Raw genomic sequence first — 62,353 nt, forward strand, 5'->3', positions numbered from 1 at the left:
TATTGCAAAAGTCTGGAATGAGTGTGCATGTGAACTGGGCATGCACATGTGCAAAACAAAGACGCAAAAACCACACACAAGCTACAGCTGCTCCAGTAAAATACCTCCACCTCTCTCTGGTCCTTCTTCCTTGAGGTCAGTGAAACTGTGTGTAATGTTTGTTCAGACAAAACGCACCATAAAATAGATGATCCTGAAGTCTGGAAGGGTTCTGCAAAGTCATGGGGACATTGCTGAGCCAGGGCAAGAGTGCTGATGGAAGCACAAGATTGTACACAGATGAATATTCCACTGAGGCTGAGAAATATCATTAATCAGTAACTTACCTTTTCTGTCAGGCTGTGTTCAGACAGCCCCAGACAGACTCAGGCTAAGGTCAGGGAGTGATGACTGATACTAGAGTGTTTTACACTCTCTGTCCTTGTCTGTCCGTTTTATTCGGTGTAATTTTAAAGATCTTTTAAGGGTTTCTGAGATGAGTTCCATTTGGACGCTGAAGGTCAAGAGTAATGTGGGATTTGTTGTTTGGCAGCACCCACAGCTGTGATCACGACGTCCTCAATAGCTCCGGGCTTTTGTAATTTAGCACAAAAGATGCTTAAAAAATAAAAAGGAAGGACAAAGTTAACACAATCATGAGCCCCCTCGAGCTCTTCCTGTCCTCCTCCTCGTCTCTTTTATTCGCAGAATAAACTGGCAGCAGCATTAAATTACTTCTCAGAGAGCGAGAGGAGGAGGCGAGGTATGTGAGGTGGGAAAGGAGAATAAGGGGCTTCCTCTGCCTCTGCTTTCCCCAAAGTTAAGGATTTTTAGAGATTTTGAGGAAAGTGGTAGGTGATAATATGACAATTTACCACCTAAATACGAGTGTGAGCCTATTATCCACGACTGCTCTCACCCGGAAGAGCAGCTCAGGTTTTGTCAGGGATGTACTCTCACTGTGAAGGTGATGTTATGGATGTGTGACTGTGATCTGATATGGAAGAAAAATGAACTTGGCTGAATGATGTTGAAGGACGATTTTAAACTTATTTGCTGTTTTAACTCGTCTTACATAAATAAACGTGACACTGAGAGACGTGGAATAAAAAAACAACTCCGAGGGGAAGTCGGGTTGTTTACAGAGAACTTTCAGCCGCTGTTCTGTAATCAGAAATGCAAGTCATTAGCACCTGGGAAGCCTGCTGTGGGCTTGTTAGCGCACAAACAGGAGGTTCAGACTTTCAAGGTTTATCAGGGTTTCTCTAATACGTGCACAAGAGGAAGCAGGCAGGCAGGCAGCACGCCGGTGCAGTCCACCGCTCGTCCCTGCTGGCAGCGTGGTTTATAGTGCGGCTGATTTGTAATTTCCTTGTGCCCGCAGGTCTCCTGGGGGAGCAGCTTTTGCTGCTCGCGCTCACTCTCTGCATTAACTCTCATAAATGATTAAGGAGGCACATGTCGGCCTCGGTCAGGACCACTTCTCGGGGCACACCAATCCTATTAAATATAGAAAAGGCACATATTAGCTGTAGAAATATCAGAAAAAAGAGGGCGACACGTAAATGCAAAAACAGAAATTAAAGGAAAGAGCCAGGAGCTCAACAATGTCAACTTTTATCTTCCCATAAATCAGTGGTTTTGAACATTTTCATCCATCCTTGTGTCATCACACATCAATCCATTATGTTTTTATCATTTTATACAGCTTCATGTGTTTAACAATAATGTTTTACTGAAACTTACTGAGGTCCATTCAGTTGTTTTTTTTTATTTTTAGTCTCTTTTGTCCATCTGAATGCAACCACTGTTGTGTCAGCTTTCTTTGCTTTTCCATGAAGAGCTGTATAAACTCTCTGTAGCTCCTTATATAAGTGTTTTTTCTTTAATGTTCATTCTTTATTCATTTCTATTATTATTTACCTGAGCACATGTATAATATAGCAATAACAGAGCTGAGAGGCAGGAAAAAAAGAGAAAGGCAGAGAAAATAGCAGAAAAGATCAGAATAAAGAGAGCAAAAGTAGAAAAACACAATTCAGTTCTTTATTTTTATTATTGTTATTATTTTCAGATTAGTTGAGCTAAGCTACCCAAGCCCTCAGTGGCACCTGTTGCAGTATCTCCTTTGGCCCTCCCATGGTCGGAAATCACTGCTATAAATAACCATGTGGTCTTTTAGTTGGCTGAAACTTTTGCAAAGCTGCACAAACTTTACATAAAAAAATAAACATGTAAAATGGATACAGGTTACAACACTTTCAATATTAAACCTTCGGGCCCCAGAATGATCTTTAACGTGCTATTTTTCCATTATACCTGCACATCATCTTTATAGCAGGGCTCTGCCAAGGTGATGAATTCAGGTCCCCCCGAGGACGTCGATTAACTCGAGCAGTGGGTGAAGCTGCCGATGGGGATAGAGTACTTTCTTCAAAGGCAGGATTGTCAGACATCCTCATCCACAGCGCTCTTATGTAACCATGCGCCTGCCTCTCAGCTTGACAACCAAATGTGCCTCATCAGCTGTCTCCACCACTGCAATATTCATGGAGCGAGTGGAAATGAGTGACGTGAATGCACTCAATCTATCCTACATGGCTGCCTTAGCCTTCGGCGGAGCACAGAGAGGTCTGAGATGGGAGTGTGCGCGTGAGTGTGTGTGTGTTCGAATCATGAATCTGATAAACCTTAAATTGAGTGTTATTATTATTATAAAATGGCCTGTCTGTACAATGGAGAAAAAGAACATTGCATTGTATTATGATATAACACCTTTATATTTGAGCCTTGTCTTATTTAAGCCCCATATGATGAAATGTCAGTATGTAGCACTTAAGGGTGCTTCCTGCTCTGAAGCAGTTTGAGCATTAACACTAGAGGGCGCATAAATTCCTTAAAATTCGGCCCCTGAAGCGCTCACTGCCTCTGAAATGTGCCAAACAGGCACAGTTCTAGTGTACAGAGAATCTGAATCAGATTAAAAATTTAACAGCTTATGTTGAGTTTGTTCCCTTAAAGTTGAGATGAGTATACAAATGTACTGACAGTGATGATAATTAGAAAGATTAGGGGGGATGAAAATCATCCAAAGCAGAGATTTCTTTATCACACAATCACAGTGTGCTGATTTATTAAAGGATTACAGAATATACCGGCTGTAGCTTTTTCATTTATCTGTCAACCGATTCCTCTCCTGCAACTGATCACGGCAATCAGAAACTTCTTGAGGACTTTATCTGCAAGCAAATGAAACAGTCGCCCGAACTGATACAAATATCTTCAAATTTATTAAAGTTTTGTTTTCTTAGAAGCTGTAAATCTTTAATTATGAAGATCATTTAGTCTGCTGGCAGGCATTAAACACAGAGCTCTCAAAACACAGAGATGACCGTATGTCACTCAGAACACTCACTGAAAGCTTTAATCATTAATTTCAACACATTTAAAATTCATGGCCAAACTAAATGCTAATTTCCTGCTGCAGGCAGCAGTGTAGCAGCCAGGATGCAGAGATCAGCATTCACATTGGAAGTGCCTGCTCAAGCTAGAAGGCCCAGAATATAAGTGATGTGTGCTTCCAATGAATTCTATAGTCTGTGCTTTGTGTCTGTTGGTAAAAAAACAGAAGTGCTGGTTCAAAATGCAAAAGAGATCTAACAGGGGATTCAGAATAACCACTGTAAGCGCCGAAAATCTAAGCGTGGTACAAGCATGAAGGTATATTAGAGTGTATGATTATTGTTTTATTATTTATCTGTACTATTGTGTAGACATGATAAAATGCCCTCGACAGTTATAACTGAAACTATTCAACAAACAAAACTATAAATGTTAATTATTTAAATTACAAGGAATTATTACATGGAATTAAATATTTATCCTCATTATGTGGAAAATGACTTAAAGAATGATCAAAGTACTCAGCAATTAAATTCCAACAACTGAAAAATGTATGAATTAACTGGTTTTGGCCAAAAAACTCATTGTTTTATAATTTCTTTTGTTTCGCATGTCAATTCTTATTTTTAATGTGACTTTTACTTCTAACTGTGAAACTCGTTGTAAAGATATTCTTACCAAATACAGCAAGAAGCACCAAATGTTTAGATATTTTCTTTGAAAGATGGGTCATGGACACATTTGATTATCACCTATTAAATGTGACTATAATCTATTTCTATGTCCACCCAAACCACAGACTGTAAATAAAACCCCTGTGACCGCTCACATTGGGTTGTGAACTACTGCTATTTTGCTTTGTGCATGAGTAAAATGCAGACCAGAGGACTGCTGGTAGCTGGCTGGTTAGTAAGGTGCATTCTTATTCACTGTAATATCAAATAGGGCAGCTTTGGTTGGAAAAAACTCACTGGAGAAAAGGAACAGCAGACATTTGTCATGAAAGAGCTTTGGAGTCGTTCTCAAATGGCCAAATAAGGAACTGCAGTTTTTGTCATAACAGGAGTTGCCTAAAGTAACTTTTAAATGGAAGGTCGGGATTTTTCCCACACAACCATCTCTGTGGTTTACATAGAATGATGGAAGGAGAAAATATCCAGTGAGTGTCCGTTCTCTGTACTGTTAGCATCAGAGGTCAGAGGAGAAAATATCCAGACTGCTTTGAGCTGAGGGGATGCAGCAGTTACTCAGATAACCACATGTTACTACCAAGGTTTGCAGAAGAGCATCTCTGAGCCTTGAAGCAAATAGGCTGCAGCAGCAGAAGACCACACTGTGTGCCACACATGTGAGGCAGGAGTAAAAAACTGAAGTTATAATTCACACGGGCTCCCCAACAGATGACGAGGGGTGACGTTCAGAAGTCAGAATTTGGCGTAAATGATTCATGAAAGCATGAAAGTAACCTTCCTGGTAACAATGATTTAAACTGCTGGTGGTGAAATGGTGTGGGGGATTTTCCCAGCACACTTTGGGCTCCTTCCTGAGTATTGATCCCACAGGGTGCCTATGTTCTGAGGGCTGCTTCCAACAAGATAACGTGCTCCTGATGACGTATTTACTTTATTGTTTAAATGAGAGAAAAAAAACGCAGTCTTCCTTCTTACTTTACAACTTTACTTTTGAAATCTTTGTGTGTCAAAGAGAAAGTGGTGCTGTTGCAGGCTGTAACATCTCAGAAACAACAGTTTACCAGTTCATTAACAGACCAGTGTTTCTACTGAGGGGCTGCAATGATAAGGTCACAAAAATCCCACTGTTATAAAAGTCCTACCATGTATAATTTTTTTTAGGAGATTTCCTGACAAATAAAGAGAAAAGAAAGAAGATTTTTAAGTAACTAAATAAGATGGAGGTCTGGCAGTTTCTTTCTTTTCCCAGAGCTCTCCTCCTGTGTGTAACCATTTCCACGCAGCTGCCAGTATTGATCTGAATGGTTCTGATCAATTTCAAGTGTTGAGCGTGTGATATTTACTCAGTGCAGGATTTGCACTGAATTGTGCTGAAGGAGATGATAAAGCGAGTGACTCTCTGAGCTGCAGATGCAGTTCAGTGAATATTGTATTAAACATAATATTCTTCAGGAGGTGAATTCTCATTTTTATGTGTTTCCACCTTTAAAAAAAATTTTATTAAGTATGTCAGCTGGTGCCAGTAGACGTACTGCAGTCTCACGCAGGCAGATTTAATGATAAACTCGCCAACTCCTTTGGCAGGTTAATGTTCGTGTATCATCCACCCAGCGGCTGAGAAAGTGATCTGATGCGTTTCCCCAGTCTGTTTGTTTTGATCTCACCTCTCTCTCCCCGTGTTCCCAGTATGTGACCTTTCCCCCAGCCCCACCCAAAGCCACGTACATTTTCTTTGGGGACAAAAGCTTGTCCCCGGACCCCGCTGGCTCAGTGGCAGCGGCCCGGTCCCAGGGCTGCGCCACGCTGAGCCCCCTCAGGGGCCCACGTCCTGAGGGCTGCAGCATCAAAGAGGTGTCGGGTCAGGGGGCCGAGTAGAACCTGGTTTAACCCCCCTGTGCCCTTTGCATCACAATGTCTGGATACGTTCCCACTCTCTAACCCTCACTTTCTCCGTGATATGCATATAAGATTGTAACCCTTTAACTATTTCATGTGCCCCACCCATTGCTCAGGTTATATATTGGCTTGGATATCCGACCTTGGTTAAAAGAAAATGGGGGGGGGGGGGAACTAACTAAACTACTATTAATTCCCCTTTAAAGCACTTTTCTGAATAATAGTTATGGCGGAAATAAGTCCACTTTGCTGTGAGTGTGCACGCATTAAATAATCTATCCTAATCTTCCTGTGGCTACAAGCTTATTTCAGTACATCTTTAAAGCTTTGATAAGGTGAGCACTGCCTGCTGTTTAGCAATTTTAAAATGTAGCCCTTTTTTCAAACCCAACAAACAATGCATATTCAACCACTAAAATGACGTAAAGTGATTAGGGCCCACAGCGATGATCTTTTGTCAAGAATCACTCGCACAAGATGATATTTTAGATGGAAAAATGAAGACAGTCCGAACTTTTTCTGGGGACGCTGATGATCCCAGCAACCGTATTACTCCATCCATAAAGACGTCAAAGCATCCCAAATCCCTTTATCTCTCCGCCATTTCCACTGAGATGGCGATTATCCATGCCGAGCCAGACACATTATGCAACAGAGTAATAGACTTGCCATTCAAAGTTAATGGGATTATATTTCAGTCTGTGCTGCTCTGACATGTCTATAAACAGGGTTTTTGCTGAAGGGGAAACTTTTTTGCACTCTAAATTTTGCAAGACACAATGGCGCTACATTCAGGAAGTGTGGTTAAGCTATTCAGAGGCTTTTTCAGTCACTCACTTTGGCCCTAAGAGGGGAAAAAACCTGCAGTTTGAACCAAAAATGATACATAGTTACAAACTGACACCAGTTCCATTCTTCCTGGTCAGTTTAACAAAATTTAATGTATAACCACGAGTTTACTTTCGGCGGCCGAGCAGAAGGCAGCTGTTTCAAAAGGGACTCGGTCAACTCAAAAGGCAGGGGAGAAGTGGAGGGCAAAGGGCACAAACTTACAAGGGTTTCCTTCTTCTCCGATGCCCAATAAAATTGTGAAAAGGACTAAAAGTGAATGGCAAGGATGGGGTCACTCAGAGGCACAATAGCGACTGAGGAGAGAGGAAATCTAATCAGCTCAGAGATGCAAATTTTATAGAACACCAATTAAGGCGAGTTTTTTATGACACTTTTCTGAGAAAACAAAAAAGCAGAGCTGTCTCCTCTCAGCTGGGGGCCCGTGGTCGAGTGGTCCGGTGCACTAGTAAAACCCCTCCTTCGCTGCCTCAGCCTCAGCAGCATTGAGTCCAGGCTCTAATGGGATGGCACCTCCTTTATGCCTGCCCTCGCCAACATTGGGGAAATGAGGCAGTGTCTGTTTGTTGTTCTGGAAGGCTGCGTGTCCCGTTTATCACTGTCACATCACAGAAACACACAGAAAGAGGAGGATCGAGGGGGGGGGGGGGGGCTCCGCTGTCCAATCTGTCCTGCTTTGGGCTTTACGACCACAGGCCCCACGTGGCGAGTACCCCACCCCGGACCCATACATCTCCATCTCTGCCTTTCGGGCACCGACGGCCTTTGTATCGGCTCACTCCGGCTGCCAAGATATGTGTCTGCACTGCTAACAGGGGTTGAGGTAGAGCTCCAAACTAGACAATGATTGGGGATCCAAGAGGGCCAATATTTAACCAGTGAGCAGCCCACTCATGCCCTGCCTGGCCCCACAGCCCCCTGCGCCTTTGTGGGCTCAGGGTTAATCTTTTAAAGGCCGGAGCTGGGGCGCACCCCCTCCTACCCACTGTCCTCCAAATATACTGCCACGCAGTCACTAGAGCTGTACTTTTATGGGACCTTTTGTTTGCTTGCTACGTTCTCTGCCTTTAAGTCTACAGCAATTCGAGCTCTCTAATCCTTAAATCTTTTTAGAAATTAACACATCATGAATAATAGATTACTTGGAAAGTGGTGCAGAGTGAAGACTTAAAAGGCTACTTTGTACTCCTCAGTGCTCCTGCTTGGTAAACATAAATAAAATCATTAATTAATGACTGCTAAAAATCAAAGACTGCATAAAAGATTATGAAAGTGAACATGGCGAGAGCTGACAGGAACAACCAGCAGCTGCTGCAGCAGGTGGGCAGCTATCTGACACCCTGTAGGGCTCTTTTTACATTCCTTTACATTTATGTCTCATTTCCATTTCTTCTTCTTTCCTTCTCCACCCCTGTTCCCCATCTTCATGCACATGGGAGAAATGCTGTGCTCGGTTCTCCCTCTTTAACCGCTTCTTCTCTGTATCGAGTATTTACGGGCCCTCGTAAACATGTATTGATATTTAATGCTGCCCTCAGCAGGGCCAAACTTAGAGGCCTGTTCCTCTCTGAGAGAGGAAAAGCGAGACAAAGAACGATATCAATAACAAAGATGCTGTAAACCTACACTCACCCTCATGCTGCTGAGAGGCGACGCGGCCATATGACAGCGAGCTGGCGTGACAGCTGAGAAACAGACTTGTTGCTGTTAGCGGTGAGGGAGAAATCACAGAGTGTACTTTGCCTTTCCAATAAATATAGGGCCCTAAAGCTGCAAGATGTCTTTTCTGTGAGGAACTGGTGTAGTGCACCGACATGTTGCACTGATATACAAAAAAAGTGAAGTAAAACTAAACTGCTCCCTGTTTTTTTGCTTTTTTGTGTCACACTGTTTGTTCCCTGTTTTCTTTAAGAACTTTATTTGGTGAAGGTCGAATCCAACATCAGACATAAACAAAGGTTAGTTTAAAAAAAAATGCCACTCCATCTTAAAGTCTGATTTGTGTCCACTGTCCACATGAAAAAAGGTCCTAAAAATAAGCCAAAACATGTAGACACATGTTTCCAGAGGAATTCAAAAAGTAATTAGCAGCCATTTGCAGCATGCTATGAAATGAACTTGAGTCATCAGCCCGAGCAGCTCTATAAAAGCAGAGGTTTTGGCAGTTTGCTGGCATTCAGGTGAGTGTTAACACAATGCATCCCAGCTAACTCACCCCAAGGTCAGATTGTGCATTGCTCAGACAAACTGCAAAAAACAGAAAAAGACTGAACAAGTATGGTTGATTTGAAAGGATTAGCAGAAGGAAGCCTGCCCTCTCGAAAAAGAACATGGCAGAATGGCTTAGGCTGCAAAATTGCAATTGGACAAACCACAGGAAAAATGTCATTTGTACAGATGAGACCACGAGGAGATGTTTGGTCATCGTTTGCCACATGTGGAGAAAACTAAACACAGCACATCGGCACAAACACCTTAAACCAGCTGTCAGCATGGTGGTGGAGGGCTGATGATTTAGACTCAGGTCCTGAGCACCTTGCAGTCACTGAGTTAACATTGTACTGCTCTGTAAATTAAAGCATTCAAAAAGCAAAATCCAGAGCTCGACCTGATTGGAATGCTGTGGCAGGACTTTAAGTGAGCTGTGCAGAAACTAAAGAACACAAATCTCGATGAGGCACCAAAACAAGATTCCTCCACAGTGATGATTAACTTTACTGCTAAAGGTGATTCTATAAACTATTGAATCATGAGGTGTAATAAGTCTCTCACACACTGTAGTTTAATACGTCATGATTTGTAAGTTGTATTTAAATAATTTTAGAGCTTGGTAATAAAAAAAAAAAAAATCATGTCATCCTTCATATGTAAAACTATCCAGCATCTACTCTCACTGTATGCCTCTCATTCAATTCTCTGTTTATTCATCAGCCATGTTGTTATTTAGATTCCTGATCTTATAGCTCACAATGGGCAGTAAAGTAATAAGGTTCTCATGGCATCTCATTTAATACTGACTCTTGTTCAGTCCTTATCAAAGAAAACCTGTTGTGTCTTCAATAGATGAAAAAATGTTGAGACCCATATACATGATTTCACGAGGACAATGACATCCACGCCAGAATATGAAACATCTCTATTCAGCGACAGCAGCACGACACGGTTCTCAGATCATCGAGACAGGTCAACAACGCCGCCCCTTTTCACCCCGCTACTGGTTAAACAACAGGAGGTCCATAAACTGCAGGGTCACGGCCTGTTTTTTAATCAGCAGAGCACAGATCATCATCGCCAAGCAGCGCAAGTCCTTCATATCACGTGTCTGCCAGTCAGCGTGTGTTTTTCCAGGACAGTTACACATCAGACAGTGGAGTGGAAACTGTCCATGTTTCGGCCACGTTGGAAACAGCAGCAGATCTCCTCATCAGCATTCACAACCAGCCATATGTGAATTGAGGTTTAATGTCTGCTCCTAATCGCCCACCTGAGCCCCTTGAGTGGGTTCTGGAGGGAATGTGTGTGTGTGCTGTGAAAAGGAGGGAAAAGGCAGGAGGTAAAAAGAGTGACTGATGAGATCAAAATGATAGCCTGGGAGCATATGCCAGAATATTAGACGGTCTGAGATACAATCTCTACACATAAACCTGGACCCAAGGACGTTTAACGCTGTAACAGCACAGCTCCACTGGGCTCACAGTTTTTAATGTCCAGACGAGGCGTGTGCTCATTGAGTTAAATTGCGGTTATTCATGTCACCACATCACACTAAAAGCCAAAAGAAGTCAATTCTGTGTCACTAACTAGTCTGATGCCTTCAACAGAGCAATACTTACAAAACAGACACGCTTCATTCAGTGGACCTACAGAGGCTGTATAGCAACTACACACGTGCACGCGCAGACACACAACGCACACTCACACCCCATTGATTGGCTCGTCAATCACTGGCCAATGAGGATAGCCAGTGGCCACCAACACTCAGGTTATTGTGTGCGGTGACCCTGGGGTCAGCGGTAAGTAGCTGAGGACTGAGACCCACACAAAAGGACGGCATCATGTACTCTCCGCATACAGTGGCGTTGCCGCCGGCACCCTTATGAATAGACACATGGCAGGCCTACCCACAGATGGGATGGCGATGAAGAGGGGGTGCGTGAGTGTGTTACCGTGGTGAGGGAGCACAAGCGGCGGTAACGCACTGAAACAATGGTGCTGATGAAAGGCAGGAGTCGTGCCTGGGCTTCGGGGAGGGAGATTATTGGGAGAGCAGGTCCCCAGTTTTATCAGGACGGATAACGCAGAGACGAGGGGGATGGAGGAGACAGGACGGGAGGGGGGCGCAGACCGCTGACACAAAGCCACCCCCATGCATCAGTGAGCGGCCAACTGTTCAAAAGTGTGACCAACACAATGGCAAACAGATACACTTTGTGAGCATCTGTATAGGCTTGTAAGCATGCGTGTGACTTTTTTTGACTGATTGGAATTTATTTAGATGTTTTAAGCTCATTCGGACAACTTGAAGCCAATTTTCACGTTTACTTAATTTAATGTCCTTTTGAGCCATGACACAGTTATCAAAGCTTGGTTTCACATTAGCGGAACAAAAAGGAAAACAATAATTAAGCTACCCAGGTTCAGTTTCACTTGTGGCGCTTGCTGCAGAAAAGTTTTCTGAGACACTTTAAATCGTAATTTGAATTAATAAATATAATTTTTGGATCAACCCTTTAAAGCAGAGGGCACGTAGAGGTGCCCTCTGCTTTAAAGAATAAAAAGTTTATTATTTATTTATTTGTTAAATCTGTTGTTTAGTCACCTTGTAAAGGACCATTTTTGGGAACCAGAAAGTTTTAAAATGTATGTTAAAGAAGTGAAAATGGGTTCAAAAACCCTCTTAAAGAACACCTTCTGCCTATTAAGCCTCGCCTATATTGGCCGCACCACCTGGTCAGGTAATAAAATGTATAAAGAAATAAAGAAATACACGTTTGACCTGATTTCTGCAGCAGACACCTGAAACATCGGCATATTTATCATAAATATTTACATATATATTTATGATAAATATATATGTAATTTCATATATTAGATAGAATGTAAACGCTTGCAGGAAATTCTAATGACACATGTCCAAGTCCCTCACTGCTAATCCTGAGACCTGTCAGCCTTAGTAATAAAGAAGAGACAAAACATCAAACCCAGTGTAATTACTTTATTTTTTATTCATGACTCTTAAAATAAATAAAATCTTGTTTGCAAGAGTGTTTAGGCCAAGACAGTATTCTTGTTCTGTGTATTTGTACTGTGCAGCTAGCAGTGATTGTACTGTTGTCTATGTATATCAGATAAAGTGTAAAATACAAAAAATACAACCAAAAATCACCTTAAATTCATTCAGTGAGACCAACTGCTTAAGATTTAACAGCTGATTCCCTGAGTCAAGTGCTGCACAGTTTTCCCAAATTCAGCATGAGGGACAAACAGGAGGAAAGAGTCTTTTTTTGATGATGTAAGGCACTGGGTAAGATGGGAATAAAGCAAAAATAGCCTGAATATACCAGAAACTGAACATTCAAAATTAGAAAGCAGACTGGGCGATTCATAATTCTATAATCCCAAAATGAAATAAACTAATAACACACAGCATGCAGTGATCATAGGAGTCAAACCAACAGGAATTTTGTGATCAAAAGTGCTCTTGCACAGTGCAGTTCCTCTAGTGTGTTTACACCCTGACTCCAAGTTTCACAGTTTTGGAGATTTCAACATCAATACAGAAATTCTGCCTTCTCTTTAAGAGAACGGAACCAGATGGCACGCACCTTCAGGTGCTCAACACACCAAAAATTTAATTTAAAGACTCAGCAGCAGTCTCTCCTTTCATGGCTCAGTTTATGCTCCACAAATACTGTTATGAGCATTTTTATGTGTTTCACTAATTTTCCTCTTTCACTAGACGTCAGCTACCAAAATATCGCTGTGCAGAAGGAAGGAGGAATTCTAGGATCATGTTAAACACAAATATAGAGGTACATTAGCAGAAAAGAGTAATAAAGGCAGCAATATAACCTAAAATGTAAAAATAAAACTACCGTGAGCCATCAAACTCCTGTTATTAACTAAAAAGAAGCAGCTTTTTTCCATTTAAAATAATAATTTGTGGTTTCTACTCTGAAAAGTTTACATAATCTCACTCTGAAACCTGAAACTTTTTCATTTAGTGGTGGCGGTTCTCAGGAGGTCACCGTAATTTGAGTCCCAGCAACCTGAAGGCCAACATCTGGACCCGATGCCTACAACTCCTGATGATGGTCTGCTCAGCAACCGGTTCTGCTCTGTCCCCTTTCACTCTCTCCCCCTCTCGCCTGTCTGTCCTCCCTCGGTGTCCCCCCGGGGTAATAGTGGGGTAATTTATGAAGTTCTAGCAGCATGGAGCAGGCCGGTGTATGGGACAGCCTGCTGACCGAGCTCCATTCAGCTCCAGAGGAGAGGGCCTGCGCTCCTTTCATCCTGCTCATAATCAGCACCTCTCCCTGAGCCCGAATCCCCATCCTCACTCCTCTCGCCCTGCAGCCCTCCACAGCATGCAATCCTTCATGGCCGCTTAAAGATGAAGGGGAAAGTTATTGGACTCTTTAGTGACTCATAAACATCCTAGGGGATTTTCATAGTGCCTTTGTGTCTTTGTGTTGCGGCCGAGATAATGCAATTGTTTCAGGCAGTGTAAATGAATAAATCGCCGAGCAGTGAGAGATAACAAAGGGCAGCACTCCCCGTTCTCAGAAACACTTGTCTGCCTGTTCAGTCACTTCATGAAACAACTTTATATCTCTCTGCACAGACACCGGTACTGAGAGGGAAATGTTTAGATCCACAGATGAATCAAAACCACCCGATTCCTCGTATCGGCTCCTGCTGAACACTCGCCCCGCTGTGATCTCAGAGTCCTGATGTGGAAGCAACACTGAGACAAACGGTGGAAACTAAAGGCAGCTGTATGTCCTCTACAGGCTCTCAAGCGGCAGATTAAACCCCAGTGTGTGTGTGTGTACAGAAGATCGAGCCACTGATCCTGTTGAACAATGACCAGCGGAGAGTGAAGGAAGCCTTATGGTACACAGCGCAGGTTTGCTCTCCAGCTTAGCGCTTTATTGAGCCATGATAGGCCCTAATCTTGCCTGATCCTCTGTCACTACAAGCATATGCCTGTGATAATGCCCTCATTTTCTGGTCACCTGAGCACTTTCACTGGAGTGCACCAGAAAGGGCAGCAGTGAGGGGGTCTCTAAAGCCTAAAAAAAGTCTGTTGCAGAGCTCAGAATTGGATAAAGGGCCCTGAAAGGTGGCACCCAGAGAAGAAAGTCAAACACTCTAATGCAGGGTTAAAAATTGAAGGATTATGTGGACACACGAAGGGTGGCTACGCTTTCATTTGTAAAATGCAGAGATCCTTGAGTCTCTCTGTGTGGCCCGTTGCCTCTGTAAACACATGAATAAGAATAAGATTGAGGCCAAGAATGGGATTTATCAGGCTCATGCATAAAATAATGGAGTAAAAGGAGGACTGATTACACTCGTTACTTGGATAAAGTTCCTGTCAGTGATCCTGATATACATTCTGTACTTTTACTAATACACAGCTCCTGGTTTCATCTCTATTCCACTGATGTGCTATTCCTCATTCGTTTCATATAAGTGACATTCTCGCTAATCCAACTTCGTGTATGGTTAATAAGTAGCTTGGCATATTTTCCTGTATTTATAGATAATTTATTAAGACTATTGATGACCCACTATAAATCCCTTTCTCCTTTCCTTGTGTGTAAAACACAATGAAAACTGTGGCACAGAACCAGCCATTAAAAGGCCTGAAAGGCTGGAAAAAAACGAATGAAATCTGGAGCATTGTGTTCAACTCAGTTAATTAGGAACTGACCCAATTAGCAAAGGAGAGTCCAGCAGCCATGTTGGCTCCAAGCCTAACGATGGGAAAATCCATATGCTCCAAATATCTGGCCCATGCTGGCTCTCAAAGTTCCCCAATTATAATATCACTGAATGGTGGCCGAGCCAAAGCACCCTGCAGGGCCCCCCGACGGAGCTATGGTGGGGGGTCTCGAGAGCCCTCTTGATTCTCGGTCCTAACTTTCTGTGGGTTCATGAGTGTAAAGGATCACACGCCCATTGACATGGAGACCAGCAATAGATTTATCAAAGTCTTGCAAATCTGCACATATTTTGAAATTAGTGGTTCTTCAGATTCGAGCTCGAGTGAAGTGGTGAGGCACAAACAGTGTCTGTATTTCCTCGGTGTGCCTCTGTAGGAAGAAGGAGAATTTAGGCACAGATTATTAGAAGATAATAAGCACACTTCGCTGGAAATGAATGATTCCACGTCGTCCGTTTACTATAAGGGACCCGACTTTATCAGATAAAGGAAGATGATCAGAAGAACCGCCTCGTCAGAGAGAGACATTCTGAATTTCTAACCTGATTACCTCAAGCCTGATGGGCTTAAACCTTTCAGACATTTTTGTGTGGTCTATTCTTAAATGGGGGGTACTTTAAATGATACATATGAGTCATGCACAACTCCTGGGGAAAAAAAATCCACTATAATAAGTAGAATAAAGAAAATTAAATAAACCACTTTGTAGTCAGCTTCCATAAAACCTCACCAACAGAAAAAGCAGCAAACACAGTTAAGTTCACTGCCAGAGGGGGGCCAATTTTAAGATTATTAATAATAGACAAAAATCAGGAAAACTGGTTTTTGTGGTTGAAATGCTGCAGCAATTCAACCACAAAACAAAGCAAAGAAAAACTGTTTGAACACAAACACGAGCTCCTCACTAATCCCTCACTGAGGAACATACGAGGAAAACCAGGTTAAATGAAAGTACAAGTCGTCTTAGGGTCGCTGCATGGTCACAAAAACATGCAAACATTAAACACTGGAAATGTAGCTTTAATAAATCAAATGCTGATGGTGCAGTGCTGTGCTGCAGCCCTTTAGATGGGCCTTTTTTCGACTCATACATTGTACAAAAATCCCTCTAATGCAAAAACAATCTTACACACACACACACACACACACACACACACACACACACACACACACACGCACGCGCGCACACACACACGCGCGCGCACACACACACGCGCGCGCACACACGCACACACGCACACCTTCATACACCCAGTTACTTTTTGCACAATGATCAGTCTGTTGCACAACCCACTGTCATTGTTGCTCTTTTCTCTTGCACTGTCTTGTGTCTGTATCGTTCTGTCTGGTGCTGCACTGTCAGAGTTTTGTTTGACTTCATGTAGTCCTGTGTTGCTGGTTTGTTTATGCTATATGTAGCACCACGGTCTTGGATATTGTCTTGTTTCACTGTGCACTGTACCACTGCACATAGTTGGAATGACAATAAAGCCACTTGACTTGGAATTCAAATATATGTATATTATTCAAAACTCTTTTGAGAACCTCAAGTGGGTTTTAACTCCCCTCACATTAGTTATCTGAGAACAGTTAACCAGTTTCTGTAATTAGTTTGACTTGGTTACTATTTGGTAGAGCACTTACAAATTTTCTTGTAAAAGAAGAGATGTGATTTTGCACTGCTTTGAAAAGACAATTTAATGGTTGGAACAATTCAATGAGACTCGCGCACACTCTCTCGCTGACTGCTGAAATATTTATTAAACCATACTTTGGTCTGTTATCTCATCAGATAATCAGAGGACTGGTGAGATCAGTCTAACTTTGCACGCATATGCATCAGCAGTGGCATTAGCAGGATATCAAAAGACTCAACATGAGAACATTAAGCGACAGCAAAAACAGATTTAAAAGCAAAGAGCATGAGATACATGTCATAAATGTTGCAGTAGGTTCATACTACAGGCAAGCGAGTAAAAGATTTAGAAACTAATCATATTAAAATATCTTTCACTGACTTGTTAAAATGAAGGACACCAGCTTCAAGAACAACCATGAAGCTGCACAAAGACGCCCACGGCTGGAGGAGAATATCTGCTAGTGTTGGGTAAATATAAACTGGGGCATCCCACTGTTTACAACACAGGGAAAGGCAAACATTTTCTTAGTTGAGCAGCCAGATGAACACAAAAATCCAGACCTGATGCCTGTGAAATGAACAGAATATACTTTTCTATGATGGCTTTTCAGTTGTTGTGCTCCAGGCAAGAATCAATGCAACAAATCAATTCACAAAACTGCTGTTTTTGCCATTCTGAGAAAAGTGTTATGTTCTCAAACTCCCAGCCCTTCAGCACTGCTTCACTTGGGGCTTTGCTTGGCACAAGGGAGGAAGGAAATTCCTGAGCTGCGTGGTGAAAGCCAGCCTCTGAACACCACAGAGAAAGACGTGGAGAAGTCGGCTTGGTCACAGTGCCACATTAAAGCAGCAGATATATAGCAGATATATGTTGGACGCGAAGCCTGGAAGGAATTTTAATGCCATAAATTTAAACGAGGAAGAAAGTTTTCCTTGTGTTCCTGATAGCTAGCAAGAAAAAGTAAAAAAACAAAGAAAAATAAGTGCCAGTAGCTTTACGGTTGAATTATAGGGAGACAATGCTGCGCCCACTCATTTAGTATCTTTTTAACTACCTCCCCCCGGACTGAAAGACCCCCTTCCAGTGATAGTGATGCGATTTCACAGACTGTTTGGGAAACCAAGTCAAATTTATCTGACCCCTTTTGTTTTGAGCTTCTGGTTGAATTGTACCTAGTCTGCCATTAACGCTGCCCTTTACATGTTTAAGAGCCTCATATGGTGTCTCATACCTTCCTCCAAAGTATCTCATGGATACCATATGTAAATAAGGCCTTAAAGGCATCATCTATCTGGTGTTATGGAAGAGGGTAATAAAAACGGTGGCCTGCTTACTTTCACTTTAACGTCCGTGTAGAGAACTTTCAAAATAAAGTAAACGTGTTTTTACAGCTGAGGAAGAAGCTTTTGCAGATTATAGAGGTAGATTAATACGAGAAGAATTTAAAAATTTGAGATCATAAAGTCATAAATTTATGTTTATTCATCTTTTTTTCTCAGATTTTTTCTATTATTACTAGATTACCTCTCCCCTGTTCTAGGATTACTTTAAAATCTGTGCTGAAACATAAAAAAATGCAAATACTGCCAGTCTTTAATGAAAGTTTTAACACAGCTCTGGTTAACTGAGCTTTACACAACATGGGATCATACTTCTGCTTGGTTAACGTGCAGGGGGGGTTCATCAGCAAGTGGGAGAATTAATGTGGTTGTGGGGAGGTGGACTGGGGGCCGCAGGAAGGAGTTGTTGAGGGGGGTAAAAGTGTGTCCCTTCTGCAATTGGCTGGGGCCATAAGTGTCTCATTATGCGGTGTATTGTTCCTTTGTTGTGTCGGTGGTATAAATACACCCCAGCAGGCCCATGGGGTGACAGTTTAGACACACTCACTCCTGGGGAGAGGCTGAGCATCAGGCCAAACAGCACAAACTCTGGGAAAAGTGAGGCTGTACAAAAACTGCAGGGAACTGAAAGAGTTTGGAAACATCGAGTTCAGGCCCTAAGCTCAAGCTGTCACAGTTTAAGAGGTTTTTTTTTTGGATCCTTGTTTTTGTTCCTGAATTTTCTCCCTCAGCTGAAATGGATTCCGATGCTGGCTCCACCTGCAGTCGCTCCTCGTCTCCAGACCTGGTGGTGGATGACTCTGCAGGGAGCTTCTTCTCCAATAAGATGTTCCAGAAGTACTGCCAAGAGAACAGAGCAGACAGCGAGGCCGGCCAAGGCAGGACGGAGCGCTGCAGCGGGGGCGGTAAGAGCAAATCCAGATCTGAGCTCAGCAAGGAAGAGATGCAAGATCAGAGGCTGAAAGTTAACAGTCGAGAAAGGAAGAGGATGCATGATCTGAACCAGGCGATGGATGGCCTCAGAGAGGTCATGCCATACGCACATGGACCCTCAGTCCGCAAGCTGTCAAAGATCTCCACCTTGCTCTTGGCTCGCAACTACATCCTCATGCTTTCCAGCTCTTTGGAGGAGATGAAGAAACTGGTTGGGGACGTTTATGGCGGTAATGCTGCTGTCCAGAGCCGCACAGCTCCCCATCCCACCATTACCCCTGCGGCCACGACCGCCCACCTCCCTCTGCATCCTCTGGCCCAGTCCCTTCACTCTCTGGTGGGCAGCACACCTTCAGCTCTTCAGCATCACTCATCTTCTGCCTCCTCAGCCCCAGCTCCACACTCCCCTCCATCAGCCGGCTTCCTGGGCTTTCACGCTCCAGTCCAGAGCCTCCTGAAGGACCCTCTCCACCTGAGCAGCTCCTACAGACACTTCCCTGGCATGCCCTGCCCTTGCTCACTCTGCCAGCCTCTGCCCACCACTACCTCCACATTACACAGCCTGTCTATGAGCAAGTGAGCAGGTCTCTCTTAAAATAGACTGTCCGGACCACAACCAGGGGACTGATGGAAAGAAAATGATAAAATGATGGCTGGGGCCAAACTTTGTACATACTGTATATAAACATATAGCTATCTTTTGGGATACATACCGCTGCTATTTTTTTATTAATTTCTTCTTCTTCATTTTTTTTTTACAGAAGTATTCTAAATGTTCTGGGGATTTTTATCAGAGTAGCAAAGTCTGTAACTTATGTGAAATAAGTGGTGATGAAACACTGTCAAAATGGAACTGCTGTGTCTGATTGTGCACAAATGCTATTTTCCTAAATTAAATTTGTTTTGATAATAACTACTGCTGGGTGTCTTCTTTTAAATGTGCAGTTGATTTTTAGTTTGTGAAAAATGTCTCTTCTTTCTCAGCGTCACTATTTTGGAAACGTTCTGGACATGTACAAATACACAGTAATATCGCAACAATACTACAAGGGCATGTATTGGTCCTTTAAAGGACAAACTTAGAAGTGCTAAAGCTGACATTCAGGAAAAAAGGTTGTCATTTGTTGCTAACCAGTTTCTGACAGACTAACCTCTGAAGAGCTAAAAAGGGACAGAAGGGCGAGACAATACACCAGAACAGAAGCTGAATGTGGTGTTCTTGAGCCTGGGGACCATCCATCTTCACCTCAACAGGGTGTAGGAGATGAAAGGACGACACAGGCGCCGGGAAGCCGCGTCACTTTTGTCTGACGCAGGCAAGGGACATAGCCATGTCCTCAGCTCTAGGCCAGCCATTTGTCACTGTCTCATAAGAACATGGATATAGGAACACAAAGGGCAGATTTTAAGCAAAGGACATAATGGTGTCTGTATTAAAAAAAAGAGCTCCTTTTAATTCATACAGGATGAATATTTCTATCAGCACATATTTGCAATCAGATGTTTAAAAACTCAAATCAAGTTCCAGCTTTCTTCTAAAAATAAAAAACTGAACAAGCATACGTGCACTTTACACACGCGCACTGCCATGAACATGATTTAGTCAAACAGCTCAACAAGGACTGGCCTTCACTTAGCAACAAATCAGGCGTGTAAAATACATGCTTATCCTCCCACGGCTGACAGATGAGTTGGAGACCAGGGGAGAGATGAAGAGATGTAAATCATTCTCACCCACCTCTCACTCTTACCCCTCCTTCTGCTCTTGAAAGTGCTGAATAGGTTCGAACAATAGCCATGCGTGGGACACAAAGGCCGGGGGAGTCCGAGCTCTCGTGCCTGGGACACAGACCCCCTCCATTCAATCTACATTTCATCATGGTAACAAGCGCTGTCGGGCCAAAAGGCCTGACACCCTCGCTCACCACAAAGGCGGTTAGCTCTAATATATGAGGCTATTGACACTGTAAAGAGCCCCTGTCAGTACTGGGGGATTGTCAGCTGTGGGATGTCTCAGTGGGGGGAAGCAGCTGCCAGCCAAACCAAGCGATGAAGCTTCTGTCGTGGGGACCGGCGCTGCAGCGTCACCTGGTCCCCAGTCCCTTGACACAGAGACCCCCGGTCCTCCCACAAGACCCCCCTTTATTGGGGCACAGGTGGGAATGGGAAGCAGAACACATTGTAGAGATTAGTGGGGATCGGCCTCCCTTTGCTCTAGGTAGATAATTAGAGACAGTGACTTGTGCAAAGCTGGTGTTTCCTGATTGGCACCAGATGGTGTTAACCCACAGTACAGCATCAGCGGTCTGCAGAGTGCGTGCAAGTGTGGGTGTGATGACTGCGGTGTGTAATGGATATACCTCTTAAATCATACAATATGGACATGTCCTCTGTGCACCATTATGGTCAGCCGCTGCTGTCACCACGGTGCTCTTTAGCATACGCTAACCAGCAGTGGCAGCACTGGTTTCAGTCACAATGTTGTGCACAATTAACTCTGAAAATTACACACGCTGGTCTATATTAGCAAGGGTGGAACAAGTATTCAAATCCTTTATGTGTTCATTTTCTGCACTTAAAATACTCAGCAGCAGGTGAAAGTTATGCATTTAAAATATCGCCTAAACAAAAGTAGCTGCTCTGCTGAATGGCCCTAAGAATACATCTGAGAATATACGATTAATTCTCATTTTACATACATTTGTTGATTTATGTGCATCGCCCAAGGCATGGTTTATTCCAAGCAACTTTAAAGAAATCTATCTTAAAATATTGGATCAAATATGTCCAAAACACACGATTTTAGGAGGCTGAAAGCAAAAGGTACTAGCAGGAAGGTATTTCACATGCATTTATTTATTCTACCAGGTTAAAAAGATTGTTTTCATGCACTCTGGACAAGCCCAAAAACACTAATTTCATTACCGTTACAGCAACAATTAACCGAGGCACGGTGCTCAGAGCAACAGCCTTTAAATGTTTAATTAGGGCCCTGTTAGTTGGGCAACCCCAACTAATTTGACCTCAGCTGTCTTTTTGTAGACTCTGAAATATAAAAAGTTAAGATGTAGAAAGTCATTTGATTGCTTCTAACTGATATTAATTTGTATTTTGAAGCTGTCAAATATCCAACAAATAAACACACAAAAGTCTTACATCATCCTTTGATGTAGCTGTAGACTGTTACACCAGTTAATGCATTTTATTCGGTGTAGTTGATCCAAATGAATGTTTAAATAGATGTTTCAAGCAATAATTGAAGTCTTAAACTCTGCTCTGCACTGAAAATGTTAAAAATGCAGCACATATCACTTAAGCTGAACAAAGCAGGTAAATCCCTGAAACAAACTCGCTGCACTGAAAACAGGTGAATAGAAACAGAATCAGTCAGTACCCAACTTTTCTTGTTATTTGTACTTTTTTAAAGGACTCATTGATAGACATAAAATGTGATCATAAGGGGATTTTTTTCAGATCTAGTATAAGAAGATCCTTAATTTGTATGAAAAATACAGAATATTTAAATGTATCTGATGAATGCAGAGAGGCAGAGCAATAAGGTTTGACTTATAAACGTCATTAACTTTTTAAGAACAATACATCAATCACTGTATTTAGTTACTCTTGTGCCTGGATGTTATTATATAATATTAGCCATGAAGCTATTTTGGAAGCCTTGAACTGAATATAAATTTTGATTATAAGCACAGCTTATAATCTGGCAAAGACATATGCTGGAGTCAAAAAAGTCAAAAGACAGAAATATCTTTTAACAGCACAAAGGATGCACTGATGTTATTACACCATGACCTTTTGTAGATGAAATGTAGACAGATGGATAAGTTAACTGCTTCAGATACTGATCAATAGTGGAGTGCTTATCCCAACTTGGCTCAGGCCAACCTGCACTGACAGAGTTAATTAGGGGACTGAAAGACCCAATTAAGAGGAATGAGGGGCCGGACGGGGGACATGTATTGGAGGACATACGCACACATTGTGCAGAGTCTAGATAAAAGAGAACTTCAATTAGGGGAGAGCACACTTCCAGAAGCTTGATGTCTGTTCTTTTTGCATTTTATGCTTAGTAAAGCCCACAGCTCCCCACCACCACCCTTTTTCACTCAGAATAATGATGAGGGGAAAGCACAGCTGCTGGGGGTCAACACACATATGCAGTATGGTGTGCACATACGCTCACATGTATGTACACAGATGTACAGAGGAGGGAGATTGATGAGGGGACTCAGGCTGGAACTGCTAAATGCTGATTAGTCAACATAATGTCTGAAGAAGGAACGCAGCGGTCTGGATTTGATGGGTTTCATAAACATCTTATTGGTTAAATTAGTGTTAATTAAAAGAGAAAAATCAGCATATTTTTAAATTATTATTCTCCCCCATGAAAGATCTGGGTTATAGTTTCTCATTGTCTCGGATGGACTTCTCCAAGCTATGCTGTAAGATTGGTTGGCTGCTTTTGGTCACAACAGCAAGACTGTAGAATATTGTTTCCAAAAATGAGTGGCGAGACCATGTAAATGTCAATAAAAAAATTATTTGTAGGTCAATTAAACCCTCCCTTAATCTGAAAATTTAAAATGGAAAGGTTGTGTAATACTTAGCAAACTAACTGGTGGAACATCTTTAAACTAGTCAGCAGGATGTTAGGCTATTATTAAAAAAGACCATCCGAGAAAAGCAGAGATTTCCAGAAGTAAAGGTGAGGAAAGCTAAGCACTCTTGCCTGCATGCAAGGGGCAAGGCCAAAACCATGACTGAATCGCGGTGGCTTTTGGATGGTGAACTAATAACAGACAGACTTGGAAATCACTCCATAGGCTCAGGAACACCAATAAGAACATACAAGTTTTTGCAGCATCCAAAAAAGCACATCAACACTTTACCATGTCTGGAAAAATATTAAAAAGGCAAAAAAAAAAAGAAAAAAAAAAAAAGATCCAGAAACACAGCAGACTTGTCCGAGCCAAAGCTCAGTGAAGATGAATTAAGTGGAAATCGGTCCTGTGTTCTCAGCAAACTTAAATTGCAGAAATCATGAATGTACATGATGAATAATAAATCTTGAAGACTGTTTAAAAGCAGCATTCATGATGGTGTTTTGGTGCATTTGTTCACATTAATGTTGAACATTACATACAGGTTTGAGTGAGCTGCCATCCATGGAAAGTGCATATTTCATCAATACAAAGCATTGTGGGCCGATGGTAAAAGAGCCTTGGCTGATCACAGTTTGTTGGCTTCTGCTTGCCCACCTGCATTTAAAGGACTGAGCATAGATTCCCAGTCAGATTAAGACCCGGGGAGTTTTCTGGCCATGGTTTCAAAATGTACTTTTCACGAATTACTACTTTTGTCCTGTGCCACGGTGATCCACCATGCTTCATAATGCATAGATTGTCACCAAATTGAAAGAAGTTGATCTTTCAGGATGTTTTCAGTTTAATCACAAAAGAAAGGCAGGTGTACAAGCAGAAGCTATCACGGCTGCTGTGGCAGGCCGTGTGGAGGTTAGATAAGGACCCAATACGCAGACACTGCTGATGTGAGTGAACTTCATTATGGAGAGTGACATACAAACAAGAGCGAGGGCGGCAAGAAACAGAACTAAGAAAGACTCTAAACCGGGAAAACTAATAAAACAAAACTGAACCCTGAGTCCCAAGGAAGACACAGAGGGAGAAACTCAGGGAGGTAACGCAGAGTTACACAGAGAGGTAATATAGCATGGAGGAACACAGATGGACCAGCAAGAAGTAGGAGAAAACACAGGGCTTATATACACACAGGAGCAATCAGGGAATGAGAAACAGGAGGGAGACACAGCTGGGGTAAATTATACAGAACGAGACAAGGGGAAGCAAAACTAGACTCACTGCATGTAGGACTGGGAATATCAAAATAAATCAGGAAACAAGAGACAATTCAGAAAGATGCGGACTAGACACTGAGAGGCAGACTGAAAGAATATGACACATGGAACATAAGGAAGACAGTGACTTAAACTAGAAACCAGAACAACAATTAACATCAAGAGAACTAAACAATGAATAACCAATAATCAGGCAATAGAACTTAAACACAAAACACTGGGAAACACCCAGGACCATGACAGTAGCCCACAAAATGTGATGAAGTGGTATCAAATGAAGAGGCAAGAATGGATTTCAACGAATCAGGGTTTGGCCCAGACTGTGCTATCCAAGATGCCACAAAGAATTGCATTAGTTATTTAAGAAATGGTTATGATTGTTCTTCACTACATCATAGAAGCAAATAAAAAAAACTATATAATGAAAAAAATGCAGCAAACTTTGTGAAACATAACTGTATTACTCAAATCCCAAACTCTTGCAGAGTGCTAGTGCTGATTTTTTTTTTTTTTCAAACGTGGTGCTGGCAACAATATTTGCACTTTCCACTTTTGAAAACAATAATTACGTTTTATTAACATTTCACGATGCTTTTTACTGTAAAAAAAATAATCCTTAAAACATTTATAGTAACGTTAATTTACGTTAAACAGTTTCTGTCAACTTGTGATTTGATTCTGTGCTGTTGTTTTTACCTTATTAATGCGGGTATGCCGAAATACCTGCGAAGAGAAACTGATCATACGCGCTCCCGAACTGTTTGGTCCTCTGCAGCCACCGTAGACAGGACACAGAAACTAAAATAGTTGTTTATAAAACCAAACATTGGTTTTTAATGGGTTTATTTAATTGAGAATGTGATGTGGACATTGGTATGCTGTAGATGAGAAGTCATTAAAGTCTGTGTTTTCTTCTACTCTTTTTTTGTTTTTTGGGGTTTTTTTTAGCCACGCTGTCGGGGTGAGAGTTCAGTAAATACTGATGATGTCATCGTGTGAAGATGGCTGAAGGGTGAGAGTGAAGTCGCAAATTATTTTAAGTTTTACACTTTAATCTTACAAAGAGCGACGGTGTCATTCACGTGTCTCGTGTCTCATTGTGTCGTGTATCTAACCAGATATAGTGTGTTTACTTTGCGTTAACACTAGCGCGTAAAGCTCCCGGAATCTTTTCAGGAAGTGCGTTTGTTTACCAAAACACAGCCTGGCTAGCGTTAGCATATGCTAGTTAGCTTTTGCTGTTTATCTTTTTAAATCACGCAGTGAGAAACTCCGGGCTGTATTGACGCGTCATTTTTACACTCAGTGATCACATTTAGTTTTAAAAATCACTTCGTGACTTATTCGAACATTTAATCTCGCCGAGCTGACGTTAGCTAACTCGTTATCTGTCAAAGCTGCGTGTGTTTCTGGAATCCTTGAGAATCTCAAACTCAGATTCTTTGATCGATTACGAACAGACTGCAAATGTAAAGCTTTGGTGCTGATTGTTAATATTTCCTCTTCTCTTTCTGGTTTTATGTGGGTGGTCACAGAGAAGGCTGGTGGGGAGGCTGGCTGCAGCAGAGCTTCCAGGCCGTCAAAGAAAAGGTAATGATCTCAAACCAAAAGACTTCGACATTATGACAGTTAGTAAGCCTGTGTGTATGTTAATGCTCAGGAATATTAGGAAATACTTTGAGGTTTTAATAAAGAGGAAGAGCCAAAATACACCAGACAATACATTGCTGAGTAATAGTGCCAGCTGTTTCCCAGTCTTTCCTATTGCCTTCACAGGGCACAGTCTGAAAGTGTTTTGAGGTTGGATGCTGATCCACAAAATAAATCTCAGTGGTATAAATGTGCAGCTGTGTGGCAGAGAAATACGCATGTCACAAGCGTCTGCTCTAAACCAGACTTTGGGCAAAGCATGTGGTTTCTTAGTACTACTGCAATTTTCAGAAGAATTGTGTAAACCTGTTGCTTTTGCACTTTCTCTGGCATATTCTCCTCCAGAAATCCATTCAAAGTCATGCCTCACAATTTAATGATCAGTTATTTGTAAAAGGATTCAAAGTTTCAGCAGAATACACAGTTGTGGTCAGAATTTCCATACATTTATCATGAATATTTTGGTAATTTTAGGCTTATAACGACTTCTTTAAACTGTTCTTTTTCCCAGGGTGGAGTGATTGTACAGCAAACAAGTATTGGATGCAAAAGTTTGAATTTATTTGGGATATTCTCTAATCCACATGGGATCAAAAGTATACATACCCCCCCCCCCCCCAAAATAATATTTGGTTAAATGTCACTTAGAAAGTTACACCTTGACCAGATGCTTTTGGCACACATAAACAAGCTTCTTATAATTCCAGGTGGATATTTAACCACTGTTCTTGATGGATTTAGTAGATGTTGGTTGGTTTCTTGGCGTAGATCTGGCTTTTAACCACAGTCCACAAATTTTCAACATGGTGAGGAATTTTGGAAGCTCAAAGTTAGTCTGTTTTAGCCATTTCAAAGGCTGTTTTGTTGTGTGTTTCGGATCATTTTTCTGTTGGAACAACCAGTTGTGTCCAAGCTTCAACTGTCTAGCTGCTGATTTGGAGAATTTGGAAGTAGTTCTGCATCTTCATTATTCCATCTGCAATGCTACCACCACCATGCTTGACAGGCTGTTCCGGTTGAATAATTCACTGTTACTTCTCCAAACATACCTCTTGTCATTGTGACCGAGCAGCTCAATCTTTGTTCTGACATGCTTGAAGGTATAGGTTTTGGAGGTGGGGCTCTTTTCTTGGTACCTCAGTCTGTGGTGATGTAAAACTAGCTTCATGGTGGACAGTGACACTGATGTTCCAGCAGTTCCAGTTCATGGCAGGTTTGAGCATCTGAGCCTTGGTGGTTCTGGGTTCTTCTTGAATATGCTAATCAATTTTCACTCACCTGAAGGTGACAGTTTGGGTCTTCTGGACACAAAGGAATAACTTTTACTTAAGTACAGTTGTTTGAACTTGGAGTCTGCAGTGGATTAGAAACGTCTCCAAGAGATCTTCCCGATTTGTGTGAATCTACAAATTCTTCTTAGATCTTCTCTGAGTTCCTTGGACTTTCCCATTGTTCTGAGTATTGGCCTTTCCGGTGACAGCTGCCAAACAATCCTTATGAAGGCAAAGAGAAACAATAATGATGACTAATGAAGTTAAACATGAATTGGACTTGTCAAGTTTAAAGATACTATAGAACCTTCAGCACAATTTACTTAAATATATACGTACAGTCACTTAAATCTTTTAGCCTATACTTTTACTTTTGGCCCTGTGTGGATTAGAGAAACCCCCCAAATAAATTCAAACTCATTTAAAGATGTATGGTGTACAATCGTTCCACCATGGAAAATGAACAGTTCAAAGAAATCATTAGAGCCCCAAATTCCCATGACATTCATTCCTGTCATGAGTGGATGTTGTTCACACCTTACCTGCTGTAGTTCTGTGCTCCACAGTTTCAGAACCACTGATGGATGGAACATGTTTTCAGTCTTTAAGCATTCATTTTGGCTCCTTCTAGCACCTGTACTGTAAGCGGACAAGGAGACACTCAGCAGTGTCTATTGTTTATTATGGTGCTTCACAAAAAACCAAACTGTTGTCAACATTCCCTGTTGGACAGGATGTGAGAGGAGAGATGAAGACAGGGGCACAGTTTTATAGAAGAAATTAGTTACATAAAGCAACATGGTTGTGTCAGCCAGTATTTGAATGTCATATCAGTATACGTTTAAAAACTCGCTTTACTGCAACAGTTTCATAATTTTCTCCTTTTTCCTTAATAAAAAATGTAAAAGCTGAGGAAAAAAACATATGATTTTTTACTTTAAATTTCATACTCAGTAGCATTGTGCCGCCACGCAGTTTAGATCAATTAAGATAAAAAAGATGAAATTGATCCAAATAAAGGATTTATTTAAAATAATTAAAAAAAAAGACCAACTCATATTTTTAAGAATTTTGGCACCGTCTTGGTGTATCGCTGCTTGTGACTTTGATAGGCTGAAGCAGCAATTTCCTGAGAGATATGATAAGGTTGAATCTGGATTTTGATCTTTGTCCTTTTCTTTGCAGTCATCTGAAGCCTTAGAATTCATAAAGCGAGACCTGACTGAGTTCTCCACTGTGGTGCAGCATGATACGGCCTGCTCAATTGCGGCTACGGCCACTGCCGTCAGAAACAAACTTGCAGTAAGTGTTAGGCTTTAACGGCGTCGTGTCTTCTATGAATATCTCCCAAATGCCTGTTTACATGCAGATCGAATGTGTATTTATCCCACTGTGTGTTTATTCTGCTTTTTAGGTGGAAGGTTCCTCTGAGACTACAGAAAAAGTGAAGAAGAGCCTCTCTAGTTTCTTAGGCGTAATATCAGACACGCTTGCTCCACCTCCCGATAAAACTATTGACTGTGATGTAATCACGCTGGTGGCAACACCAGCAGGAACCACAGAAGTTTATGACAGTTCAAAGGTGAGTATTAAATTATTTGTATTAACACACCCCTCAATTCATCAGTTAAAAATGGCTAAACACACATGAGGTCCGAATGCATCACGCTGTTTTGCACCTTTTCTCACTTGTTTAGGTCTTGGCATCAAAGGCTGTTTTATGGTTTCAGTGACAGTTGAGATTTTGGTTTAAATCTGCAGTTTCAGTTCTTCACAGGGCCTCATTATGGTTTCCTAAATCTGATGCTCACAGTACAGTCAAAGGAAACATTTTTGTGACATTAGCTCTGAGAATAAAACAACAGGTTTTGAAGCTCTAACAATGAGAACAGGACAGGGATACATGTGAGGAAAGACTTTGGACAACATCCTGACCTGACTCACCCAACTGTTAGTTATCCTTATAGAGGGTCACCTCCACCAGCAGTGGGTGCAGTTGAGTTTACACATCGTTTTTGCTAAGACTGAACTGGTCTCTAGCTCAGATGGAGGATCGCTAACAGACTCAGTCGTTCTCCTTCAGACTAAATTATATTAACACTGAGAGACTCCTGCATTTGCATTGCCTCTGTTCTTAAATGGTCCAGGTCCAGGTATTACTGGAGCTGCATAGAGTGGCATAAATTGATTATTGTGGTGGAGCACCATCAGGATAATGTTCCCTTCAAGGGATTGTGGAGGGGGGAGATCCTCCGCCTCAAACAAATCCTCTGAATATTGACCTCTTTCTTGCCATTTTCCAATTCCTGCTCCATATCTACATCTCCACCCTCTCCTCTGCCTTTTGACCGTTTTCCAAAACATTTTTCTAAATTTTGCAACAAGCTTTGCTCCTGATAATGTTTTGGGCGCTGTCATAGAGTTGTTTTGGAAATTACCATATGTGGTGAATATAGACAGACTAAGGTTGCATGATACAGATAGACCTGCTAAATTCACTTGTTAAAGCTGGAGCACAGAATTTTGTGCGAGACGAAGAGAGAGCGAAAACCCTCTTGCTATATATCTTGGAAGAAAATGCTTCACGGTGCATTTATCAAGTAGTCTCTGTTGTGTTATCAAACTGCAAAAGTGAGCACATGATGTGCATGTGGAAGTGAAATGATCTCCACTAAGCGTTTGTTGTTTCCTGCAGGCACGTCTCTACAGTTTGCAGGCTGACCCAGCGACATACTGCAATGAACCAGATGGTAAGAAAAATCATGATCAACTGGTTGATCTATGAAGGTCTGCAACCAGTGTTCTGTTGCAGACCTTTACAGTCAACACTTCATTAGGTGCACCTTGCTATTGGGTTGGAGCCTCTTTTGCCTTCAGAATTCTTTGGAGCATAGATTCAAAGAAGTGCTGTAAACATTCCTCAGACGCTTTGGTCCACACTGATGTGATAACATCACATCAGTGTGGTCCTGAGATGCTGTTCTGTAGATATTTTTTTGGAATGAGTTATTATCAGCTTACAGCAGTCTGACCATTCTTCTCTTACCCCTGGCATCAACAGGGCGTTCTCTCCCAGAGAAATTACACTTATTGGATATTTTCTCTTTTTTGGGGCCGTTCTCTGTAAACTTTAGAGATGGTTGGATTGGAAAATCCCAGCAGATCAGCGTATTCTGAAATATTTATACCAGCCCATCTGGCACCAACAAACATGCCACATTTAAAGTCCCTTAAATCACCTTTGATCCCCATCCACGTCATTGGCTGATTAGATCTTTGTAGTAAGAAGCATTTGAACAGATTTACCTAACAAATTGACTGCTAAGTGTGTTTTATTTGTTGGCAGACGTATAGATGTAGTGTTTTGGTTACTCTGAATGTGTGTTTTTTATTCTCTTATACCTCTGAGAGACCTGTATTTACCTTTTGCTGGGTCAGTAAAATCTTTAGGCCATACATTGCAATCTTTTTGATCAGATTTACTGGAGTTCTCCTCCTTAAAATCATCTAAATAATGAAATGTTGTTTTTTCTTTGTCAGGCCCCCCTGAACAGTTTGAGAGCTGGCTGTCCACCTTCAGCCTGGAAGATAAGAAAGGCGAAATCTCTGAGCTTTTGGTCAACAGTCCCTCTATACGAGCGCTTTATACCAAAATGGTATCACCTGATGCTCTCTTCAAACGTTTGCTCCTCGTCTCCTTTTGAATAAATAAAAAAGATAAGAACTTTGTCTCTTTTGTGCAGGTGCCAGCAGCTGTAGCACATTCTGAGTTCTGGCAGAGATATTTCTACAAAGTCTTCCAGCTGGATCAGGTAAACCTGCCGTTTCATATGATTTTGTTTTTTCCTATATACATCTTTCATGCAACTTAAATGTGTTGTCTTGGGTGCCACCTGCTGGCCAGTTTTTGGACTTTTCTTGGAGGTTTTTATTACCAACATGTGGTCATACTGCAACCTTAAAATGAGCCGCGTACACAAAGAACTATTGAATTTAATTTTCTTTTCCAAATGTGAAAGCTAATCCAGTAACAGTCTGTGTTTCAGCGGGAGGATATTTGTGGTGTTTTCTTTCATTATGATTTCTTCACACTGACACTAGCTCTCAGGAGACGAGGTTTACTGAACAACAGCGGCGCTCCCGTTGGTGCCTCTTTGTATTCTTTCCGCACGTTGCTCTCAGTGTGGAATAGGAATTATGCTTTTAACGCCTAATTACCCCGTGTACATTTCTATTATGATGTTTTTTCCCCAAACGGAGAAGACGTTCTGCTGTTGCCATTAAAGTTGTTATTCAACACATTATTATGGAAATAAAGGCTGAGGCAGTAAAGAGTACTTTTATGTATAAAACACAATAATTTATTTATGAAGTCACTAACATTAGAGCAGATTGTTGATTGCAGTTTTCCTAAAAATTGCACATCCAAACTGTTTTGAAGACATTTGCAAAAGGAAGGCAAATACAATCAGTACATTAAAAATTAAATCATGTCTGCTTGTGTAGGAGCCAGTGTGAGTTTTAAATCATCAGAGTGATACAAACTTTAAGCTGGGTCACGTTTTTACACTAGTTAAAAGGCCTGTTTGAGGTTTATTGGGTTAAAGTTTAGTTTAAGGTTAAACTAAAGATCTGGTACTCGGCTGTGTTTGTGTGATTGAATGTTCTCAGGTTATGACATTCATGGCGAAACATGAGAACTGCTCATCTGAACAACCCCAAACTCAGGTGATGCTAGCAACCTCAGTTAGCTACGCTGCATTAATAAACTGAGTGGGTGCATCATAAGTAATTACTAGAATTTCACTCAGCAAATCACACCTGAAACACAGACTTCTTGTATGGTCACTGCACAACCGCAAGATTAATCAGATACTTCTATTAAAAAGATCTGAAAAGGGTTAGCCGTCGATCAAAGCGGCTTTCCTCTTTTCTTTTCTTTTGTTTTCTTTCTTTCTTTCTTTTTTTTTTAAATGAAGGGAACTTTTAAGAGCCCCAAACCATTTTTTGTGCCAGCCTCTAAATGCTGCTTTTTAATGCTCTAAAGCCGAGACGCTTCGGGGGCCAACGTACTCTTGGAGCCTCAGATGGCCATTAGAGGAACTGTCGATGGTGGCACTTGGCACTGGCTCTATTTTTCAGGATGGATGGATGCAGCTTGGGACAGACATATAAAGACTTGTTGAATTTTTAATGGGTTGATGATTCACAGATATTGAGACTATAGAAACTTTTGTTTTTCTGTGTTATCTAGGAGGAGGCGAGGAGGCTGGTGCTGAAGCAGAGAGCAGAGCAGAGTGCGCACACAGAGACGCTGGGCTGGGAGGAAGAAGAGGAGGGTATGTTCAGGAGAGTTAATGTTTATCTGCCAGCTTTGCTTTGAAACACTTTCACTCACACGGCCTGTTTATTGTCAGATGACTTCCTTGGTGCCACGTCGTCATCTCAACTCAACCTCACGCCCCCGTTGGACAGCAGCAACCTAACAGTTCCTGCAGAGGCCGCTGTGCTGAGTCCTGTCCTGTCTCCGAGTGAAGAGCGTGAAACCACCTACTCGGTCAGCAGCGACAGCGTCAGTCTGCCAACTCAGGTAGAAGTGCGGCCAGAGCCTGTAACCACAGAGCTGGCAGAGAAACTGACAGAGGCTAGCTTGGAGGATGTTGTAAACAAGACGCAGGACGAGCAGAGGCCCGGAAACAGTGACTTACCTCCTGAAGCTCAAGCGGAGGCCGTTACCCAGCCCGAGGTCACAGCTGACGGGGTGTCAGCACGAGCCCCGGCCTCAAAACCGGAAAACTCAAAAGAAGATGGACCGCAGGACCTGAGAGTTTTTGAGCTCAACTCTGACAGCGGGAAGTCTACGCCCTCCAAGAACGGCAAGAAAGGTGCGATGCCCTGAGGCAGTTGGTCTTACTGTTCCAGTTGAATCGAAACAGGATTAGGTTCAGGGATGCACTTATGAGTTTTCCACTTAATAGGCTTAGAAGAAGCAGCAGAGTCAAGGTCATAAAGTCCCAACTTGTTGTGTCTGTCTCTCCTCCCTCTCCAGGCTCGAGCACCGATGTGAGCGAGGACTGGGAGAAAGACTTTGACCTGGACATGACGGAAGAAGAGGTCCAGATGGCTCTCTCTAAAATCGAAGCATCTGGAGAGGTTTGTGGGTTTTTTTTTTTTATGGGGGGATAGATATGAATAATTCATGTTGCGTACATTCTGCTCACTGTTTTTTCCCTCCTCCTCTCACCAGCTGGATGAAGACTGGGAGAACTGGGACTGAGTGCCTCGGCTACACGAACCCCGTCCCGCCATTAAAGCTAGTTCTCCGCAGACGAACCATGCTTAATGTGTTTTAACTCTTTGTCCACTCTGTCACCATGTCATGATTGTCAGTGGGGGATTTTTTCTGGCGGGTTTGGACCATATTGGTAAACCTGTTGAAAAGCGCAACGGGAAGACCAAGGCAATAAGAATTAGTGCTCTGTCAGCTGTAGGCCTCTAGCGAGGGAAATGACTCTTGGCTATTTCTTGGAGTAACTTCTCACTTTAGAGAGCGTATGACACTAGCGTAGGACAGGTTGTAATCATTCTGACCTTAAAGCTCGAGGGCGAGTCGGAATGTGAAGGGTTTCACTGCAGCAGCCGGGGAGGAGCCGTTTCTCTTTACTTTGTCTTTATCACATAAAATTCATCTTGTATATGTTGCGAGTGTATTTCCAGGCGATGACTTAAATGCGGGCTGAGAAATAGCCATAAACTGTAATGCTGCTTGTCTCCTTTCTAAGATGAAATACTTTAAACGTGACTTTTTCTTCTTTTTTTCCTATTTGAGTGATCATGAATGACGACCCTTTTCTTTCTCATCTGTTTTATGCAAGTGAATCTTCAAAATGGAAAAAAACTATTTTGGTCTTTTTTCTTTTCCATCGGATTACTTTTCATTTTGGATTCACTCCCGACGCTAGGTGTATGGCCTTGTAAAACACACAGTAGTGTGACGATGTAATCCAAATGTTTTTGTGACACCATCTGAAACACAACCAGCTGACGTGTCGTTATTCCTTCTTCCCTCTCTCCTCGTCGCGTGATTGATTCAGATATACGAGATTCGTGTTGGTGACTGTCATTTTCGAGTAATTATAAGTTGTTTATCTATTTGTCATATGTGGGCAGAGGGAGTTAGTTAACAGTCACAGTTGACCCAATAAAGAGAGTTCAGACCGGTTCTGGTGTTGTGATTCCAGATGCTTTGGTTTCAATTTGAGGAAGGCTCGCAGGTTCAGTCAGATCAACAATCCTATGATTTATTTTTTATTTTTTTTGTTTGTCTTCCTTGGTCCATCGTCAGAACAAAATGGCTCAGCAGGCAGTGTGCCAAGTAGAAGAAAGGGTGAAGTGAGCACGCTCCACGCTTTTCGGATTTCCTTATCCATCATCTGTAACGTAATTGAGGAAAAAAAAAAAGCCTAGAGGTGTAATATTTATACTACAAGAAATGCTTAATTATTGTATTATGTGCTTTAGATTGCATGTCTGTGCAATAACATTATGCAAAACATTGTGCAGATGGTCACTGTTGAGTTGTATGTTTTGTTTCGTTTTGGCTGTTCTTCAGGTTTTGACGATGTGTTGCATGTATATAACTCTCTGCTGCGTGTTCCCTTCAGAATCACACGTTGAACTAATCAGACCTGTCGACTTCTTTTTGTTTAACGTCAGTTATTTCACTTTATTTTCCAGGTGATCTCTGTCATTAAAGGATTCATGGCTAACGACCTCCGTGTCTTGCTTAACGCCGTTCGGCAGGACGACAAGAAAACGTTAAAAATGCACAATATGTGGAGATACTTTTACAGTTTAATTTGTAAACACTTGACTACGGGACAAATTTGGATTTAGGCTGAAAAAATTAAAAATATATTTAAATAATAAAGCTATGAAACTGCTTATAGAGATTTAAATGTACGTCTGCATAATTAGGTGCACTTTGCTGGTAGGGGCAGGCTCTGGTATACAAACGACGTTTGGTACCAAGCAGTCCAAAGTCCCCACAGCGTTAAACCAACAGAAGCCTGAGTTGTTAATAGCAGGCAGGATGGACGTTTACACCAAATTGTGACCCTGCCATCTGAAATTCGCAGCAGAAATTGAGACTCATCAGAGCACGCAACGTTTTCTAATCTTTGTGAGCCTCACTTTCCTGCTCTGAGCTGACAGCACTGGCAGCCAGTGTGGTCTTCTGCTGCTGTAGCTCATCTGCTTGTGCGTTCAGAGATACTCACCTGCAGACCTTGGGTGTAACAAGTGGTTATATGACTTACTGTTGCCTTCCTATCAGCTCAAGGCCTCTGACCTCTGCCATCAACAAGGCAGCTCCTTAATATTTTCTCTGTTTTCAGACCAACCCCAGAGTTGGTTGTGTGGGAAAATCCCAGCACATCAGCAGGAAGGTTTGACCTCTTTCACTGTACTTTTTTCTAATCTTTTTAGCTCCAAGTTCTTTGGCTGTATTTTAAATAAATGCATAATATTAAGACGTACATAGTTATGGAGAAATAATTAAAGCTTCCTAATAACACCTGAGAGTTGCAGGTACGTTCGAGCAGGTGTTCTTACTCTGAGGAATAACGGAGCCATCTGTGGACTTTACAGAAGAGCGCTGCTATGATGTGAAAATAAGACTACAAACGACTGAATGTGAACTCAAAGATGTGTAAAATTTGGAGGAAAACATGGGTGACAAATGATCACAAATTTGAATGTGGCTGGTAAATTATTTCATATTTAGCCTTTAGGGTTGGAAAACCTTCAGTTCTGGCATATGCTACAGTGAGAGCATATGTTTGCACTGACCAGCCCTGCCACCTGATGGCGCTGTTGCTCCATTTAGACAGTTTTAGTCACAAGCTGCCACTCCTTTTCTTTCAGCTGCAGCATCCATCTCACAGACATGGATCAGCCACGTTTCAGACACAAACCAATGTTTTTATCATCAGTCGCATTAGTAGTTTTCCTTCTTGCATTTTTCACACACAGTCTCACCTAATTTGACACCCTCCCCCTCCCCGGATGCCCCGAGGGGGCAGTCAGTGAAACGCTTTGGTGGGTGCTTGTGGTGGCATCTGCTGGGCTAATGTAGGTCACAGTGGAGGGACACCTGTACAGCGTGCTGCCTCCGCAACATGGATGCTGTCTGAAAAGATGGCTACTGTCTGCCTGTGTCTGTATGGTGGGTGTGGTCATGATGAGCGACTGGATGATGAATCTCCATTTCAGATTTTCAGATTTTAAGCATGGATAAACACAACCTTGAACCTTGGTCTCCTGCGGCTGTGTTGATGGATATAATAAAGAAAGATTAGGCAAATCACATTCAGCTCTTTATAGCAGGAGGGGCCGTACATGAATGACCCTAGAGGTGTGTTTGTGGTGCTCACAGCTGGCTCCCAAGGACAAAGTCACCTAAAAGACTTGAACATGTTTACCTGCCTATTTCTTCTGTATTATTAATAATAATAATGCTGTTTTATGCTGAAACCAGCAGACTCACAGCAACGTGGTAATGGTTTGTGCATATGCTGCCCTAACTGGACCTCAAATAACACAGAGTCCATATACATCACATTCTTTCGTACCCTGTTCCCACTCGGAGGCCTTAGTCAGCAGAAAGGCTGTAAAAGAATTTCCTGTCGAAGCCCACCGCTCCCTGCGCCTGGAGTTGCATGTGTGTGTGCTTTACATTAACGCCACCTTTCAACAGTGTCATGTAAAGATCATTTTAATAGTGTGTGGGGGAGAGAGGGGTGGGGGGGAGGCAATCAGAGTGGAGAAAGAAATATTCCCCTCCTGAGGATCTCTGCCGGGCCTCCCCCCCGGTAATCCATCCTTCACCAAACTCTTCCTGCTTCTCTTTCTGGCTCTTTGACTTTCTCTCGCTCCCATCCACGGCCACATAGACACTAACCGGATCCCGCACGTAGACCTCGAGTCTCCAGCAGAAAAATGCATAGAGAGTCAGGGTGAGGTCATTGTCTTGAGAGCGAGTATTATTCTCGACACCCTAAAGGGAGAAACCCTGTAACCCCCTCTGCCTTTCAGTAAGCACAAAAGACTCCCTTTGAGGGAGGAGGCTGTATGGAATGTGTTACCAGGGTTTTCTATAACGTCCGGCCTCCAGATTCACACCCATTCACCCCTGCATCTTTGTGCTGTCATGCAGCATGTGCGTGTTTTGAAGGTTTGATTAAATTCTACGTCCATTAAGGTTCAAAACTAGCATTATATAAGCTTTGATGCACATGTGATTCACCTTCCCTTTCACAGTAACTCTGCAAACTACATGTCTAACATACATTAGTCTCCTCCCTTCCAAAAACAGAGAAAATGCAGCCACCATGCAAAGATCTGATCCATCCCTGAGTCTTGTGGGGAAAAAGAAGAAGGAGAAAAAAAGGCTTCTAAAGGACTCTTGAGATGCCTCTAGATTTTTCCATGACAAACCATCGCCTTTCCCAATGCTGAGCGGTGGGAACTGGCCACTTTGTTTGTGCAAAGCGGTGTCTGGGAGGAATGCAGGGTTTAGTCCGGGAGGGGACAGTTGGGGGAAAGTATGATAACTCCCACTCCATTCAGATTTATGGTGAAGACAGAGGGGCTCCTCTGGATGCATGTCAGGGGACCAGCAGAACGCCGCCCCTCTTCTCCCGGCCTGCCAAAGCAAATGTTTAGTCGAAACCCCCTGGCTATTCTTTACATCCTCTGCTGTCTTTCTCTCCCTCTCTCTGCCACAGTATGGGAAGGTTTCCTGTAAAGGTTTTATTCTGCACACTTTGTGTGAGCAGGAGCTTTGAAACCTGAGTATACATCAGATGTGGATATGATTTTTTTTTTTTAAATGTGGAGTCTGCACAGCTCTGCACACATAATCTTGCAGTCCAAGAGGATTCAGGTTTCTAAAAGACCTTTACCTTTTAAAGGTGATTTTCATTTCCAATATTAGTTTGATATTTAGGATACTGGCTCCTGAGTGTTGGTGCAGATATCTTCATATCTGCCAAAAACTGAGCTACAGGCAGCAGTGAGTTAGCTCAGTGTAGCTTGAAGGCTGGAAGATGGGAAATACACTGGGGGAACTGCATGAACTCTTTGGAATTTTAAGGTTAACAATCATCCAGCCTCTGAAAGCCACAGATTACAAACAAGGTTGGGAATAAATATTTAAATGTGGGCCTCGCTGCACAATATTCCTGCAAATGTTGAACTGGAGCCTCATTTACCTTCTGTGTGTTTTCCTCAAATAAAGACATTTTCATAATAAAACGATGCAGAAATAGAGACAGACTGATTCAGAAATATTCAGAGCACGGGAAATTAAGTGTTTGGAGAACCACTGACTCTCTGCTGAATGCTTTCACAGCTCAAATGATTCTTACGTCCATCCCTGCTTTATTGTTTATTTTACTGCATAAAATTGCATATTTTATTTGGTAGAAGAAAATGTCCTATTTCTGAAATCTACCAAAAACCAGTAGACAAACTACTTCTTGCTTCACTCTATGAGGATTTAATTCTCAGCCCTGACAGCGCTGCTGTTTCTTCTCCATCCTCAGGTAAACTCACAGTGACAAGTAAGCTGAGGTTAGAGTGTCCCTTTGAGTGGGCATGTGAACCTGCTTGAATGATCACAGTAATATCTTATCACTATAATCTGTTCACAGAGTCTTTCCTTACACTGTCTTCTACTCAATGAGTTAAAAAAATATTCCTTTGTTTAACAGATTACTGAGCACAGTGTATAATGTGTGAGTCATTTCACAGCAGAGTGAGACTTTTATGAAAGTTTTAAAAATCCTTTAAAACCCATCTGTTCCCCGCTGAGCCGGGCAGACACAATAGCCCACAAGTCTCCACCTGTGACTCAGCCGTGCTCATTTTATCCTCTTCTCCAATTCTTTTTAACAACCAGACCAACCACTCTGAATGTCCTGTTCCTTCCCCTCCATTCTGCCCTCCACCTCCTCCTCCTCTTTTCATTACTGTCCCATTCATTCAGTCATCCGTTTTATTCTCAGGCTTCTCCACTGCTCCGGGACACCAACGGACCCATTCATCTTTCTCTCACTGTCTCTCTCTTTTCCTCCCTGCCTCCCACCATCCCTGGTCTAATCACAGGACCACACACTCCCTCATCTCATCTGATGTCTGGTAATTGAAGGTGAGATTGTTTTTGTGGTGGAGGAGAGTTGAGGCGCAGCCGAATTTGACTGTCTGCGCCATGCAAATTAGACTGTCAAAACTTCACGGAAGTCTCCATTATTCTATGAATATAAGCCGGCACTAGCTAGGCTGTTACATAAATCTGCCTTGTAAATTGCTGAAACCAGGAGGGAAGCTGGTGCACACTGTTCCCTCGAGATAAGACAAACTGAGGACTCATAAGGACTCCTGCTGGTTTAAACTTAGCCCTTATAATAAACAGAACAGTGATATTAATGTTTTTTATCCTTTACTGTTTGCAGATTCAACCAACATGCCTTTAGAGGCGGTGAAACCGGTTGGTTAATCAGGTTTTTTTTGTGTGTTTGGTAAGTCAGACTATTCATATGAGCACATATGAGTTGTCAAAAATAGCCCAAACCAGGAAACATACAGTTACAGTAAGTCTGTAAGTTTTTGGATAATCAACTGTTTTTCTAATTTTGCCAGTACTGTGAATTTGAAATCAAACAATAAAGATAGAAGTGCAAACTTTCAGCTTTAATTTAACTGTTTCAGAATTACAGCTATTTCTATACACAGTCCTTCATTTTCAGAGGCTCAAACCTAACTGGACAAACTAAAATAATCCTAAATATAAGAGTTATTTTTAATACTTGGATAATAATCCTTTGCAATTAATGAATGCCTGATATCCATGGACATCACCGAATGCCGTGTGCCCTGCCAGGCCTTCAGTGCAGCCACCTTTTTGTTGGGTCTTGTTTGTGGGCCTCTGCCTTCAGTTTTTGAAAAGCTGCTCTGTTGGGTTCAGATCAGGTGGCCATTGAACAATTTCCCATTTCTCTGCCTCGAGAAACTCTTGGGTTCCTTTCGCAGATTGCTTTGGGTCATTTTCCATTTGCACTCTGAAGCGCTGGCCAATCATTTTTGCAGGATTTGAATCCGAGCAGCCCTGAACACTTCACAGTTCAAGCTTCTGCTTCTATCAGCTGTCACATCATCAGTAAGCACCAGTGGCCCGGTTCCACTAGCAGCCATACATGCACATGCCATAACATTGCCTCTGCAATGTTTGACAGTTTGTGGTATGCTCTGGATCATGAGCTGCTCCTTCTCTTCTATTCCCATCGTTCTGGTGCAAGTTTGGTTTCTGTCCAGAGGACGTTTTTCAGAACCGAGCAGACCGTTAGATGTTTTATGGCCGTTCTTGTGTGTAACCGGGGGTTTGCACCTTGTTGTAAACCCTCCTGCAGGAGCCATTCATGTGTTTCTAGTGGTTTAAGAGGTACACTGCATTGGCTCTTGGTTGTGAGATGTTACACTTGATAAAAAAAAAAGATTAGAAGTATTTACACCAACCTGTTCACTTCACCAGGTTTTGTCGAACGTGAGAGTAGGCTGAGCTTGTGGGTGAAACTTTATGCTGATCAGTTTCTTCCGCAGTTTGCACTTTGGTTTTTATGCAGTTTGTGTATTTGTCAGTGATGTTTCTCGGCACTGAGGTTTTTGCAGTGTGGTAAATGAATAAGGCAGAACAAACAGATCAACTCCATCTTATCCCTTTTGTGCCTGTCACCAGTTTCTCTCACGTTTCGCCTGCTGTGGATCGTTTGTCTGCGTCACCTCTGTATGAAGCCATCTCTTCATGTTGGACCTTGACAATGAATGTGCTTAACCATGGAAATAAATCTGTCATTGTGCACTTTAGTTGTCTTCTGTGATCTTTCAGGCCTTTTGGTGTTGCTGAGCTGGTCAGAATGCACCTCGCTGTCGATTTGACTACTTCTGTTTTTACTCAGATTTAGTCTTTCAGGTTAAAACCCTTGAGACGTTTCGAGGGGTCCAAACAAACATTTATGCACAGGAAGTTCTTGCTGTGTTCAAGACTTTCAATTTCTTTGCCTTGAAAAAGGCAAAAACAAAAGATGCTTTTACAATATGTTTTGGTTCCTTATCCATTTTATTGGACTCACAGTCTTCCATGTCAGATAGCTGATGTGCCTAAGCCATGCATGCTTTCTGTCTCTCTGAGCTCTTTATTTAGGTTTTCAGCTGTTCACTTGAATTTTGACTTGAATTTTGGACTGCCTACTGAGAGGTCCTGTGAACAGCTACCAAATGCAAGTTTAACACTTGGGAAATTGCAGAGATGTGTAGAAATAGAGAGAATCTCAGAGGTTTGTGCTTTTTGTGTGTAAAGTAAGAAGGAACACGACAAGCCTGTTATATAGCATCCTCAGCTAATCCTAATCCTAGCCTGCTGTTGTGTCCAATGTCAAGTCCTGTGGCAAAAGTCATTTCTAGGTCTGGGCTTAGCCTTGAAAAAGAAATTTTTTTAAAAAAGGAGGAGAAACTGTCGGTTTGCATGCTGCCGAAGCTGCTGCTGGCCCGCCAAACCTGCTGATCCTAGTGCTGCGGCCGGTGGCCCCTGGAGGACCCTCTTCCTCTTCCTCCGTCCCAATCCCAATCCAGGGGATCTGACTGACACTGTGAGAGTGCCATCTGCCCTTCGACAAGATTACACAGTGCACTGGGCCAAGAAATCCGCCAGCACAGCAGATTAAATATGAAATATAGGGCAGGAATAGTTGTGCTGCTGCATGTCTAGATTTAGTTGTACCACATCCATGATGGTGCTATTAAAACACTTTTATTCATGTCTCCACCTCAGTCTTTCAATATTTTTGCATGTCAGTGTGTGTGTGTGTCTAAATTCACACCTGAACCTCTCGTCTCCTGTTTTTAAATCTAATAAATGCTGTCCACCTTTGTGCTGTTTATTTGCTAAAGTCATTGGTGGTTAATTTTCCCCAGAAATGGAAGCTGAGAGAAAAAAAAAAGAGAACAAATCAAGAGACAACTGAGAGCGAGCAAAGACAACCACTTTGCCTGAAAATGGTTACTATAGAAACTGTGCCTTTCTTTCCTCTCCCCGGTCCATTTGGAGTCGCACGTTTTTGTTTAACACTGGGTGCAAATTAGCACCACCCATCCTCCTGTAGTCTGCAATCCTGTTGGTGTTGCTGTAGTTGTTATATACTGTAAATGTTTGATATGTAAGCCTCATTTAGTAGGAAAAAACATCCTGTTTCTTAATCAGTATTACAGTCCCAGTTATGAGACCCCTCGCAGGAAGTCCAAAGAGCCATCACTATAGCTCACTTGCAAAGAATTCCACAACCGACGTTTGTGTTTTTCCTCTTTGCTGTATGAATGAACAACCTCGTCAAACTCTGAAGGGTCCTGGAGAAAGAGGGTTGTGGGAGGCGTCTTTTGGCTGCCTGAGAACGAGCTTTCTTCACTTCGCTTGGAACAATCCAGATCCACACAACCATAACCCTCACAGTCGGAGCCCTACGGCTCGACACACGATCGGGGTCAGAGCAATGCAAATGCAATGCAAAGCAGTGTGAGTGCACGCATCCTTTTTAATGTCTCATGCCTGGTGAGTGAGTGAGACCGCTCTGATTTGCAAAGCTAATGCTATGCATCACATCACAAAAACAATGGAAAAGTTTTATCCTCTACGTTTTTTTGTTATTATTATTATTGTGGTTTCTTCCCCGGGCATGAATGATGTTTTTGTTCTGCTTTGCATATTTTTCTGAACTTTTATCTTGCTGTATATCACATTTTTACTCTTCTTTCACACCCCTTCACCCGGTCCCTCTCCCCACTACATTACCTCTGGCTCTTTAGGTCTGGATGCCAAGCTGTTTTCTCTGAGTGCCCATTTATAGATTACTCACCAAGAAATCATGTGGCACAATTGAATTACCACTGCTTACAGAGGCCTCTATTACTGCTGAGGCATCTGGAGAATGCTCCTTTTAACCAGCCAATTGCCGCCAAAGCATCCACGATCCCAGCACACAAAGGGACCCTTCTCTGTTGCCCTCGTTGGCCCTGAGGCACTACTGCAAATTAATACATGCAATTTAATACATGCATAACAGAACACTGCAAAGGGCACAGAAAATAGGTTACAGCTTGTGTTATATATTTTCTGATAATACATTTTCACTTCTGCACATTTAGTTATAAATCTCAGGTGTGTTTTACAGGGCTGCTGTCGCCCTGCCTGTGTTTTCTGTGGCTATTCCCCTTATTCTTTCCAGCACAGGGTGTAGCGGTTGCTAACTGGCCTCAATCCACAGCTGCAGATGTTCGGTCCAAAGGAATCCACCATAAAGATTTCATAGGCAGCTCTGACTGCTGGTACATATAACTAAGAACTGATGTCTGCATGTCAGGAGAAAAGTATCAACACCTTTTTTTTCAAGTATAGTTTGGTTTTGTTTACCATTTAAATTAGGTACAGTCATGTGGAAATGGAAGTCTTCATAAGACTGTGCAGTCCTGTAAAGACCACCAGGTACACCCCATGATTCAGTATCTATAGAACCACCTTCAGCAGCAGTTACTTGAAATAATTGTTTTCTGTATGACTTTATCCGTCTCTCGGATACTTGTGGAGGAATTCTGGGGCCCAGTTCAGTGAAGTTTCTAGGCATTTGTTTATGAACAGCTCTCTTAGATTCCACCACAGCATTTAAATGGGCCATTGCTGCACACCGAGTCTTTTCTTTTTCAGCCATGCTGTTATAGATTTGTTGCTGTGCATGGGATGATTGTTTTGTTGCGTAAACTAATTTCAGCCAATTATCAGCTGTGGGACAGATGGCCTTTAGACTTTAGAAAACTCTGGTATAGGAGTTCATGGTCGGCTCCCACCCAGCCGTGGCTGAAAAACAAGCCCAAATCATTACGCCTCCACCACCATGCCAGGCGGGTTGTTCAGTTAACTTAAGCTTTGCTGCCATGTTCTTATCCAAACTTTTCCAAACCGGTCATACTTGTTCAGTATTTTTCTAATTGTACTGTTGTGCACTTTAACGTGCACAAGTAACATGCTTACTGAGGCCTGTGCAGTCTTATGGAGGTCTGGGGGTTTGAGTTTTTTCCCCATTTCTGAGCATTGCCTGGCCTGACCTTGGGGTGAATTTGCTGGAATGTCCACTCCTGGGAATTTTGTGGCATTTTATTAGCACACACCTGAATGCTTCAGAAGAAGCAAGCTGACAACACTTCTGCTATCATAGAGGTTTGGATACTCATACTTGCTGATAATCAGTTATTAAAGTGCATTTTTCACAATACTGCCTAGAAACCTTGGAAAACTGACTTTTTCACATGACTGTATATAGTCATTATATTTGTACCAGAACTGTGGATTCAGCCCAATAACTATGGAGAAAAGAGTTTTGATAAGGGGTCATACAAGCAGGGGAATAGTTGCTCCGGTGGTCTGATCCAGGTAAATTAAAACCAGGGGAGGTAGTCATCGAGGAGCTGAAGGGAACAGTGAACAGGATGTAAGACAGCAAACATGGCAGGCAAGTATTGGGAACACTGACTTGGAAACAAACAAAACTTGAGCACTGAGTCTAGACGGTTACTGCACAGCTGTAACAAACAGCTGTGCAGTATACTGAAAGACAGCGTCTGAGACATGCAGATGAGTGGCAGGAGACCCGATCCTTAACTACAAGGAGGTCTGATGAGTGATGGGAAACAGGTGTGCCAGTCAACCGACAGCAGGCAGTGGAAGGATGCCACGCCCCCCCAGCACTGCTCACTCACTCACATTAGAGGGGAGACGAAGAAAGAGGGAGAGAGCAAGCACAGAAAAAAGGAGCCAGCACAGGAAGCCAGAGGAACCATAACAGTGTGAGGCTGGCAGCTTGTCTCAGTTTGGATATTTTATCATGGAGGACAGTGGAGATTAAACACACTTTTGAAGAATGTATTTCATTTTGCAGGTATGTCACAAGAAGCCAAACCATTAAAAGTCGTGTACGATATTAAAGTGTGTTTAAACAACAGACTGACAGTTTTATCAGAAAGCTCATTGCGTATCTAGAGAAGTCGCTGACATTCAGATTAATACTGTGTCAACATGTTTCTGTATAACTGTTTTGTACTAATCAAAGTAGTAAATAGATGTGTGTTAGAAATTTCACAAAGCTGTGGCACCAGATGGAAATCACTGGAGTGTTTATGTCCAGAGGATTTATTCTCTCATCAATATTGCTTCTCATCGATCTTATACAATCAATATCTGTACAAAATTTCCTCATGATCCAGCCTGTTGTTGCTAAAATCTTTTTACCAAGTCTGTACAAAATTTACTGCGGATACCACGAATGAATGTACAGAATTTTTGGAAATCTATTCAATAGTAATATGCCATAGTTCAGTCTGGGCTAAAGTAGTAGACTCACTGCCCCAGCGTTGCCATTCACAGAGAATATCTGGCTTAGAACTGGCAGTGAAGGAGAGAGGAGAAGAAAGAGATACGAGTGAGAGAGAGGGAAGAAGTGAGACGGATCCTCAGACTTTTTATTACCTGGTCATTTCCCTTTTCGGAATGACAAATTTATATTCATAGTGCTGCTACTAAAATAAATACCAAGTCCTTTAAAGGTTAATGAAATAGCTCTGGCGGTCTCCCACTACCATCATCGGCACCCGGCCTACGTCTGGCTGCCATGGCGACGCTCCCGCTGTTGATTTATGCTGCAGATAATTAGGAGCAAAGATGAGAGAACCCACAGGTGTGAACACAAACACACAAACACTCATTCATACTTATGCACAAACATATGCATACGCCGTATACTTGCGCTGTCACACGCTGCTACAAAATCTCATTATCGAGTGGTTTTTGCTTCCCAGATTTAATATCCCCTCTAATTTGGCAGCTCCAATCACCGTCCGTCATTCTCATTCAGAGTGGCAACTTGGCTGACTCTCACTGCAGATACTCTTTCTCACACTGTACACAAATGTATGCCACTTGCCAAGCATGAAGCCATGTCTCCATTGCACTAGCTGGGAGAGCATCCTCATTTTAGTTTTGACGCATTTCTAGTAGATGGCTTGAGCACAATTTGAGGCTGCGGCTTCAGGAAGGCCTCAGAGGGGACAGATCCCCTTAACCTAATGAGAAGTGAATGAACTGAAAAAGGGGAAAGAGGCTGTGGCATGAAAACAAGAACGAACAGCCTTTAGAGCCGGTGGGGTCATACATAGATAGAGAACCGGAAGGGGCGTGTATGAAGGTGTGGTCCTGCTCGTGAAATTCAGATAAATCATTTCCAGTCCAGTGCTGAAACAAGCGGCTTCTCTTTGTTGTGGAGGAAGGTGAAGTCAGTCCACAGAGGTTCTCCTTCTTCTTCATCACCCCGCTATCTGCAGCCCTCTGCAGCCCTCTGCAGCTCGCTAATCCTGTTCAGAGGCTCCCTTCACCTCAGGGTCCCATTGAGAGTGTGAAACTAATCCAGCCAAATGGATTTCATCAAGTGAAATGGAAAGGTAATGATACCTCTGGCACTTTGGGGCTTTAAATGTCTACTTCAGTATTTTTTTTCTTTTCCCCTCCTTTCGTCCTGCCACGTTCTGAGAGGTTTCAGGTTCCAGCTGAACATGGGTGGAGTCTCTAAAAAAGTGCAACTTAGCGTAAAGCTTTATTACACTTACAACAAACACACACGCATATGCACACAAATGTGCTTTAGACTGAGGAGAGCTGACAAGCATCATCCTTTCAGCCTGACAACCCATAACCACCCTCCTCTCTCCCCAAAGGCCTTACTGCAGGGTCACTTAATAGACTACATTTCAACGCACTGCAGGCACAGACACTTACAGGTGACATCACCAGATGGATGATGGGGGCCACTGCAAGGCCGAGGGCTCCTCTTTCGTCAGACCAGTTCATCTTAAAAGTGCACACTCCCCCACCGACACACGCTCGCCTGGCTCCTCTGCCGCCCCTCGCGCCCACTCCACACTGCAAAAACGTGCAAAACCCAAAGTCTGCAACTCCAACCGTAAAAATGATGGATGAAGGCGTGAAATGTGACCTTTCTTTTTGCATTTTTCTGTCACACTCTTCCTCCACCCACCTGCACACCTCTCCAGCGTGTCTGATGTGCTCACTGGAATATGTTGTGAACCCACTGTTTTTATAAAGGGAGTACAAATACTTAGTTATCTGCACTTTACGTCAGTATTTGTCAGTCTGACAAATTTTACTTTTACTCCCTACATTTTAACACAAATATCTACAACTCTACTTTCTACTACTTAGATTTTTAAAACAGGCTCATCAGTTTAAGGTTAAGACATTTGAGGGGAGTTATTAGTTCACGTCACTGCGTGCCTTCAGACATCAAATCAAGACGTCTATTAGCTGCAGTCACAGTACTTTAGCATCTAGCAAGTGCCACTAAAAAGGAGTGCGTAAATGGGAGCTAATGTCAAATGCTACATTTCAAATACCTTTACAAATATCTGCAAACACACGTAGTTTTTCTGTGTATTTGTGAGGTAACTTCACTCAGAGATGGAGAAAGATGCGAGACAGTGGACAGGAGGTAAGGACTGTTCAGTGACATGTGATAAACCTCTTTCATTTCAGTGTTGTTTGCAGTACTGTGACAAATATACAGTAATGCACTATGCTGGACTGGTGCACAGCAGCTGTGGTGTTCATAGTCAGTTTGAGGTTACTTCAAAGGTAGCAGATATCAAATTATATTTAATGTGATGATACTGATGAGATTGACTCAGTGAATTCCACCTTTATACCAGCTTTACACTGTCTAGGAGTGGGAAATCAGCCACATAGCACAGGTCAGCTGACCACAGCATGTGTACAAAATCTAGTTGCATTCATCACAGAAACTGTTATCAGAAACTATGGACTTATTTCTAAGTGCTTCTTTCTCCAACCCAGAATCCTGGGTCTGCCAGAGGCCTCCTCCTGTAAATAAAGAGTTCTTGCTTATCTGATCATCAGGCATTTCTCTCCGATACTGTAGGGTCTTCAGCCGGCTGTATACTGTAAAGACTGTTGTGAACTTGGGCATTATAAATAAAACTGAAATGCTGTGCTTTCGTGTCATTACTGCTTGTCATGAACATTTTGATTTTTGTAACCTAGTGCGTGCCACTAGGTGAAGTGTGCCCAATGAAGTGTGTCACGGAGCTCAGAGACTATCAGGATATAAAGATGGAGATGCTGGAACAGCTTGAAAAGATTTTCTGGAGAAAACATTTGCAAGTGGCGGCACTCTGCCAGTCTGGTGGAGTCTGGCACTCCAACAAGCACCATTTATAAGCACTGATGAGGCTGTAGTGAAGCCACAGCTGGTGTGCAATGCAACCAAGGCAATGACCATAATGTAAAGGTTTAGAATATACCTATTTGTAATGTTAAACCACAAAAATGGGTACTCTGTGGCACCAAGGTGTCCTGATAAAGTGTCCGTATGTGAAGAGTTTGCAGTGAGATCGACTTTCTTCCTCTGGCAGCTTAAAATTAAACCACATTGCATCGCAGATGGACTAAGTCATAAGTTAGGCGTTAGATTCCTGCTGTGTTAGAGGCATGGGCAAGGAGAGACTTGATGCATTCCTGGGTTCCAGATGTGCACGTCAACTTATTGTATTTCCTCAAAGAGGCTCATGCTATCCTCAAAGTGGTGACATTTCATGGAAGAAGATAAAGTTTGGGTTAAAGATGGAGAGTGAAGGGAGCCAGAAATGTGTGAATTCTCCTTAGAAACCCCCAACATACCAAACCACAGAATCACACACTGACACACGAAAACAGACCAACCCATCAATCACTCGCTAAATAACAGCATACTTCTTTTTCCACTCCTTCAGCCTGCCTCGTGAATGCATGAGTGTTTCACTGGCGAGTTTAACAAATGATAAACAACTGAAGTGGAATTGTATTCACACCCATCGAACAGCAGGCTCAATACGAGAGCCAGTGGAGAAGTGCTTTAAGGAGGAAAATCCTCTGATGACTGCTGACTCCAGAAAAACCCAAATCAATATCGAATCCACCAATTTCTCTGCTGAAATACTTTCCTCCCTCAGATTATGTTTGTCTGGTTCCAATAACCAACACATGGCAGCGAGTAAGAAACACCGACAAAAGCATTACATTGTCATTCTGCATATTAATAAAGAATCCTAGTCCAGGGAGCACATGCAGAATAGATTAATGCACACTTCATGCGCCTTTATGTCCATCACTTCTACATATTTTGTATTCGGGCATCCTACTTTCTGTGCATTCCTACAGTCCTGCAGGACCTGGTTAGCAAGCAGGTGCGTCATTAGGTCTATTGCAAAGAAGTAAGATCATTAGTTCTAAGTAACAGACTAAGAAAACTATCCATCACACATCCCACAGAAATAATATTTTTTTGTCCAATAGTGCCCTTTAAATGCTCCAAAACCCAGCATAGCGCAAACACAGTCAAGAGGTCCAGTTCAGTAATATGATTGGCAGTGGTTAAGACTAGCAGACAAGTAAGTCCTATTAACTCTGTAAAATATCAAGGCCTTAATAGAATTTAAACAGTTGAGTTATTTTTAAAAAGCCCACTTTCAAGTTATGAGGAGGATAATTAGCTTCAGAGATACAGACGGAATAAAAGATGGACGTAGCGTTGGGGTCTGAAAATCCAAGCTACATGCAAAAGCCAAAAGAATAAATAATTAAGTTCAATTTGCAAATTTCTGAAAGTAGTTTTATCCATATGGTCATTGTGATTGACAAGTTTTTAGCCAGTGATATTAGTCAAGATGGCAACAGTGAAAACTGCTCATCTCCAGGTTTCCAAACGATGGGAGGCTGGTGACAGATGGCTATGTCCAACTTTTATACCATCCATGTATGGACCTCCAAACTGTCTATAGCATGCTTATTTCTGCTGTAAAGTTGGACATTTTAATATGGGAGTCTGTGGCGACTGACTCAGTTTTGGAGCCAGCCAAGTGGCCACTCTAGTTATGGAAGTTATTTCAGCACACTTTAGCACACTGAAGGCAGTTCATATTAATGACACTTCAAATATACACTTACAGCCCTCTTTACTAGATACACCCAGTCACATGGCAAACAACCCAATCTTCAAGCTAATAGGAAGGCAACAGCAACTGAAATAACTAAGATATGAAGAAAAGCATTTATAAAAGTCTTGAAGCAGATGGGCTACAGCAGCAGAAGAGCACATTGAGTTAAGAAAAGGAAAGTGAGGCTACAAATTACACAGGCTCACCAATATTGTATAATAGAAAATTAGAAAAATGCTGAGTGGTGTGAGGAGTCTTTAATTCTGCTGCAACATCCTGATGGTAGTGTCCACATTTGTTATAAACATGAATGCATGGACCCGTCTTTCCTCGTATCAGCAGTTCAGGCTGCTGTCCAGGGTGTGTTGGTTACCTACTGAGCATCATTTAAATGCCACAGTGTATTCGAATGTTGTTTGCAACCGTGTCCGTCCCTTTATGACAACAACGTACTGACCTTCTCATTGCTGCTTCTAGCAGGGCCGATGTCACAAAGCTCAAATCATATCAGACTGTTTCTGAACAGGACAATGAATTTACTCTGCTCAAAGTGTCTCCACAGTCACCAGATCTCAATCCAATACAGAACCTTTGGGATGTGGTGGAACAGAACATTTACATCATGGATGAGCAGCTGACACGTCTGCAGAACTGTGTGATGCTGTTATATCAATTTTGAATAGTTCTATTGGCAGTTTTTAAGGCAAAAGGGAATCCGAGTCCTAGCAAGGTGTAAGCAAATAAGAGGCCAGTGAGTGTACGTGACAAATGAACGTGCCTTCCTGACATCTCAGATGTACTAACGCAGCGGCCTTATTGAACACAATAATGGCAGTAGATGTGGTGTGCAGGAGGGAGGGGTGGGGGTGGGGGTGGGGGGGTCCGGCCACACCTGCCAATGAACACCCTTCACCACATCAAAATGCATCACACAAGTAAATGTCCACAACGCTCTCTCAATTCAGTGGTGAAATATGCAAAGCAACACATTAAAGCACCTCTGCCCACTGTCATAGCACATTCCTCATTTTACACTGCAGCCACAACACACCCAGTCAAATCAAAGTGTTCTTTTGTGAACACCACAACCTCGTACCCCTTAACTGCCAGGGCCTCCCGTCCTCGACCACTCCACAGTCCGGAGTAAAGAGCGAGCTCTGGAGTTCCAAAGCAGAGGATTACAATAAACCTCCCCACCCCAAACTCTGGTCCCACGCCAAGCCTCAGATATTTCACTTTTGTTGACAAGACACTTTTCATTCCAGTACTCCCCCCTCCCCCTCTTTTTTTTACTGCACCCCTCATCTCCTCACTTACAAACTATCCATCCCCATGTGTACAGCACTGCATGCATGATGAGGACTTGTATTATGAATCATCACAGATGTTTTGTTGGACGTCCACACTTTAGAGAATTGTGGTTGTGTATTAAGTCCACTCCTTAACATTCCATACACACATATGGAAGTGTTTACATCCAGGGAAAAACTGTTTGGGGGTTTGAGCCACTTGAGGCCACAGAATCGAATGTGGGACAGGGGTGAAAAAACGCTGCATTTTTTTTCACACTCACACCAAAATATGATTGGATAGCTGTAAAGACCAAATTCCCTGTAATCCCGTCTTTGGCATTACAACCACTGACTTAATTTCTGTCTTTCTTGGTTTCTTTGGTCACCACCTGTTCATCCAGATCCACCATGATGAAAAGCATGAGAAATTTATCTGCTTTTGCTTTCTTCATAACCCTCTCTCTGAATGAAATTATCCAGCAGTTCATGTATTTCTTGCTTTGCCCCTGTGCTTCTTCATCTTCTTTTTCTCCTCCTCCTCAACTGCAGGGAATCTCCAAGATCTCATTACGGAACCGAAATGGCTGGAATACAGCGCCTGATTAGCTCCAACTGACCTTTAGTTTGTTTTCCAGTAATGCGGAGCAGCACTGAGTGATATCCGCAAGTCATATTCATGGCTCTGCAGCACTGTGCATGTATGATTTTTGCTCTACAAACCAGATGATGAGAGTGACCCTGCTCATCCACCCACATCGGACTAAATGCATTTATTTAACATGATTTTACTCAGGGCTGTTTTACTGAAACAGAAAAAACAAACGTGTCAGAGAGATAAGTTAAACTGCCTCATCCTGTTAGTATTAGTGTATTCTCAAAAGGCCCACCGCACCCCGGCTCTCACTTGGCTCGTGGGCTCTTGTGCATGGTTGAGATGAACGGGTGGGATGGGGAGTGCATAAGGTGACTTGGATGGCTTTATCAACCGTGAGTAATTCCTCCTCGTCCTTTTCCCCATCTCCCTCGGTTCCTGATCTCTAAACACTGAATGTAAAGTGAACATCTGTCCATCTATCTATCTCTCTATCTTTACCTCTCATCCTCCCATTCGCAGCTGCCTTGGCTCCAGCTCTCTTTGGGGAGGAGGTGGGTAATTACGCGACGCAATGAGAAACAAATAACACTTGCTTATAGCCGTCTGCTGGTTTGGATTACACTGATTGGCTGGTGTGTGTGCTCCGGGGCCAAGTCTTTGAGAATTTGTTATTAAATTTTTGACCTGTTCTGGCTGCCAGAGGAGAAGAAATACCATCTGCACCTTCTGGAGAGCTTCCCCTGTGATCGGGCTCTGATGTTGGGCTCAAGCTGTGAATTACTGTCTGAGCTGGAAACGAGGGACTCACATGAGCCGTGTTATGTTTTTAAAGCCTCAAACAGCTGTGAGGTAGCCATTTGGAGCTGCCCTTTTTCCCGGAATCAAATTACACAAACTGGAGCTGCTCGGGCCTGATTGGATTGTAAAACGCTGGCGTCCTTTGACGTTGGTATCAGCGGGGTTGAGATGAAAAGGAACAAATTCCATATTGGATATTCTTGCACCTATAGATTTACTCTCATCCTCATGTTCAGTGGAAACGAAGCCCAGTGCAGTGCAAGCACTCTTCTTCTCAAATATGGTAAAAAATTATATTATTCGAATGGATCTGTTATGCTTTTGCTTATTTTCTGTCATACTGTGCTGTGCAAAAGTCTTGAGCCACCCCTCGTTGCTGCATGTTTTGCTTCCAAGGATCCAGACTTGTATCTTTAGGCACTTTGTTACCAGCAGCCTCCAACAAGCACATCATTTATTCAATTTCTTTAGTTAAAGCTATGAAAACATGCCTAAAAAAAACACAAACTGACAGGTTAAAATGATCACCAAAAAGGTGATTCTCAATGAGCCATCAGCCAAAAACTTGGGATTATATCTTGGGATGGTGTCCAGGCTGTGCTTAAAATCAGAGGAAACTGGACAAGAGGAGGAAAAAGGAAGACGTTTCAGGCCTAAAAACAAACTATCTACAGTAGATAAGCACTATCTGAAAGTCATGTCCTTAAGAAATAGGAAAGAAATCCAGCAAAGACCTGACAGGACCTGAAATATAGATCTGGCCCTACAGTTGATCCATCTACTGTTCACTGAAGAATCATCAGAAATGGTCTCAGTGGACATTTGGCTGCCAAGAAGCCATTCTTAAGCAAGGGAACGAGGGGGGAAAGGCTGATTTATGCCAAATTACACAAGAAGAACTGGACTGAAAATCAGTGAAACGGGCCTTATGGCTGAATCCAAAGTTGAGATTTGTGTTTCAAATAATTGTCAGCATGTACAAAGTTGTCAGGAGAGACGTACAACAGCAAGTGTCTATTGTCATCTGTAAAACACAGTGGAGACTTTCACTAGCTGGGCCCACGTCCTCACTTTAGGTTTGGCAGTGTTTTTATTAGATAAAGGTGAATGACTTAATCAGGAACTGAGCTGCGGTTTGGGGAAGGCCTCGATGGGGACTGGCAGACTCCCCGTGTACTAATGAGAAGTGAAGAAGTGAAAGAATTGAAAAAAGGGGAGTTTATATCTCTCGGCTGTCCTGGGAACGCCTTGGCGTTCCCCCGGACAAGGGGGAGAGGGAGGTCTGGGCTTCTTTGCTTGGGCTGCTGGCCCAGCGACCCGGCCCCGGATAAACGGAAGAAGATGGATGGATGGATGGATGGAGCGAGGGTGGGCACGAAACCGAGAATGAACAGCTTGTAGAACTGGGGGGTCATATATAGATAACACCTGGAAGAAGTGTGTTTGGAGGCGTGGTCCTGCTCCTGAAACTCAGATAATTTATCTCCAGTTTTGAGAGTTCGGGTCTACATTTCGGTCACTGGTTTGGGGGATCTTGTCAAAACTGATCGAATTATGAACGTAGAAAAGTGTCAGATTTTGAGGCACCCAACCCAGAACTCAATATTATTGAAGCAGTCTAGGATTGTTTTGACAGAAATTGGAACAGAAGGCAGTCAACATCCAAAAAACAGCTTCGAATGTCCTTAAAGGAGCCTGAAGAACCATGAAAGGAAAGGAAATGGCAAATATTGACTTTCAAGGATGTCAGAACTGCACAAATTTTCTTGTTGCCCCTTAAACTGTGCTTACAAGTAAGAATATAAAGAAATGAAGGGTGGCATGTAAAAAATTGAATGATGAGGTCAACATATGTTCAAGAAATCTTCAGCTTAAAATGTCCAGCTGTGAACACAGCTGCCCCACCCTCACACTCAGGGTGAGGCGTGCGGGTATAAATAAAATGAATAAGTTGGCAGGTAGGGTGGCCTTCAAAGGGAGAGAAGGTAAAAACAGCCCATTTCCATCAGTGGATGAACTCAATGGTTGCATGAAGGACAGGATAAAGTAGATAATGAGCATCCTGAACTGTTAATCATTCCAAGCTCTACTAAGACACCAGGAATACAAATATTGAGCTGGAAATTAGCAGAAAGAGGCACTTTAAGGTCATAATCCAATCACACAAGAGTGGTTTGCAGTCCATCTCATCTTACTCTCTATTCATGAGGCTTATAAAGGACTTATTTTCTTAATGGACATCAAAGGTTTATGACCTTATAATCCACAATGTCCCTTTTGGACAGAGTTAATGTGGATATCTGGAAATCTCTGTTGAAAACTGGAAGGGATGGATCTCACTGCTTTCTAAATGTATTACAGACAATATAAGGTGTTATGGTGAGCAGCTTACTACCCTTATTAAGTTTCACTGTGACAACATCTTCCTGTCAGTATAATTTAAAAGGAAGTGAATTGCAGTTGGAGAGCCACAAAGATCTATTCAGGGATGAAGTCTGGGTAGCTGAATGGGTCCTCGAATACACTAAACACTACCTTTAACCTGCAGAATGGTGTAATTCAGACACAAATTTGTGTCAGTGAAGTTTTTGTGTCAGTGACTAAGTCGTCGCTGCCAAAACGACACATTCCTTCAACAGCGTCTAAACCAGAGTGTTCAACATGTTTGACACTGACAATAAAGCCTTCTGTGCCAGACTGTTATTTTTCTCTGGATAACTGACTGCTGTTGTGTATCAAAGAAAATATTCTTCAATTTGTGTTTGTTTTTTGTCTTTTTGTCAGGCAAAAGAGTCTGTAAATGATTTTTCCCTCGTGAGAATTTTTAACTTTTCAAATGTAAATTACTTATTTGTAGATCTGGATTTTATTCATAGAATTAGTGGTGGGTTATATCATCAATGGGCTCAACATATTTTTCTAACAACACATTTTTTTTTGCTTTTCCTACAAATAAGAGAAATTATTCCTGTGCTCTATATTATATTATGAAAGCTGCCAGTATGGCATGAGATTTAGGTGATTAACTTCTTGCCATACCTCAAGTCTTGTTAAAAACAGTGACATCTGACCTTGTCATGGTAAGATCTGGTTTAAGGTGTTCAGATTTAAATTTAATAGTTTAATAATAATAATAATATTGTATTTATATTATTTATATTATTTAGTCTAAGATGGGATTCTTCCTTCTTGGGCACCTGTGACTCTTTGGTCTCATCCACAGCTGGTATTTAACATCCCGTCTCTGCCAGATTGCTTTCTATCTCAGTGTGGTAATCAGCCTTGTTCTTGTCCACTCACTGTAATCCCATGTGCTTACCACTATGCTCCTGTGCATGTTCTAACACCTTTCTGCTAGACCTTTGCTTCTTCTCAATCTTTGTTGCGTTAGTACACTCCTGCTGGGGATTCTTTCAAAGAGATGTACCACTTCGCCCTGCCTGTCTGCCCACCCTCCTTTAACTTTCAGACTCCTTTTGGAGAACAAACCAGTGATCCAAGCTCCATTGTCTCTTGCTCAAGATCCCACATCTTTGAGACTTTTTTTGGAAATTGGCTCTTTGTCATCCAACCATTACACTCCACCTCTTCTCTCTTTCAGAAACACTGACCTCTGAGCTTGGATGTCTCCTGCAGGAGTTCAGTTTGTTTACATTCATTCCTGTGCAAAACCCTCTGTTGTCAATAAATCTGTTGAACTGTGTATCTTTCTAAGTAGTCCTGCTGAAGAGTCTGTTTGCATAGTCGCCTTGCTATATAGGTTCTCCTTGATAATATTTAAATTATTATATCATATTTACATCAACAGATGGTCTGACAGTGACTGTGTGTCACTGGTGTATATTACACCCATTATTTGATCTCCTAATTCCATCAGAAGAGTGATTGTGAAGCCTGCAGCCAGGGCACTTACGAGATCCTCTTGTGAACACTCATGGCCTCCCTTTTTGTTTACAGACACCTCTGGTTTCACTCTTGCTGTGTACACTGCCTGAGCATGAAGCTGCTCTGATGACGTAAGTCACCTATATTGTGTACAAACAGGTTTTTCTCTCGTCTTCTCCAGAACCTGCAGCCAAAAACTGAGTTCACTGGTTTCCGTTGCTAATAGAGACACTTTTGTTTAGGAGCAGTTGATCAACATACTTGACAAAGTAACTGTAAACTTATTGGTAGCAGTTTAAATCGTGTGTTATGTCAGAAAGTAAGTAATGCCAAAGCACAAATAATGAATTTGCTTATAAATTGTTTATTTGTGGCAAATGCAAAACCATTTTAAACATAATGAGATGACACTAATCAATTATTTTCTTAATAACCATTTGTGCATTTGGTTGCGTGTACAGTACGCACAGTATCTGAAGTGTCCGTGTGTTTGTAGTGCAGAGACAGCTGTGTGCGCCTGTGAAACTGTCACACAGCGACACAGTTTCGCTGGCTTTGGAGCCTGAGCAGTTTAATCCTTCAGTACGTAGAATTAATTTGCTGTTCCTTGACTCCCTGGCCCAGAGCACAGGGCCATATGGCCCAGCTGGTCATTGTGCGCAATGACCAATCATAGAAGACACAACTTAGAAGCAAAGGTGAGGCAGAGCGTGATGGGTGCTGTTAACACCCCGGATCAGATCTGTCTGGTGGCACAGCAGCACACGACTTACAAATATCATCCTGAAAAGCAATAGTGACACTTTGCAACTCTCCGAGGAATGCAGCGATCACTTCTGCTGCCACGCTGGGACATTTTTGATTGACGCCGATCAGCGCTGCCACTTGCACTGTGACAAACCTGCTGTAGTTATCGCCACTCTCACTTCACCGAATATTTGAGGCTATCCATAGCTACAGTCATCTGTGTGGGTGCCCTGCTACAACAAGTGTTGTGTCTGTTTAATACACTGTGACTCACACATAGTGAATATTTTACACCTGACCCCAGGGCTGGAGGGAAAAGTCCACTCTGAGACTTATACTGTATGCTTTACACTGAGACTGCAAAAAGATTTAGCTGTCAAAGCATTTCAGGTGGTACTGCTGGGCTTTAGCTGCTGGACGGGCTGGACTCAGTTTTTACTACGACGATCCAGTGAGTAGTTGTCGATTCTATCATCACTCAGAGGAGTGCCAGGGTGAGTATTATAAATATAGACACATTTCAGGCTGTGATAGCAAGTCTTGGTGCTACAGAGATACGTCAGACCATCACTACGACACGTCCCCCCCACCATCCTCCTGCGGTGGCTCCTAGCAACAGAATTTTCCTGAATGTCAGGAGAGTGAGAGATGGCGCTGGGTGTCTCATTATGACGGCGCGAACAAACTGCATGCCTAAAAACAATGCAATTACCTACAGTGCGTCATCTCTGTTAGTCCTATGTTGCGTATCATGCATCCATCAGTTTGACAATGGCTGCTTCTCTAAAGGGAATGAATGGAAAGTCGGTTCTGTTATTTCATTTACCCACCTCTGTCGTTCTTCTTCTCTCGCTCTTGGGTCGTTTAATAATTCCGTGTGCTTTCCTCCACTGAACTGGAGAATCAATAAAGTCTTTTTGTTCTCCTGTACGACATAAATCATCCCATTAAGAAATCTTTTGTTGCAAATGGCATCTCCTCCCTTTATCTGATACTCATTCTCTCAATTTCTCTCTTTATCCCATTCTCCTCTGCAAGCAGTCTAAAGCGCTCCTCTGGGATGCTGGCTATGCTGTAATTCAGAAGTAGATTAAGAGAAGATATAGGGTATCTAAAGGCAGCAGGCCTGGGAGAGACAGCACTTGAGAGACAAAGAGGAGAATGAGGGACAAAGACAGAAACAGAGAGCGGCAGAGATTGATGGCTGCAGAACTCCTAGTATAGTAAGCAAAAGCGGATCAGATAAAGAAGAAAGAGGGACACAGCGAGAAACGAGACAGGCACCCACATCGATAGATTCAGACAGACAGTCTTTGTAGTTGGACCACAGGAGCAAAGTTAGACCAGAGCAACTCAATTCAGACCTCTTAGTCTTAAAGACGCTCTGGTGGTCAGAAAATTAAAGACTCTACAGTCTCAAATGGATTGGAAAGACCTCATGATGACAGCATGAAACTAATATCTTCGGTTAGTTAGCAATTAATTCACCAATTTACCAAATCTGATGGCAACAGCGAGTATGGATCAAGCAGGCCAATTTGAAAAGACAAGACGCATGTTGGAATCAATTAATTTCATCTGGTTGGAAGCCTTTTTGTTTTTCCCAAGCGTATCTTATTATACAATGAGAAAAATGTGCCATTAAACACAAAATGTGGAAAAAGTAATAATTTGGAACAGAACTCCAGAAAACATCAGGATAATGAGTTTGGCGTTGTCCGGTCTCACATGCAGCACACATCAGGAAATGATTTCAGGAGTGTTCTGACTCCTGGAAATAGTCTGTTTGGATTAGAGGAAGGTGCTGCTTGTTTAGAGAGTGCAGAAAGCTGAAAACCTGACACCACATGGTTGCTGTGGATTTGTTTAATATCTGATCTGACTTTTGTCAGGGTGCATGAGATCCTGGATCCCAACATGGATGTGGATTAACTAATCCAGGTTAACAGGTTGTTATCAGGTTAAAATAGTCTTTTATATCATCCAACATACTTGGTTAGCTTTTCATCTAAAATAAAGAGAAAATGGTTATTTCTACTCAAGGTATGCGTCATGGTCTCTATTGCATCCTTGACTTTTGAATTGTTTGTGTTTTCCTTTGCTTTTCTGTCTTTTTTTTTACTTTCTTCTTCGTTCCCGATTGTCTGTCCCACCTTCATTAGTGTTACTTGTGTCCTGCAGGTTTAAGATCTCCCCCTGGGTCAGCACACCTGAATCAAATGATTAGTTCATTCTTCTTCTTCTTCTTCTTCTTCTTCTTCAATGTTATTGGCGGTTGGCAAACAACTGATTGTTGGAGGTAATTTAGCCATTTAAATCAGCTGTGTTGGATCAAGGCTGCATCTAAAACCTGCAGGACACCGACCCTTGAGCCCTGGAGTTGGTGTAAAGTTATTACTTATTATCAGTTTTCAGTAAAGTTGTCTTTAAAATATTCAGTAAAGTAACCTCCAGCCTTCAACGTTCACCTTCATTGAAAATTTTCAAATTAAAATGCAACCACACTAATGCAGGATCTTGAACGAGCCCAGTACATAACTCAGTTTGTGGTTTAGTCTATAGAAATAACATCTCGGCTTAAATCACTGTTTTTATTCAGCTGGTTAATGACTGGTTACAGTGACATGCTTGTCAGACTAAATAATGAGTTACAGTTAGGAACGACATGGCTGTCAAATCAGCACAAAGCACTCATTGGGTTTGTTCAGGTGCAGTAGTTTTCCCAGCATGACTTCTCTCCTCCACCTGCAGCCAAACTAGAAAACCACAATACTTCAACCTGCACAGTTTGGAGCAGCTTGTCTCCAGCTGGCCCGTGAAGCATGGCGTCCTGCAGGGTCCGTCCGTCACTCTGTCGCAGTTCTGTGCGTCTTTGACAGCAGGGACAGGTAGAGAACCGAGTCGCAGTGCAGCACAGTCCTTCTGGCTCAGAGAGAATCTTCATCATCCTGAGACACAGTTGGGCTGTTAAACTATACAGCAACAGTAACACAACACAACTTTTTGCTCGGTCATCCTCACCTCCTCAGTTTCACAGAGTCTTACCACTTGCAGAAAACACCTGTGATATTTTCATCTGTAAAATGATACTGGATAAAATTCCAGTTTACCTTCCTACCCTTTTCTGTTCAAGTACCAATAATTACCAGCTATGGTCTTCCAGATCATTGCTTTTAAGTGTTTTGGTGGATCTGACGGAGCTGGACGTGGGTTTACCGTCCTGAAAGACCTAAGTGTGCTTATACGTATTATTCAAATTAAAAGCACCATAAGGAATGTGGTGAAGAAGGCTTGTGGACATTTTTCCTCAGGGCCCCTAGTGTTATAGATCTAGTATTTTACAATATTTATTTTTAATATTGTTTGCTGCTACCTTAGGCAGGTCTGCGTTTGGTCTCAGTGGAACTTGCTGGTTAAATAATGATAAAATAAAGCAGAAAACAAATTGGTACTGTGCCTAAAAGATGAAAACGTACCTTTTTAATTTGTGTGGAATTGAAAAAAGGAAGTTTATGACAGAAGAACGTGACATGAGAGCTGACTGTAAGTGGACAAACATTTCAGCACTAAGTGAGAACCATAAATACAGTGCAAAACAATAACACACCTGGTGGTTTAATCAATGCAGCTACAAGCTACACTGCTGAAAGGAGTCCTTATAAACAGTGGAAGTACAACTCAACTGAATTTCAAATCAGCTCAAACTCTCATGCAACCTGGAAGACGTTAGCGCCTCAGCAACATCTGCAACAAATATGAGACTTCACATTGAATTGAAGCAGACGGTTAATCTGCAGTTCTATAGTATCTGTTTTCTTAACCACTTGTCCAACTGAGGGGATGAAGACAGACGACTGGAGGCTTAACAAGGTTCTACTAAGGAAAGGGGGCTCACAGCAGATCCCTTAAAAAAGCAGAACATGAGCAAATAAAAAGGAAAGTAAGAAATGAATTTGAGCTAGGTTATTTTAACCTGCACACGCAGAACTTTAAATTGGTTTGCACCATTCGTGTGGACTCAGATCCACAACTTGGGAGATCGGGTAAGAGTTCACTGAAGTAAAATGAGGGTTTGGTACACTGACAAAACCAAGCAAACAAAACAAGAGAAGAAACATGTGAAACATGAGAAGAAAAAACCAAAACCTCAGATACAACACGATGGTTTCATCTGCATGGGAGTCTTACATTTTGGTATACTCATACACCCTTAAATATGATGCAGTAACTGTGTTTTGTCCTGACTGGTGTCACAATATCCAAGCTGGTTCGATGCTGCACGCTGGTGTGGACAAAACAAACACACACAGACACACACAGAAAAACCCCCACATTTTTCTTTTTTTCATAGTGAAAGTATCCATACTCAATATAAGTAAAGGT

At 42.3% G+C, this 62,353-nt stretch overlaps 2 protein-coding genes across 2 annotated transcripts; both read left to right on the forward strand.

Moving 5' to 3' along the window:
- The first annotated feature begins 18,485 nt into the window (after positions 1-18,485).
- olig4 (oligodendrocyte transcription factor 4) lies at positions 18,486-19,262 on the forward strand. Its single transcript, XM_031728072.1, has one exon. The coding sequence runs from the start codon at positions 18,486-18,488 to the stop codon at positions 19,260-19,262; it is 777 nt and encodes a 258-aa protein (XP_031583932.1).
- A 6,113-nt stretch (positions 19,263-25,375) lies between these two features.
- Positions 25,376-35,268, forward strand: bsdc1 (BSD domain containing 1). The gene is made up of 11 exons (XM_031728118.2): positions 25,376-25,587; positions 26,111-26,165; positions 28,682-28,798; positions 28,911-29,078; positions 30,192-30,246; positions 31,037-31,152; positions 31,240-31,308; positions 32,751-32,835; positions 32,914-33,381; positions 33,546-33,649; positions 33,744-35,268. The coding sequence occupies exons 1-11, from the start codon at positions 25,577-25,579 to the stop codon at positions 33,771-33,773; spliced, it is 1,278 nt and encodes a 425-aa protein (XP_031583978.1). The 5' UTR covers positions 25,376-25,576; the 3' UTR covers positions 33,774-35,268.
- Positions 35,269-62,353: the final 27,085 nt, after the last annotated feature.

The sequence above is a fragment of the Oreochromis aureus genome, linkage group 19 (assembly GCF_013358895.1).
Source record: "Oreochromis aureus strain Israel breed Guangdong linkage group 19, ZZ_aureus, whole genome shotgun sequence".
Classification (NCBI taxonomy): Eukaryota; Metazoa; Chordata; class Actinopteri; order Cichliformes; family Cichlidae; genus Oreochromis; species Oreochromis aureus.

Coding starts and splice junctions, on each gene's coding strand:
- bsdc1 (XM_031728118.2), top strand. Junction 31,153..31,239: donor GAGCGCTTTATACCAAAATG/GTATCACCTGAT, acceptor TCTTTTGTGCAG/GTGCCAGCAGCTGTAGCACA. Junction 32,836..32,913: donor CTGGGAGGAAGAAGAGGAGG/GTATGTTCAGGA, acceptor GTTTATTGTCAG/ATGACTTCCTTGGTGCCACG.
- olig4 (XM_031728072.1), top strand. CDS start 18,486: ATGGATTCCGATGCTGGCTCCACCTGCAGTCGCTCCTCGTCTCCAGAC.